Source organism: Erinaceus europaeus, chromosome 8, assembly GCF_950295315.1.
Source record: "Erinaceus europaeus chromosome 8, mEriEur2.1, whole genome shotgun sequence".
Taxonomy (NCBI): Eukaryota; Metazoa; Chordata; class Mammalia; order Eulipotyphla; family Erinaceidae; genus Erinaceus; species Erinaceus europaeus.
The window spans coordinates 57,051,581-57,123,669 of record NC_080169.1 but is presented as its reverse complement, the minus strand read 5'-3'; the positions used below and the strand labels follow the sequence as shown (position 1 = coordinate 57,123,669).

At 39.9% G+C, this 72,089-nt stretch overlaps 1 protein-coding gene and 1 pseudogene across 2 annotated transcripts; both read left to right on the top strand.

The window, feature by feature from the left end:
- The first annotated feature begins 16,748 nt into the window (after positions 1 to 16,748).
- LOC103119894 (trifunctional enzyme subunit beta, mitochondrial-like) lies at positions 16,749 to 23,389 on the top strand (annotated as a pseudogene).
- A 16,358-nt stretch (positions 23,390 to 39,747) lies between these two features.
- STEAP1 (STEAP family member 1) lies at positions 39,748 to 69,308 on the top strand. Of its 2 annotated transcripts, XM_007530218.3 has the most exons (5): positions 39,748 to 40,030; positions 51,263 to 51,371; positions 56,076 to 56,588; positions 57,453 to 57,617; positions 68,953 to 69,308. In XM_007530218.3, exons 2-5 carry the CDS (start codon positions 51,294 to 51,296, stop codon positions 69,208 to 69,210), a joined length of 1,014 nt encoding a protein of 337 aa, XP_007530280.1. In that variant the 5' UTR covers positions 39,748 to 40,030; positions 51,263 to 51,293; the 3' UTR covers positions 69,211 to 69,308. The 2 variants fall into 2 exon arrangements, with proteins under 2 accessions (XP_007530280.1, XP_060052250.1); XM_060196267.1 differs by lacking the exon at positions 39,748 to 40,030 and having other exon boundaries at positions 51,276 to 51,401.
- Positions 69,309 to 72,089: the final 2,781 nt, after the last annotated feature.

Genomic DNA, 72,089 nt, shown 5'->3' with positions numbered 1-72,089 from the left:
TTCCTGTTTCTTCAATCTTATGGAAAAGCTTAAGAAGTATGGGTACTAACTGTTTCCTGAAAGTTTTGTAGAATTCATTTGTGAAGCCATCTGGTCCAGGACTTTTGTTGTTGGGGAGGTTCTTAATAACGGTTTCAATTTCTTTGTCTGTGATTGGTGCATGTAGATTTTGTAGTTCTTCTTGGTTCAGTTTTGGAAGGGCATATCCTTCTACAAATTGTTCCATTTCTTCCAGATTCTCTAGCTTGGTGGCATATAGTTCGTTATAGAAGTTTCGCAGGATTCTCTGGATTTCTGTGGTGTCAGTTATGATATCTCCTCCATCGTTTAAAATTCTATGAATTTGAGTCTTCTCTCTTTTTTGTTTGGTGATTCTCGCTAGGGATTTGTCAATTTTGTTTAATCTTTCAAAGAACCAACATTTGGCTTCATTGATCTTTGTATGGTTCTTTTATTTTCGATGTTGTTTATTTCTGCTCGAACTTTAGTGATTTCTGTTCTTCTGGATGCTTTAGGGTTCCTTTGTTCCTCTTCCTCTAAGTCCTTGAGGTATGCAGTAAGGTCATTCATTTGAGCTTCTTCTTGGTGTTTAATATGTGATTGTATGGCTATAAGTTTCCCTCTCAGTACTGCTTTAGCTGTGTCCCAAATATTTTGATAGGTTGTGTCTTCATTTTCATTTGTTTCCAGGAACATTTGAATTTCCTGCTTGCGTGAATCTCTGACCCAGTGGTTCTTAAGGAGTATGCTGTTTAGTTTCCAATTTCTGTGACTTTTAATAATTTTCTGTTCATTGTTAAATGTTAGTTTTACTCCACTGTGGTCTGAGAAGATACTTGGGATGATTTCAATGTTCTTGAATTTATTGATGCTGTCTTTGTGGCCTAACATGTTGTCTATCCTTGAGTATGTGTTATGTGGATTTGAAAAGAAGGTGTATTCCAGTTTTTTGGGGTGAAGGACTCTGAAAATGTCCAAGAGGTCTAGTCTGTCAATCTCTTCATTCAATTCTCTTGTATCTTTGTTGGTTCTCTGCTTTGTTGATCTGTCTAAGTGTGAGAGTGGGGTATTGAAGTCTCCCACTATTATTGTATTACTATTGATGAATTTTTGAAATTCTTTCAATAAGTGCTTGACGTATTTAGATGGTCCCTCATTGGCTGCATAGATGTTAATGATTGTTAAGTCTTCTTGGCTGATTGATCCTCTAATCAATATGTAATGTCCTTGCCTATCTTTTATTACTTTATTTAATTTAAAATCTTTCGTGTCTGAGATGAGAATGGCTGTTCCTGCCCTTTTTTGTGGTCCGTTAGCCTGTATGATAGTTTTCCATCCTTTCACTTTAAGTCTGTGTTTATCTTGTTGTGACAGATGGGATTCTTGTAAGCAGCATATGGTTGGATTATGTTTTCTGATCCATCCCCCAACTCTGTGCCTTTTGATGGGTGAGTTTAAGCCATTGACGTTTATTGATATTATGGATTTAATGTATTGTAGTGCCATTGTTCAAAAAAAAAATTTTTTTTTGTTTGCTCTGATATATTGCCAGTATTATAGTGATGTTCTTGTTTATAAGAGGTCTTTTAGAACCTCTTTCAGTGCCAGTTTGGTGATGGTTGCCTCCTTTAACTGTTGTTTTTCTAAGAAGGTTTTGATCCCTCCATCTAGTTTGAATGAAAGTATAGCAGGATATATTATCCTTGGTTGATACCCTTTTTCATTCAGGGCTCGATAGATATCTTGCCATTCCCTTCTGGTTTTTAGAGTTTGAGTGGATAAGTTTGCAGATAATCTTATGGGTTTTCCCTTGTATGTGACTTTTTGTTTCTCTCTTGCAGCCTTTAGGATCCTTTCTTTATCCTTACTTCTTCTCATTGTGACTGTGATGTGTCTTGGTGTCTTTAGGTCTGGGATGATTCTGTTTGGTACTCTCTGGGCCTCTTGAATCTTGATGTCCTTTCTGTTATTCAGGTCTGAGAAGTTTTCTTCTATTATTTCTTCTAGAATGTTTGCTTCCCCTTCTTATCTTTCTTCCTTTGGCAGGCCAATTATACGAAAGTTACTTCATTTGAGATCATCTCATATGTATCTGTTGTTGTTTTCAGTGTCTCTCAATCTCTGTTTAAGCTCTTTCACCTCTTTCTTTTTTTTTTCTTTTTTTTAAATATTTTATTTTATTTATTTATTCCCTTTTGTTGCCCTTGTTGTTTTTTTATTGTTGTAGTTGTCGTTGTTGGACAGGACAGAGAGAAATGGAGAGAGGAGGGGAAGACAGAGAGGAGGAGAGAAAGATAGACACCTGCAGACCTGCTTCACCGCCTGTGAAGCGACTCCCCTGCAGGTGGGGAGCCGGGGTTTGAACCGGGATCCTTATGCCGGTCCTTGTGCTTTGCGCCACCTGCGCTACAGCCCGACTCCCTCTTTCACCTCTTTCTTCATTTTCTCTAACTCATCCTCTGTCTGACTAATTCTGTTTTCTGCTTCTGTTAGTCTGCTTTCCCTTGCCTCAGCTTCTTTCTTCATTACAGCTATTTCGGCTTTCAGTTCTCTAATTGCCTCAAGATAATCAGTATTTTCCTTGGGGGTCTCAACTGTTGTTTCCCTAATACTGCCATTCTTTTCCTCCAATGTTGTTTTCATTTCTGTGATTAATAAGTTTATTATTGCTTGCATACTTTTCTTATCTATGGTTACTTCTGGCTGATTTGTAGTTTCTTCTGGGCTCTTGTCTTCATTCATTGGAGTAGCAGTTTTATTTGTTTTTGATCTACCCATTTTTTTGATTTATGTGTTTCTTTTTTTATGCTCTATTGTTCCTCAGCTGTTGTGTCTTGAGTACAAGCAACACTGTACTAAATACCTTTATGACAATTGCACTCACCAACCTCAGGAATTACAGTAGCAACTGAAGCAAGTATTGAAGCAGTTTAATCACTACCAGTTAGCCAAACAATGTCTCCAGTCCGTGAAAAAATAGTAACCAAATCCCAGTGAAGAAGAAAGAGAAAAGAAAGAAGGGATAGCAAGAATACACAGTTATGCAAATCTACTATCCATTGTATATATCTAGGGGTAACAAGAGGGGAAAGGGAACTAGAGCAGAGATACACACATAGAGAGTCCACTCTGAGTCAGATTTCTTCCCCAAAATAATTCACGAATTCAGAAACGCAAAGAAGAAGGAAGGAAGAAGTGTATGACAAGATAAAAAAAAAAGAAGAAAAAAAAGAAAAAAAAAAAAAAAAAAGAAAAGTCAAGTGAGAGAAAAGCGAAAAGATAAGAAAAAGAGCTGTAATTAAAGAGCAGTGAAAGGAAAGGTTTTTTTATTACTTTATTTTTAATTTAATTTAATTTTTTTAATTAGCTAGGAGGAGGAGGGAGGGGAGAGTCTGTACAGAAGGTAGGAGTAAGGAGACAAGTTCCTCCCACAATAGATAATATGTCCACTACCCTAGTAATGAAAGATACCCTAAGAGTTAATTCTGGTCAACCTAAAGGGGGGGAAGATATATGCCTTTATATAATATTAATAATAAAATACAGCAGGGTAAAAAAAAAAATCCCTGTCCCAGATTACCTCAAACCTTGTGATCAGAGGCAGCTGATTGTTAAGAATGAGAAAAAGAAAAAAACCTCAGTACTAGACAAGGATAGCTGAAATAGACAGTTATGCAAATCTACTATCCACTGTATATTGTATGGGTGGCTAAAGGAAGAAGGGAAGTTGAGCAGAGACACTTGCAGTGAGAGGCCACACTGAGTCAGAATTCTTCCCCAAAATAATTCCCAAATGTGTATCCGTGAATTCAAAAAAGCACACTGTTTGGTGGTGTGGGGGATGGGGCCTGTGGCTTTGGAAGCTGTAGGATTAAGGAAGAAAGGATGACAAGAATGAGAAAAAGAAAAAGAAAAGAAAGAGAGAGAGAGAAATGAAAAAGATAAGAAAAAGAACAGTCATAAAAGAGTAGTGAAAGGAAAGAATTTTTATTTATTTATTTATTTTTAATTATTTAATTAGCTATGCGGGGTGAGGTCGGGGGGGGTTGGCTACTTAGAAAGAAAAAAGGCCAGAGGTTTCAGAAGGGTATAGACTTAGAATGAATGATACTCCCTGGTGGGATACGAATTTGGTAAAGACAGAAGCTTAGCAGGGGAGCCTGCTAGGAGCTGGTCTCCAGGGACTGGTTGGAGGGGGAAGGCGGAGGGGGTGTGCTTAATAATTAAAAGGAAAAAAATTTATTTTGCCGCTATCAGGGGAGTGGGTTGGTTATGGAGATTGGGTGGTGGGAATTGTGTGGAGTTGTACCCCTCCTACCTTATGGTTTTGTTAATTAATCCTTTCTCAAATAAAAAAAAATAAAAATAAAAATAAATCAAAAAAAATTTATTTTCCCTTTTTTTCTACTCTATTTCTTAACCCAAATTAAGTTATAGTCACCTTCTTGGTGTCACCGCTAGGACCACTTATTGACTGGCCTACTAAAGGCAGAAAATCCTACCATTTCCAGAAGATGTGGTCAGAGCTCAAGCCACTAGCAGCTTCTCAGTCCGCCATCTTCTGGGAACCTCCAATATATTGAACTTTTAACAAATTTTGCTCAGTTCTCCTGGGTTTTCCCCCTAGTATTTGAAAGAAGATTTTATTTATTTATTTATTTTTACCACAGCTCTGCTAAACTCTGACTGATAGAAGATTTTATAATAATTTACAGGGTCGAAAATTACTGCTTATAAAAGTTTTTATAAATCTTCTAGATGGTAAATATTCTATATCAAACCAGAGTAAATTTTTGTTCTTTATGTCTATACATAACATTTTATAAATAAAATTAGCTATTTACCTCCATCCACCCAACTCAGCATAGTATTACTTCTTATTTCTCTAATGATAAGTGAAATGGAGAATTTCTTCGTGTGAGTGGGCCAGGTATATCTCTTCTTCAGAAAACTGTTTAGTTCTTTGGCCCACATTTTTATTGGGTTATTTTTGCTTCTTTTGTAGATCTGTACCAATTCTGTGTAGATACCTGCTATCAGACACTTGTCTGAAGTGTGATGTCAAAATATCTTCTTCCTTTTCCTGAGTTGCCTGGTTATTCTTGTATGTGTAGAAGCATTTAAGTTTTATGTGATCCCATTTGTTTACTTATGTTTTATTTTTCTTTCTTTCTAATTTTTACTAGGTAATACAGAGAGAAATGAGAGAGGATGGGAAGATAGAGAGAGGGAGAGAAAGATAAGACACCTACAGACCTGTTTCACCGCTCATGAAGTGGACCCCGTGCCATCTTTCTGTGCCTTCATCTGCCACATCTGTCTTTCCATTCCTCAGGCAGGATCCAGTTACTCTGCTGCTTAACAGTATTTTAGCATCAAGAGGCATTTCTCCCAAATCCCTTCATCTGGGAAATTTCCTTAAGCATAGACTATGAACTGGGGAGCTGGTCAGAACCAGGAGACATTCTGACTACCACTAAGTGAGAGTCTAGAAAAAGTGAGTAGCTGTCAACACATGTGAATCCCCCAAATAATTCAAGTTCTTTAGTAGTTTACCTAGTAGCTCTCTTTCAAGATCTATTACTTTAATTTTCACATCTGTCTGTTTTTGAATATGTGCATCTTTTAGAATTATCTTCTAAAGCAGAACCAACTTTCACTTTACGGAATGCAATAAAAGTATTTAGAAAGTGAGACTGCATCCACACACTGTTCACAAGATAGTCCTTTTCCCTACTATATTACCCCCTGACTGAAGCTCAGTTGACCATATATATATATATATATATATATGAATTTATTCTGTGTCTATTTATTAAGTGTCTATTTTTATGCCAATACCATACTGTTTTAAATAGGAGAAAATATTTTGAAGCCATATATCTAATAAGAAACTAGCATCTAAAATATATAATAAAAATAAAATGATTGGATTTAAAAATGATCAAAGGCCTCAATGATATCTTTTTCCAAGGAAGACATACTGATGACTAACAGGCATAAGGAAAGGTACTCAAGATCACTAGTTATCAGGAAAAGCAAGGCTAAATCATAAAGAAATACGACTTTATACCTGTTAGAACAGTATACCTGTTATAAGAAGTAAGGGTATACTTATTATAACTATTCTAAAAAAAGGGAGATGGTTGATGAAGGTGAAGAAAAAGTGCACTTTTTAAGTAGGGCACCAAAGTAAAACCCTGTGGTGAGGGGTAGACATGCAGCTTCCTGGGCCAGTGAGGGGTGGGGGTGTGTGGGTGGAATGGGACACAGTCTTTTGGTGGTGGGAATGGTGTTTATGTACACTCCTAGTAAAGTGTAGTCATATAAATCACTAGTTAATTAATATGAGAGGGGAAAAATTAATTGTATGTCTTGAAGTTTTTAAAACACAGACAGAGTCTCCTTAATATATAGGCTGTGTATCTGATATGTGACTTTCTCAAAAGCCTAGACCAAGTAGATTAGAGGCAACCAGTGGCACAGCTATTTACAAGATACTGGGTACTATACAGCAAACCCTAACAAAAGGACTTTTCAAAGTTAACCCAATTACCAAGTAATGTGATGATAACATTAACTGTCCATTGTCTTTTTGAACCCTAAGACAACAGGAACCTCACATCTCCACTATAGAGCCTATATTTCCCCCAGTCCTGGAACCTTAGGATAGGGCCCACTTTCCCGCATGCCTCTCCCAATCCATATCAAATAATATTGCATCCACCGATCACAATCTAACAAACACAACGATTGCCACCTCAACATGCTTCAGCTCAGACTGTGTCCAGAGACTTCATGTGTGGAATGACAACCCTTCAGCTTCATTACTCGGGTGAGACCTTTCCTTTCATAGCATTCTCTAATTCCATCCCAGGTGGATCACTTTCTAACAAAGTCCCAAAACCTAGATATATACCAGGTTCTGTGAGAGAGAGCTTATGTTCACACGTATCCATAAACTACTGCAAAATATATACCTAAAAGTATAAGTACACTAGAGTTTGCAGTGAGTATCCCCCCCAACACTTCCTCTCCACTATTCCAACCTTTGGGTCCATGATTGCTCAAAAATTTGTTTGGCTTTGTATGTTAACTCTCTTTTCAGTCACCAGGTTCCAGATGCCATCAGGATGCTGGTCAGGCTTCCCTGGACTGAGGACCCCACCAATGTGTCCTGGAGCTCCTCTTCCCCAGAGACCCACCCTACTAGGGAAAGAGAGCGGCAGACTGGGAGTATGGACTAACCAGTCAACGCCCATGTTCAGCGGGGAAGCAATTACAGAAGCCAGACCTTCCACCTTCTGCAGCCCACGACCCTGGGTCCATGCTCCCAGAGGGATAGAGAATGGGAAGGCTATCAGGGGAGGGGGTGGGATATGGAGACTGGGTGGTGGGAATTGTGTGGAGTTGTACCCCTTCTACCCTGTGGTTTTGTTTATTTATCCTTGCTTAAATAAAAAAAATAAATTAAAAAAAAAGAAAGAAAAAAATTAAAATTAAAAAAGTGTACTTTTTTTTTCATATAAGTACCATGCGCTTGAGGCATTCTGTTAAAAGAAACAAGCCTGACCCCAAACCTCATCTGCTATATTCTTGCCTTTAGGTTCCTGATTATTATACAAATTGTTCTGCTTTATATCTTAATGCTTTTCAGCCACCAAGTTGCAGATGCTACCATGATGCCAATCTGACTTCCCTGTGTACATGACCACACCAATGTGTCCCAGAACCCCACCTCTCCAGAGCCCTACCCCACTAGGGAAAAATAGAGACAGGCTGGAAGTATGGATCAACCTGCCAATTCTCATGTCCAGCAAAAAAGCAATTATAGAAGCCAGACCTTCCACCTTCTGCTCGCCATATTGATCCAGGGTGTATACTCCCAGAGGTATAAAGTATAGGAAAGCTTCTAGTGGAGACGATGGATACAGAACTCTGGTGGTGGAAATTGTGTGGAATTGTACCCCTTTTATCCTAGGGTCTTCTTGATCACTATTAAATCAATCAATAAAAAATAATTTAAAAAAAGAAACAAAGTAGTCACAGAAGGAGACATACTGCAGTCCCTAAGTAGTCAAGTTCAACAAAATAGATAGAACAGTCTTGATTTCCACAGCCTTTGGGGGGGGGGGGAACTGGGAGATACTACTCAATGGGCATGTAACTTTAGTTAGTCCAGATAAGCAATGGGAGACTTGTTTACAACATTGTGCCTATAGTTAAAAGATACTGTATTCCATTTTCTCTCCTAAAACAGGCATAAGAATTGTTGTTGAGGTAGTCTGGTGTCGGGCTGCACCACGGAGAAGAGAGCGGATGTCCAGAGCAAAGGGGTACACAAATCTTTATTATAGGATGGGGGGGGTTTGGTTCGGACCACGTGGAGCCAGCCGGCAATGGCCAACCACGGGGGGAGAGCAGGGAGCGAGACCTCAGAGAGGGAGAGCTGAGAGCCCAGAGGGGGGGGGGGGGTGAGGGGGCTTTTTATTGGGCGACAACCAGGGGTGACATATAGGGCCAGGATTGGTTGAAGGGGGCAATGCTAGGGTTTCGCGGGGGCGTAGTAAAACCTGGGGGCGGAGACTGCATCAGAATAACTCCTCAGCAACATCTCCTCCTATCCCTTTATATCTAAATGGACACAGTAAAGAAAAATGGAATGGAGCAGGCTTAAATGTTTTAGAGGAATGCTATGCTCAGGTGGGAAGATGTAGGACTTTCTGTGGAGGAGGGAAGGCTTAAATGGCTGCGAACCTTGTGAGATTTATGCGTCCTCCTGTGCGGCGCCCATGTGGACCTGACCTGCACATCTCTCAGATAAGTAAAGACAATTTGGCTACCTATGTACTATGGCCTTCTCGTCTGCTTGTAAAGAGATCTCCAAAGGCCTCTGCTCTTTCTTCACGAGACTGTTTTGCTGTTTCTGGAACATTTATGTCTGGACCACTCTGGTTTCCACTCGCTCAGGCGAACTCAGAACAGCCAGCGGGAAGAGCCAGCGGGAGGGAGGCGAGGCGCGGAGCTGCTGTTTCCACCTGGTTAAACAGCCAGCCAGCTGGCAGACAACCCCGCGCACCGCGCCTGCAGCCCCGCAGCCCCGCAGCCCGCAAGAGGCCGACGCCAGCACACAAGAGCCCCAAGAGCCCCGCAGCCTGCAGGAGGCTGATGCCAACATGCTGGAGCCCGATGCCAACACGCAAGAGCCCGAGGCCAGCCCACAGGAGCCAGCTCTCCACCGCGTGGCGCAGGGCACTAGATGTGTGATCCCTCCACGCTGCTTGGCCACTGCGAGCAGGGCAGCAGACATGGCAGGGCCATGGGGCAGGGCCACGGCGGCCTATCATAGCCGCCACCCCTGGGCACCTAGGCCCAGGCCTTCTACAAAACTGGCCCACCTGCCCTCTTGCTATGAATTCTGGAACGATCCTGGGCCTCCCGGACCCCCGGGCTCCCTGCCGAAACTGGGCACACAAGATCTCCAGCTGCCGGTCCGGTCTGAAGGCAGACAAGCTGGAGTACGCAGAGATTCGTGCAGAGATCACAACCTACAATTCCTAGAAGTAAAGCTGCGTGGGAAGCCACCTCCGGATGGTGAACCCCCCTCCAACAACTAAGACAGTACATATCTAAATTCGTGTTTAAAATGACATGTCTTTGTAACAAAGGTTTCTCTCCTTGTGTATTAATGACCATGTTTATGTGTATGTTTAAAGTTTGGTAAACAGTAACTTTAAGGCTAAATTCTTACTAGTCAAAGTTAAATGAAAAAGCTTTTCAACATAATTCTCATAAAGATAAAATTAACTTACATGTAAAGTCTGAGGTAAAAATTAGTTAACAAACAATTTATTTTAACTAAGTTGGTCTAAACAAAAGGTTAAATAGACTTGTTGATATATAAAACTCTCCATTACCTTCTCTATTAGAAATGGTAGATTGCACAATGGCTATGCTAATTATTCTCATGCCTGAGGTTTCCTTTCCTGCCCACAACTAGGGTGTGTCTCCATCTTGAATGGGTGTAACAAAAGGTTAAAAGACATTGTTGATATGTAAAAGTCTCAAATTCCTTCTCTATTAGAAACGTTGGATCGTGCAGTAGATATGCTAATAACAATTTTGTTTCATAGTAAGTAAATTGCAGCCAGCTGCCTTTGGGACTCTAGGCCGTTCCCCGCCCCCATGCAAATGCCCATCGAGGCAAGTAGCCCCCCAGAGGCAAGAAATGTTTTTTTTTAAGCTGATAAAGTTTAGCCCACAGAGGCAGATATGGCCCCCTCAGGCTTTCCCTTAGCAACACACTGGTTCTTGTTATTTGCTTGCATGTTTCTCCATGTTTGTGCCAGTTTCTTTTTATAAAAATGCCTGTACGATATAGGTTTCTGTTCACCCCACACCCTTGATACTGTAGCCATTTAGTTAAAAGAAAAGGGGGAATTGTTGTATGCTTTACATTGGATTCTAGTTCTCCCCCGCTAAGAGAATTGGATCAGTCCTGTTAATTTCGCGGGCCCACTTGGCCCCGCCCCGAGGAACCCCCCCAGAGTTCCAGAGTGACAGAATTGGAGAGGGTTCCTGAGTTCGAGAGTAAGAGAGAGTGCTTGCGCTGCCGCAAAGAGACAGCAGAGTTCTGTTTGGTGATTAGTTTGGCTTAGTTTATGAATCGTTGTTCCTGAATAAAGAAATATAGCTTCCCTGCCCAGCCGTTGTCTCCGCGTCTCTGTTACCCGCCGTGAAGCCAACCCGCCTGGCAAGAGCCTCCGAATTTTAACAACAAAGAATATTCTGTAGACACCTATCACAGGGAGATGAGAAATTGTCCCAATGTGTCAACAACAGTACTGTAATCCACTAACCCCTGAAAGAAATGATAAAAGGGAAAAAATACTATTTTAAAAAATCTGTTAAAAAGGTTAGATCCCTTACCATAAAAGGCAAAAAAAGAAAAAGAATTAAAGAAGAGAAAATAATGTCAGGAGTCATTTTTACTGAGAATCTCATCAACGTGGTCTTAACTGGTGTGGCCCCCTTTTAAAGAGCCCCCTCATCCCATCAAGCCTGCAGACCAGCTGACAGCGCCCCCCCCCCCCCCCGCACTGCCCACTCCGGCAGGGCTCAGCTCAGCTGTGTCCTCACCTAACCTGAAGCCTAAGCTAGCTTCCCCAGCCAGCTCCTGGTAGAACCGGTACATTGCTTATGGACTTGCCTGCCCATCCTTCATGAATTTTTATTAACAAAACTGTAAGAAGATTGATTTTGTCCTCTTTTATTGCATTTTTATTTAATTCCCTTCCATGGTGGAGGCTCCATCATGTTACCACATAGTAAATCATTCCGGGGCATTAGGCCAGCAGGGGCTGGCTTCCCAAGAGCACATTTACTGCATAAGAACCTTTATTAGCGGAGCGCCATTGATTTTTTTTTCAGGTCATAGCCGCTTTACCATTCTTTAAATAAGAGAGTATCACAAAGTTATAGTGGAGCCGAGACTCTGAGGCCAGGGTCACAGGGTGCTGGCGTGTCTCCAAGTCTGAACACAGCTGTGTCTCCCAACAGCTTCTACTTAGCCCTACTGTGTGCTGGGTAAGGGCTTGTGAAGACCAAACTAGCTTCTCACTCAGCCCTACTGTGTATGGGTAGGGACATGGAAAGAGCACAGACAAGGGACAATTTAGAGGGATATGGCAGGAGATAAGGTGGGGGAGGGGAAGATTTACTCGAACAAAGTAATTTAGTAACATTGGAGGAAAAAGAAAGAGTGACTGTAATTTGGCCACAGAATTTTGTTTATGCAACCAAGACATTGTGAATTATAAATTCAACCTTCTCCTTTAGTAGTTCCTGTTCTTAAAGTCCAGATTAAAAACAACAACAACAATAAAACTTTTGTGATTTTATTCTCAGGACCTAGAGAGTTAATGAAGATTTAGGAGCAAGACATTATCAGGCTATTACCCCGTTGCTTCAGGGGGATTCAATTCACTTGGTAGAAGAATGTAAAATGGGGGACAGGTGGTGGTGCACCTGGTTGAGCACACATTACAGTGTTCAAGGACCGGGGTTCAAGCCCCTGGTCCCCACCTGCAGGAGGAAAAGACTTTGTGAGTGGTGAAGCAGGACTGCAGGTGTCTCTCTGTCTTTCCCCCTCTTATCACTCCATTCCCTCTCAACTTCTGGCTGTCTCTATCCAAGAAATAAAGACCTTGTTGGGGGGCTGGATGGTGGCAAATGGGATTAAGTGCACATAGTACAAAGCAAAAGGACCTTGCAAGGATTCCTGTTGGATTGGTGAAGCAGGTCTACAGGTATCTTTTTTTTTTTTCTCCTCCAGGGTTGCTGGGGCTCAGTGCCTGCACTATGAATCCACTGCTCCTGGAGGCTATTTTTTCCCTTTTGTTGCCCTTGTTGTTTATCATTGTTATTATATTGTTGTTACTGTCGTTGTTGTTGGAAAGGACAGAGAGAAATCGATTCCTAGCATAGGGTGGTGTGGAAAGGGATCAGTGCGATGCCATCCACCAGATTTATCTGTACGGTCAGTACAGAAAGAGAGAGCAGAGATGAGGTTCCAGTGATTGTATGTTGTATAGCTGAGGAGGATCTAGACCTCTGAGTGTGTGTTTCCATAAAGAGGAGCAGTAAAGGATATCGGTCTATGTGGGTGTAAGTCAAAGGTTCCTAAGTAGTTCAGGAGTTAAGTGTGTTTCCTAGGAGCTGTCAGTGTCATCAGTGTGTCTGATGGACAAAACTTATTTGTTGTATTCCATGGGTGAGATTTTAAAAAATACAGAAAGTGAAGAACACTAAAGGTCATCAAGAGTAGTTTCATAATGGTGCATGAGTCAATTCGTGTTCATGATCCCTCTTTGTGAAGAAGAGGAGGAAGGAGTCATAGATCTGATGATAGTGTTTTGAGTGTCCCTTCAATTTGTGGTCACATCGATGAACAGAGCAACTGGTTAAAATGAGCAAGATGTGGGGAGTAAGGGGAGATTTCCATGAGAAATAGATAAGTGGTGTGTGTTGTAGAATGTGAAATGTGTATGTGGTTGTTAGGAGAGAGGAAAAGTAGAAGGGTAATTGTTGTGTGATGTCATTTGTGGTGGAAAGGGATGTCAAGGACTTGTATTGGAAGAAGACTGTGGAGTGAGTGGGGTCTCAAGGTGCGGAGTGTGTGCATGTGGAGGTGCAGGGAGAACATAGGGAAAGGTTTTTGTGTTTCCTAGGCAGAAGGAGATTGGTGGATTTCTAACTATATTGGTCTATACTGTGGCCACATAAAGGGAAAGTGGGTACGTAGGGATGGTTTGGTCTTTGTTGAGGTAATGTGTAGAAAGGGAAGAAAGAGGGCAAGAGTGAGATGGATAAGCAAAAACATCTGAAAGGTGTGGTCAGAAGCAGGAGGTGGGTCATAGTAGGTTTTCTTGATTATGGATAGAAGCTAAGGTTATTAGAAACCTTCCCCTGGCATGGATGAAGGCTGTGGGTGAATGGTTAGGTTGCTGGATTTGAAGCCAGAGGCCCGTGATCAAATCCTCCTGACACTCTCATGAGGTGGGGTCCAGTTGGAAGGCAAACCTGACCGGCTCTCTCTCATTCGTTTAAGGGACAACACGAAGACGGACAAGAGACACTGGGGAGAATGAAGCCACTCTCATTTAATGGCAGAAAAACGTGGGCTTAAATAGGAATTCAGACAAAGAACATATTTCAAACGTCAGAAATTACAGGTTTTTTAAAGGTCAGCTTGCCCCTATGGTAGGGGGCTGGTATAACAGGAATTGATGAGATACAAGACAGTTATTCTCCATGACGCAAGCTATCAAATTCAAGCAAAAACTACCATAGTCATATGCCCCTAGGAACATACCTACAACAGATTTCTACACTTCTTTCCACCCTAAGATCCCTATTATCATCTGCTCTATTACTAGTTCCAGCTCATTAACCATTTTTCCTCACTTTATATCTTACAGCCTTTCAGCCACTAAGTTGCAGATGTCTCTATGATGACATCCTGACTTCCCTAGGCAGACTACCTCACCAATGTGTGCTGAAACCTCACCTCCCTAGAACCCTACCTCATTAGGGAAAGACAGAAATAGGCCAGGGGTATGGATTGACCTGCCAATATCCATATTCAATAGAGAAGCAATTAGAGAAGCCAGAACTCCCACCTTCTGCACCCCAAAAATAATTTTAAGCCATACTCCCAGTGAGGGGAAAATGATAGGGGAAAGATGACCAGAGGGCTCTGAACTCCAACTCCATCAGGACTCGGAGATAGAAGAGGAGATAGAGAGGGAAATTTGGATGTAGTAATAAGTGTATGTGTGACTTGGAAAGGAACAGAAGATAGGACCTTAAAAAATAAGCAAATATAGATAAATAGTTGTAGAAATAATAGTTAACCCATATCTATGACCTTAGAAGAACTGTTGTAGGAGGGAATGGGGATACAGAACTTTTGGTGGTAGGAGTGGCACAGAGTTATACCCTGTTATCTTGTAATTTTGTAAATCAAAATTAAATAACTAATAAAATTTTTTAAAAGACTTCATCCCTGTTGGCTGTGTGATAAGAGCCTGAAGTTTCAAAACAGAGATAGCTGTTTTTAGCCCTGGTTTTGCTTGCCAGATCTGTAACCTTAGGCAAATTAATCATGTACTTCAAATGCCAACTAGGTGAAGTAAAAGAGGAAAATAATAACTACCTTATTAGGTTGTAGTGGAAGTGAATCAAAACAGCATATTATGTATTTCACATGTGCCTGCTGCAAATAATTTATTCAGCAAATATTTTCATTATTTTTTCTTCTTGCAAAGGATAACTGGAAAATGATTCAGGAATCATTTTATCCCCTTTGTGACCACAAATAGAAAGACTTGTCCTTTTGTTGTCAATAATTTCCAAGTGAAAAAGTCACAGTAGGGATGAGACTAGCACAATTCCTCCAAAGAGTCTTTAAAAGAGATTGATTCATCTTTTGACATTTTGATTACTTGTGTATTTATTAAAAATTATACCATTTTTGTGGAATAAGTTTTTAACAAATGTCAGTCTTGAGTAGTTTCACATTTTTTAAGATCCAGTTCCACTTATCAGCTGTTCCCTTATTCACATCTCCAGCCTCAGTACAGCCTGAGTGTGCACTTAGTAGTCACTGGTCTCCATCAAACTTACCAAAAAGGAGTTGATGTCCCCAGTGCTCCTGCTAAAGATTTCTCTTATTGTTCTACTACTTTATATTTTGTGTTCTCTTTTCCTCTCACAAAAAAATGTTATTCATTTCTATTTTTAATTTTGATATTTTATACATAGATTTCTTCTGTAGTCATTCAGTAGGCTGGAAAATTTTAAATTTAATGAAGTTGCCCACCAACAATCTTTAGATGAGCTACAACCAATAAATAATTTTCTCTCCTAATTATTTTTTGCAGGGTGCATTACTGTGACACACTTTGTTTAATATAAATTTCAAGGTGTCTACATGTCATTTATGTGCAAGATAATGTCATCACAAAAGGTATAATTTATTTATTTCAAAACTACATTTTCCTGTTATTTTTCTGGTCTATATTATTCAGTTTTCTTATTTGTTTTGTTATTTAACAAACACCTCTACCAAATTAATTATTTTTAAATGCTGAATAAAACTTAAGAGGACTGGGGCCAGGCTGTGGCACAACACCCTGTTAAGCGAAATGACCCCTGCAAAAGGATCCGGTTCAAGCCCCCAGCTCCCCACCTGCAAGGAAGACACTTCACAAGCCATGAAGCAGCTCAGCAAGTGTCCTTCTCATTCCCTCTCTCAGTTCATCAGGTGTCTTTCTCATCCCCTCTCTATCTCCCCCCTCCTTTTCCAATTTCTCTCTGTCCTTTCCAATAAAAATGGGGAAAATATGGCCATAAGGAGCAGTGGATTTATAATGTCAGCACAGAGTTGACAAGATGGCCAAAAAGAATTACTCTACAGCAAGGCAATCAGGCATACAAAGGTAAACTTGCATATTTCACAGCAAGGCACAAAAAGAACAAAAACCCAGGCAGCAAAACACAGAGAAACCCTTCCCCAAGAAGAGAAAAAATCTGCTCCATATGACTACAAACTATAGTCAGGAGAGATCTATAAAGTACTTTCGGGCAGCCACCCTGCTCCATCCTCCATTGTTGACACTATGGCCTATTTACATAATCATTGTTTTGCCTGAAAGATTCCCCATCCATTCCTTTGATCTATCTTCTTTCTACCTGGAGACCTGCCTTGCCTGCAGGGTGACAATCCCACCAGTTAAAACCATCACAACAGTTGCTAAGGAAGTTCCCAGCATGCCTTTTTCCTTTCTCCACCCCCTTTTCCTAGCCATTTCCGACTTGCCGCTTCCGGTTTTATCCTATAAAAGTCACTTCTGTTTCTGGTTTCTCTCTCTTCCTCTCTTCTGCCCAACCTAGAGGAGGGCAGGCATGCAGGGGGAGGCGGGCTCTGGCCATTGCAGTTTTTGGCTCCACACGGCCTAACCTGATGCACTCATGCCCAACTCTGGGGCTGCGGCATGAATAAAGATTTGTATTGCTACCACCATGAGCTTGGTTCCTGGATCATCTCTCTCTCCTGCCAGCGATGCTAGCGTGGCAAAGTACAGGAATCTAATCCAGTAAGCAGGGAGCTGACCTGCTGTACAATATAAGTCCTGGTACACCAATCCTATTCCTAGTACTCTAGAACTGGAAATTAAAAGGCTATAATGGAGAGAGGAAGAATCGGAGCAGCAGCCCTCTTGATGCCACAGTATCTTTCTGGAACTCTGGTGGCTGCCATATTGGAATTTGATTTTCAGACTCTGGTGGTAGACTCAGGTAGGAGAGTTCCCTTACCATCTCAAGCTCCACAGATAACTCTTTCAGATAAATCTCTGAAAGAGAAGTTTCCTGAAAAACTAGAGTAAAGTAGATTGGCTGAGAATTCACTTAAGAAGAAGATAAGGTGACATTATCAAGATAGCAACATAGTCATGATATATTAGCTATCATTTTGAATCTTAGAACTTGTGGGTGAAAATTTAGCACTTCTTGAGCTGCATAAATAAATATGGAACACATCAGAATGGTAAGATCAGTGATTTCACTTTGACTGCATTTCCCTCCCACAGAACTATTACTACCTAGAATGAGCTTAGAGCCTCATATCAAACCTCAACCCCCACTCACATAGAGTAATGTTTAAAATAAATAAACAAATAAATAAATTTTAAAAGTTATGTCAGTCACGTTACAAATACTTTATATCACCTGGAAAGTCTCACTTTTTATTTACTGTAATATCAGTCCAAATTCATAGAAATATCATATTCAGTCACATGAATACATCTAACTCTGTATTTAAGAAGATGAATTGGATCTATGACAAACAGCACATAATATAAATTTATTTTATTCACATTTAACACACCCAAGCTGAATATATATCACTCACTTAAGGAACACATTTCACCATTATTAAAATGAATGAGCAACCATGTACCAATAAAAAGAAAAATAATCCTGCCCTCAAAAGGCCATCCGAGTTATCTGGCAGAGGTTGTACGGGCTCCCTAGATATTCACTTATCTCTTATTAGGAGGTAAATAGTAATAATAGTAGCAGTAGTTATTATTGTTGTTGTTGCTATTATTACTACTACTACTATTATTATATTGTCACCCCCAGCACCACTTTCTCATTCAGAGAAGAAAGCAGAGAGTGAGGGGAAGACATCATCATACTGGAGATTCCTCCAGGACCATAGCACTTCATATACTTCTAAGGTTCCAACTTCTTCTTCTTGCCCCAACAAAAGACACTTAAGCAAGGATAGAGGGATAGATTTATAGGTATGGTATCTGAGTTGTCGTGCGCATGAGCTTATGTTTGAACCAAAATGAACATCACATATAAGGTGCTGTGCAACAAAGGAAGCTTCAAGACTGAGGTCTCTCTCTTTGTCTCTCTGTCTCTGAGTGAAGACGTGATCCAAAGCAAACAAATCACACATGTACAAAGTCCAGTTTTCACAAAAAAAAAAAAAAAAAAAAAAGTAAAGCAAGATCTTTACCCTACAGATTAAAGTACCATGGAGAAAGATTCATCTGTAGCTTACTGATTTCTGAGAACTAGGTCGCATGCATCTTATTACCATGTAATTCAAGCATTTCAATACAACGATAGTGAAGATTATAGTGCTGCTAACAAATATATTCAAATAAATGTACAAAGTCAGTGAGCATAATTCAAATCCAAAATACATTAAGAGCAGATTTTATTGGCCTATATCATCAGGACAATTTCTTCTCCACTTATTTTCCTTTCACTGGAAGAGCTTAAGGGAAATGAATCTACAGATAATGATCCACTTTAAAATGAGCTGTGATGAGAATCCTGTATTTCTCGTTTATTTCCTTTGTTGTCTACTTGCATTTCATAAGAAAAATATTTCCCAATAAACTGGAGTTAAAACTTTCGTGAGTTATAGCTAACTAAAGAACTTGTTCAATTTGATGACCTTTAATTTTTTTAAAAAAAAAAAAAAAAAGCTCTGCCCTTTGGAATATAACTAAAATATGCCTACCAGCTATCTAAAAAAATGGAGGACCCCCCCCCCCAACACTTCATCTGCACTATTCCAGCTTTTAGGTCCATGATTGTTCAACAATTTGTTCGGCTTTGTATGTTAACTCTCTTTTCAGCCACCAGGTTCCAGGTGCTAACAGGATGCCAACCAGACTTCCCTGGACAGACAACCCCACCAATGTGCCTTGGAGCTCCACTTCCCCAAAGCCATTCCCCACTAGGGAAAGAGAGAGGCAGACTGGGAGTACGGATCGACCAGTCAACGCCCATGTTCAGTGGGGAAGCAATTACAGAAGCCAGACCTTCCACCTTCTGCATCCCATAATGACCTTGGGTCCATAATCCCAAAGGAATAAAGGATATGAAAGCTATCAGGGAAGGGGATGGGATACGGAAATCTGGTGGTGGGAACTGTGTGGAGTTGTGTCCCTCTTATCCTATGGTTTTGTTAATGTTTCCTTTTTTAAATTAATTTTTTTTAATTTTTTTTTAAAAAGCTCTCCTAACTTCCTGAAAAACTTTTTAGCATTTAATTCCCTACCAGCACACTCCACCTTCTTTCTCAACAAATTATCTAATTGGTGAGTATTCCCTAATTTTCACCTGCAACTCCTGAAATTGTGGCTTTCTTCTTTTTATCTAAATATTTTTAAGGCTTTATGGGGTGATTAATGGCTTACAGTAAATACAGGTGTTGATACATGTGTAAAATTTCTCAGTTTTCTGTAAAAGCACTCTCTCCTCCAGCCTACTTCCTCCTCCACCATCATGAATCAGGACCTGAAAGTTCCAAGCCCCACCTCTGAATCCTTTACATTACTGCAATACACCAAACCCAGTTCAAGTTCTACTTTGAGTTTCCCCTTTCTGTTCTGTCCATGATTGAGAACATCCCAGATTCATCCTTCTCTTTCTGGCTTATCTCACTTAACATGATTCCTTCAAGCTCCATTCAAGATGAGGTGAAGAAGGTGAATTCATCTTTTTTAATAGCTGAGTAGTATTCCACTGTGTATATATAGCACAACTTTCTTAGCCACTCATCTGTTGTTGGACACCTGGGTTGCTTCCAGGTTTTGGCTATTACAAATTGTTAGAGGTAAGAGTGTTTTACAGCCAGCTATCAAGGTAAAATAAAAAATTGTATCTATGTGTCAACAACTATAATGTAACCCATTAAGCCCCGATAAAATGATAAATAATAATAATACATGAACTCAAAAAAATATATCTTTGTACTGATAAGGACACCACAGATCTAACTTAACTAGACAGAACTGGCCAACAGAAGCTGTGGAACAAAAAAAAAAAAAGGAGCTGTGGAACAGAGTCCTCCGAGCTGTCCTCAACCTATAGTGTCCTTTTTTCTCATTTCTATACTAAAGAACAAATACTGGTGGGTTTTCTCTATTTTCTTTTTTATTATTCTTTTTTAAATGTATTTATTATTGGATAGAGACAGAGAGAAATTGAAAGGGGAGAGTGAGATACAGAGGGAAAGGTACAGAGAGACACCTATAGCCCTGCTTTACCACTTGTGAAGCTTACCCCCTACAGGTGGGGATCAGGGGCTTAAACCCAGATTCTTGTACACTGTGATATGTGCACTTAACCAGGTGCACCATTGGTAAACACTTTCTGCTATTTTCTTTTTTTTTATGAATTTTTTAAATATTTTATTTATTTAGTTTCCCCTTTTTTGCCCTTGTTGATTTTTATTGTTGTTGTTATTATTGTTGTTGTTATTGATGTTGTCATTGTTAGGACAGAGAGAAGTGGAGAGAGGAGAGGAAGACAGAGAGGGGGAGAGAAAGACACCTGCAAACCTGCTTCCCCACGTGTGAAGCGAACCCCCTTCAGATGGGGAGCCAGGGGCTGAACTGGGATCCTTACTGCGGTCCTTGTGATTTGTGTCACAAGCGCTTAGCCTGTTGCGCTGCCGCCCGAACTCCCTGCAATTTTCTATATATAGTATATTATTATCATGTTTCTCAGTGGGTATGTCCACTTCCCCCACCCCATAACCATGAAGGTTTTCTCTTAGATAATGTTTAAATATGTGTATTTTATTATGTCACCCTGACTATCTGCGTGGCATCAGACCAGACTCAATTCCTCTTTTCAAAGCTTACTCCACAAGTTGTGCTATTTAAACATGCTTCGTGACTTATAAGTCACCTCCCAACTAATAACCCTTATTTTCTTCTCAGTTGTTCCTATGATTTTTGACAACATAAACACACACAACTTTACTTAGCCCAGTTACCAGCTGACAGGGACCGTCCTCTTAACCAAGCTTTGGAAAGGATTCTCTAAGTTCTTTTTCAACTCAGTTTCAACCTGAACTTCAGTGTCTCCCCTGTCAGATTTATATCATTTAGTTTTAGCAAAATCCCTGCTAAATTATTTTAGATCAAATCCACAGATCAAATCTGTGTCTGATCCTGTGAATTCCATCAAATTTCTGATCCCCAACTTTGGTAACTAATCCACCCACCTGCCTTTAACAAGAATTTTGCTGAATGGATTTAATCAAAATCCTCACTTACTTCCAATTTTTCATCTTAGTAAAATTCTATCCACTGACTCCCCACTCTGCTCCTTAGCTATAAACTACCAATTGTTCATGATACATTTTTAACTGAGTCTAGTTCTATACTTGTCTCTTTCTCCAGTTGTAATATTTGCTAAATAAAACCTGTTTTTACTGCTTTATGACTGCACAGCTAACGTTTGTCTTTAAGAATGCACTGGAAATTCTTCCAAATTGCATGGGAAAGAGTTAATATTCCTTTTTCTGAATGCATACCTATGCTATTAATAATACATCAGAATGTACTTAGTCATTCCAAGTTGGAGAGAAATATCCAATACAATTGTGAAAAGAAATGTACCGATGGGGAAAAGATGGTGGACTAATACACATTTACTTCTGTTATTTCTTAATGTCTTACTAAGTAAATCCACAGGGAATTTATTATGTCCTCAATTCACAATGACAGGGAAAATGGAAGAGTACACAATAGTAACAGAATTTTAGGAGCTCAGAAGCAGATGGATGTGTTGTAAATCGTGCATCAGACCTGAAAAAATAAATAAAAAACTAAGTGTATAGGAAGGTAAAAAATAAATTAGTTATACTGTAAAGTCTTCCAGAAACATCTCTGGAAGAATAGTTCCATGGAAGACTAGAGTGGAAAATAGACTGGTCCAAAGTCTACTTAAGAAGTAGGCACTCAAGTCCAAATCGTGCCCGCAGCCAGAGTGCAGAAGTCGCGAGCTGAGATTTCAGAATGACTTCCATCCTGGCTTAGACTTATTTTTTTTAATATTTATTTATTTATTCCCTTTTGTTGCCCTTGTTGTTTTTTAATGCTGTAGTTACTGATGCCATTGTTGTTGGATAGGCCAGACAGAAATGGAGAGAGGAGGGGAAAACAGAAAGGAACGAGAGATAGACACCAGCAGATCTGCTTCACCGCTTGTGAAGCGACTCCCAGGTAGATGTGGAGCGGGGGCTCGAACCGGGTTCCTTACGCCAGTCCTTGCTTCTTGTGCCACCTGCGCTTAACCCACTGCGCTATCACCCCACTCTCACCGTATACATTTAAAATCCTTCCTAGTACATTGAAATGGGCTCTGAGATTTTCTGGAAGAACTCTGAGCTGCTCCTCGCAATTGTGTGTTGCCCCAGCCGTCCAGACCAGCTCAAAGACCTTAGTCACACCCAGTGTAAGAAATATTATGGTTGTGAAGGGTATTTGCACTCCATTTTTGCAGTCGGACACTTCTTATAAAGACCTGATGTGACACCATTGGACTAGAGCAGCACTTTCAGGTTTGTTGCATCAGACCAGTGTCCCAAAGGAAGGTGCTGATTATATTATCTTTGGCACGGTTATAGAGGAAGTAAAAATAAGCAATGTGGCTAGAGAGGCTGCCCTTGGAGCTGGCCTTTTTAACAAGACCCCCACTCACACCATTTCCATGGCATACAACTCTGCTAACCAAGTCATAACCACAGCTCTTGGCTTCATTGCCGCTGGCCAATAATGATGTGGTTAAGGCAGGTAGTGTGGAATTAATGTCTGATGTTCCTATTCGTCCTTCTCAGAAAATGAGGGCAATGATGCTTGATCTCAATAAGGCCAAGACTCTGGGGCAGCAGGTCTCTTTACTCTCTAAATTCAGATTGAATTTCCTATCACCTGCAATGGGCAGGTTCTCCATCAAGGAGACTATGGGCCACTCTGCAGACCGACTGGCTGCTGCCTTTTCTGTTTCTCGGCTGCAACAGGGTGAGTATGCACTGCACTCACACAGCCTGGCCAAGAAGGCACAGGATGAAGCTTTCCTTTCTGATATGGTTGTGCCCTTCAAAGTGCCAGGAAGAGATACAGTTACATTTTCGTCCTCATTTTTTGTGAAGGACAAACAGGAACATCAGACGTTAATTCCACACCTCCTGCCTTAATCACATCATTATTGGCCAGCGGCAATGAAACCAAGAGCTGTGGTTATGACTTGGTTAGCAGAGTTGCATGCCATGGAAATGGTGTGAGTGGGGGTCTTGTTAAAAAGGCCAGCTCCAAGATAATGGCATCCACCCTTCCTTCCTGGAGCATATGGCCAAACTAAACCTGCATTCATCAAGCCCTACAGCACAGTGATGGCTACTGATTCTTCTTTCCTGACCAGTGGTGTATCTGCGATGCTGATCATAGCAGAGGAGAAAGCTCTGGCCTTGGGTTACAAACCGAAGGCATATTTAAGGTTATGAAAGGACAGGGGCCAGTATGGCTTGGTGGCTGCATATGCAGCTGGAGGACAGCTTCACTCACAATGATGTATAATCACATAATTGAATTCTAGTCACTAGAATGTGAGTGGGAAGGATATGTTTCTCTTAAAACCACCCACATGGGAAACTATCAAATACCTAGAGGAAAACATTGGTGGAACACTTTCCCACCTAAACCTCAAAGGCATCTTTGATGAAACAAACCCAATTGCAAGGAAGACTAAAGCAGAAACAAACCAATGGGACTACATCAAATTGAAAAGCTTCTGCACAGCAAAAGAAAATATCACACAAACAAAGAGACCCCTCACAGAATGGGAGAAGATCTTCACATGCCATACATCAGACAAGAGACTAATCACCAAAATATACAAAGTGCTCAGCAAACTTAGCAACAAAAAAGCAAATGACCCCATCCAAAAATGGACAGAGGATATGAACAAAACATTCACTTCAGAGGAGATCCAAAAGGCTAACACACATATGAAAAAATGCTCCAGGTCACTGATTGTCAGAGAAATACAAATAAAGACAACATTGAGATACCACCTCACTCCTGTGAGAATGGCATACATCAAAAAGGACAGCAGCAACCAATGCTGGAGAGGCTGTGGGAACAGAGGAACCCTTCTGCACTGCTGGTGGGAATGTAAATTGGTCCAGCCTCTCTGGAGAGCAGTCTGGAGAACTCTCACAAGGCTAGACATGGACCTTCCATATGACCCAGTAATTCCTCTCCAATCAAAAAGATATGTGTACACCTATGTTCATAGCAGCACAATTTATAATAGCTAAAACCTGGAAGGAACCCAGGTCCCCAACAACAGATGAGTGGCTGAGAAAGCTGTGCTATATAAACACAATGGAATACTATGCAGCTATTAAAAACAATGAACCCACCTTATCTGACCCATCTTGGACAGAGCTAGAAGGAATTATGTTAAGTGAGCTAAGTCAGAAAGACAAAGATGAGTATGGGATGATCCCACTCATCAACAGAAGTTGAGAAAGAACAGAATGGGAAACTAAAACAGGATCTGATTAAATCAAGAGTAGGGCACCAAAGTAAAAACCCTGTGGTGAGGGGGAGGGTGGACATTTGGCTTCCCCGGGCAGCAGGGGTGGGGGTGGGATAGGACACAGTCCTTTGGTAGTGGGAATGGTGTTTATGTACACTCTTATTAAAGTGTAGTCATATAAACCACTATTCAATTAATATGAGAGGGGAAAAATTGATCATATGTCTAGAACTTTTTAAAACACAGACTGAGTCTTTTCAATACATAGGCTGAGTATTTTATATGTTGACTCTCTCAAAAGCCTAGAAAGCCTAGACCAGGGAGAACAGAAGCAACCAGTGGCACCACTATATACAAGATGCTGGGTATTATACAGCAAACCCTAACAAAGGGACTTTTCAAAGTTAACCCAATTACCAAATAATGTGATGATAACAATAACTATCCATTGTCTTTTTGAACCCTAAGACAGCAGGAACCTCACATTTCCACTATAGAGCCTATATTTCCCCCAGTCATGGAACCTTAGGGTGGGGCCCCCTTTCCTGCATGCTTCTCTCAATTCATATCAAATAATATTGCATCTGCCGATCGCAAACTAATCAACGCAACGAGTGCCACCCCAGCATGCTTCACTTCAGACTGTGACCGGACACTTCAGATGTGGAATGACAATCCTTCAGCTTCATCACTCGGGTGAGACCTTTCCCTTCATAGTATTCTCTAATTCCATTCCAGGTGTTCCACTCCCCAATAAAGTCCCCAAACCTAGATATAGACCAGGTCCCCTGAGATAGAGCATATGTTCACATGTGTACATAAACCAGGGAGAAATATATACCTGAAAGCTGAAATACACAAGAGTCTGCAGAGAGTACCCCCCCCCAACACTTCATCTGCACTATTCCAGCCTTTAGGTCCATGATTGTTCAACAATTTGTTTGGCTTTGTATGTTAACTCTCTTTTCAGCCACCAGGTTCCAGATGCCATCAGGATACCAACCTACTTCCCTGGACTGACGACCCCACCAATGTGTCCTGGAGCTCCACTTCCCCAGAGACCCACCCTACTAGGGAAAGAGAGAGGCAGACTGGGAGTATGGACCGACCAGTCAACGTCCATGTTCAGCAGGGAAGCAATTACAGAAGCCAGACCTTCCACCTTCCGCAACCCACAAGTCCATACTCCCAGAGGGATAGAGAATGGGAAAGCTATCAGGGGAGGGGGTGGGGTATGGAGATGGGGTGGTGGGAATTGTGTGGAGTTGTACCCCTCCTATCCTATGGTTTCGTTAATGTCTCCTTTCTTAAGTAAATAATTTTTTTTTAAAAAAACACCTACATGTTTTTCCCCTTTTAACTGACCATATGCAGTGGATCCAAAATAATCCACAAGGCAAAAAGACTGAAGTAACCTGGCTTCTTAAAGTGAGATACATCAAAGAAAAACAAATTCTGTAATTTTTTTAAATGTTTCTACTTATTATTGGATAGAGACAGAGAAAAATTAAGAGGGGAGAGGAGATAGGGAGGGAAAGAGACAGAGAAACGCCTGCAGTCCTGCTTCACCACTCGTGAAGCTTTACCCCTTCAGGTGGGGACTGGAGGTTTGAACCTAGGTCCCTGCACACTATAATGTGTATATTTAACCAGGTGCACCACCACCTGGTCCCCAAATTCTGTATGATGTCACATACATTATAGAATTTTATGAAGATGAACTCAGATTATTGAATGCAACTTGAAGAGTAAATGAATTACAAGAGTAGAAGAGGTACAGTGAATTCAAGGAGAAGGATGGTGGTTACTTGGTGGAAAAGCAAGAATGAGAGAGGCATCTTTTTTAAAAGATACTTATTTGAATAGTAAGGCAAACAATCTCACTAGCAACATATAAAATTGAGCCCAAACTGATGAGTTTCTCTTTTTTTATTATTTTATTTATTTTACTTGACAGAGCAGAGAAAAACTGAGAGAAGAGGGGGGGAGAAAAAGAGGGAGAGAAAGACAGAGAGACACCTGCAGCCCTGCTTCACCACTTATGAAGCTTTCCCCCTGCAGGTGGGGACTGGGGGCTTGATCCTGGTTCTTGTGCAAGGTAATACATGCACTTAACCAGGTGTGCCACCACCCAGCCCCTAAAAGATGAGTTTCTCTATGTCTGGTATTACAGATGAAGTTCTTCCTAGTCATTTTTAAAATGTTTTATTTATATTATTTCAGAGGGAAAGACAAAGACAGGAAGACCAGAGCACTCTTCAGTTCTGGCTTATGGTGGTGCTGGGAATGAACCTGAGGTCTCAGAGCCTCACATATGAAAATCTTTGGCATAACCATTATGCTGTCTCCCCAGCCCAATTCTTCACAGTAATTTCAAAGGAAAGAATCTTTCATTCTGGCAGCCTCCAAAATTGAGTCAGTGGTCCACTTGCTTTTCTTTACTAGCCATGTATATAAAAGATGGATCCTAATATACCTACCTAAGTAAGATTTTCTTTAAAGAATGCTCAGACTGCATAATTCTTTGAGAACACATTAGCCATGAAATCAAACTATACCTATTCTTATTTGGAACCTTGCTGAGAAATAGGTCTCTATAAGGTTATAGCACAAGTAAAGATAATAGTATCTTGAAGAGGTCACACATAAATTAAACCATAATTCTCTCAAAATGGGGAAAATTACATTACATGTAGCCTGTCTAGAAAGAGATATAGTGAATAAACTGAATTTGAGGATACTATGCCAAGGAAAACTAAATCTTTTATTATAAGCTGCTCTTTTGATTTACAGTTCAAACACCTTGCACTCTCTCAATTCTATATACTTCAGCAACTCAATGCTCTGAAATCAGCTCATGTAATGCAGCCAAAAATTACTTCAGTCTCATGCTTGCAAATACCATGATTAACAAAATGCAGTACTGATAACAGTCATAATTTTTTTTTTTAATTAACCAAAGTCAGGTGTCCTAGACTCTAGACTTGAAGCTGTCACTAGCTAACCTTGAGAGTGCCAGCCAAGGGCCTGGGGAGATAGCATAATGGTTATGAAAACAGATGCTCATGCGTAATGCCTCCCCTACCACCATACGCCAGAGCAGAACAGTGCTTTGGTAAAATACACAAATAAATAATAGCAGCCAGAAAATTCATGATGTTTCTTGGTTGATTATTATTATAATTGAGGAACTAATAGCTTTCCAGACTGTGGATGCAACTAAAGGCCTCCCCTCCTCTGTCCTGAAGTCCAGTAAATCTGATTGTCCTTCTTTCTTAGTCCCTTATCTCCCCTCCACCTAGTCCTGGATTTGATTTAATTACCAATTATTCTCTAGTAAGTATAGTTCAGTGAACAATTTCTACATGCCAAATAGTTTACATTTATTATCACATTTAATTGTGATAACATATTGTATGAAATAGGTAACATTTTTTCTTTGCAGATCTTAAGTATGACACTTAGAATGAGTTTTCCTTCAATATGCCTAAGACTGTCATATTCCAGTGCATACAATAGAAAATTTATTAAGCATCTTTTTTTAATTTTTTTATCTTTATTTTTTTTTGGATATAAACAACCAGAAATCAAGAAGGGGAGATAGAGAAGGAGAGAGACAGGGAGACATCTGCATCCCTGCTTCACCACTCGTGAAGCTTTCCCCCTGAAGGTGGGGACCAGGGGCTTGAACCTGGGTCCTTGCACACTGTAACATGTGCACTTAACCAAATGTACCACCACCTGGCCACCTAATTAAACATCTTAAATTAAGTCCTTGGCAATGATGAGAATAGAAATTTCAAAAGTGACATTCTCATATCTCCATTCACTGTTGTTATTCATATTCTTAAGTAAACTCCTTTAAAAATGCCTGAGGTTTAAGTAGGACCATTAAAACTGCTTGGGAAGAGATCAGTTTCCCTAGTTGCCCAAATGAAATCTCTCCTCAATTTTCTATATGAGCTCTATAATCAAAGTATGTGCCTCTATTGAGCATGTCATAAATAGGGATGATTTTTCTGGGACAACTTCCAAATTTGAATAAATTATTCTGTCACCCTAACTCTGCTTAGTATAAAACATAACTTTCTCTTCTCTGATGCATAGCCTATGATATCAACAAGTTTCCCAACTTACATAAGTTACCCGTTAGCCAAGAAACCACTTATTTTCTACTCAACTACTTCTATGATTTTTGATAACAGAATGGTAAGAAACACTGCATTGTGATTGTAAAAATTAAAATGATTTTGCGTCCTTGAGAAGGCTGTCAATCCTGTCTCAATATCCCACTTATAAAATAACAATAAGCACCTTTTTCAAAGGTTTTATAAGAAGTAGATAATGTATATAACATGTTTAAAATGGGAAGTACCCAGTAAACATTAGATATAGGTGGGAGTTGGGCGGTAGCGCAGAGGGTTAAGCGCACATGGTGCAAAGCACAAGGACTGGCATAAGGGTATCGGTTTGAGCCCCCGCCTCCCCACCTGCAGGGGAGTCATTTCACAGGCGGTGAAGCAGGTCTGCAGGTGTCTATCTTTATCTCCCTCTCTCTGTCCTCCCCTCCTCTCTCCATTTCTCTCTGTCCTATCCAACAACGACGACAACAATAACAACAATAACTACAACAACAATAAAAAAGACAACAAGTGCAACAAAAGGGAAAATAAATAAAATTTAAAAAAAACTTTAGATATAGGTGAGAATAATAAAGGATATTATATGTGCATAAGCAAATAGATTGACATGCACAAAAAAGTGAGTTTGAGCATACGGAACTGGATGCTTACTTTAAAAACCACAAAAAAAATCTTTAGACCTTTCAGTGGGCTGAAATATCATAATACCAGCACAACCACAAAGAATAGCATCTTGAGCTCCTGCCAGGGAGTTTGAGGAAGCCAGTGAAAGCCTGAGAGTCTCTTTCCCTAAATGCGTGAATGTTCACCTGCAAAGAGCTCTGGAGCCACCTTGTGGCCACAAAGTGCAGCAGCCCACCGCCAAAGACAGTTCCACCACTGAGAGGTCTAAGCTTCCCTTCCTTCAATACTGAGAAAGTCTCCTTTGTTAAAAGAACCCTACTCTGTTTCAGACTGAAATAGTGTGCCCAACTCTATAGTCCACAACCTAGTTTTGTTTCTTTTCATAAACTAAGAAGAAAAAAACCACTTTCCCTAAGGACCATATATCTGCCAATCAACAGCACAGAGGGTCACATTACAACACAACAGAATACGATTTTAAAAAGTAAAAATAAAAACTACGTTAGATATATGTAGGAAGAAATAAAGGTGGGGGTCAAACAGTGGTGCATCTGATTGAACATACTTGTTACTATGCACAAGGACCTCAGTTCAAGCCCCCTCCTCCACCTGTAGGGGAAGAAGTTTCACCAGCAAGGGAGCTTTTTATCCCTCTATCTCTTTTTATCCCTCTATCTCTCTCCCCTATCAATTTCTCCCTGTCTTATCAATTAAAAAGGAAGAAAAGGGAGTCGGGCGGTAGCGCAGCGGGTTAAGCGCAGGTGGTGCTAAGCACAAGGACCAGCGGAAGGATCCCGGTTCGAGCCCCCGGCTCCCCACCTGCAGGGGAGTCACTTCACAGGCGGTGAAGCAGGTCTGCAGGCGTCTGTCTTTCTCTCCCCCTCTCTGTCTTCCCCTCCTCTCTCCATTTCTCTCTGTCCTATCCAACAACAATGACATCAATAATAACTACAACAATTTAAAAAAAAGGGCAACAAAAAGAATAAATAAATTAAAATAATTTTTAAAAAGGAAGAAAAATGAAATAAACCTCTTTTTTTGGTGGGGGGCATTAACTAGAATATAAAAGTAGAACTAAAGCATTAACTAGAATATAAAAGTAGAACTAAAGAACCTACAGCACAATGGTTATGCAAACAGACTCTCCTGCCTGAGGCTCTGCGGTCCTAAGTTCAGTCCTTAGTATCACCATCAGCCAGAGCTGATCACAGTATGGAAGGAACCAGAGGTGACTATGATTCTTCTTCTTCTAGCGTTTGTCCTTCTTCCGTAGCCAGTCAACAGCATCAGGAGCTGCTTGTTGCTGGCTTTGAAAGTGACTGGGATCCATGTGGATTCAGTCGGCTAGGAAGGATCGTCAGTTTCCCCAATGAATGGGTACTCACGGGATGCACCACCGGAAGGCCGATCCAAAGCATCCCGGTGACTATGCTAATTAAACTAAATAAAGACATGAAAGACTATATATCACATATGGCATACAGACAACTTAAGCAAATGAACTTAGAAAATAAATAGTAACCAAACTGTCTCTTAGACTTAATCACAATTAAAGTGTGTGTTGTGTGGAGGTATTCCCAGGACAAAAAATCCAGTGCTCAAGGAAAGCTGGCAGCAAATTGGGAAATTGGTGGCTGAGCCACACCTCCTCTGGGTCTGAGTTTAAGCAACAAATAACTGTTAAAAAGAAAAACGTCACCTAAAAACTTGCCAGTTTACAACTATGACTTCTTGAGTTTCCAATGCTGCGGCCCCACAGAGTCTGGAACAGCAGCAGGGAGACACTATGTTGACATCAGTAATACTGGACCTGGTGACTCAAGATACAGAAACAGGGAAATTGAACACCTTAGCTACAGCACCACCTGCTGACACAAAAACAAAAGAACACTAAATGTGGAGACTGACAAATACACAGACAGCAATGAGAAAAGTCAAATGACCAGACTTACACAGATCTAGAAAAAATGACAGAGACAGAGTTCAGAAATTCTATCATTTTGAAATAAATCTGGGAAACTAAAGTTAAGATTCAAGAACCCTTTGATACTTTTACAAAAGAATTACAAAGTACAGAACTTCAGGGCCAAAAGGACACTTTGAATGCAGTTCAAGTTGAGGTAAAAGGGAGAAAGTCACATACAAAGGCTGCAGAAAAAGGGAGAAAAACACTCACAAAAATATTGCAGGCTTCCATGAAAAGGGAGAAAATCACATACAAAGGGAGAACCATCAGGCTTTCATCATATTTCACCACAAACGCTAGAGGCAAGGAAGGAGTAGAATGGAATATTCAAAGTATTAAAAGATAAGAATTGCCAGCCACAAATTCTGTATCCTACTAAATTATCCCTCAAATATGAGAAATAGAGATCTTTGTAAACATTCAGAAACTGAGGGATTTGCCGCTAACAATCCTGCTTTACAAGAATTACTGAGAGAAGTTCCAGGTGGAAAGAAAAAGCAGGGGCCAGGCAATGGCACACCTGGTTAAGTGCATACACTACAATACACAAGGCACCAGGTTCAAGCCCCTAGACCCCACCTGCAGGGAGAAAGCTTCACAAGTGGTGAAACAGGGCTGCAGGTGTCTCTCTGTCTCTTTCCCTCTCTATCTCCCTCTTCTCCATCTCTATTCCCCCCCCCTCAATTTCTGTCTGTCTCTATCCAATAATAAATAAATAATATTAAATTTTTTAAAACCCTTAAAAAAAAAAGAAAAGAAAAAGCAAGGAAATTCAAACTTTAAACGCGATAATCAGTATCGGAATAGAACCAGGAATACAACAACAGTAGAGCATAGTATGGTCCAATGTTGCTGAACCAAGGTCAACTTAAAAATAAAAATCTTACAGATATTGTAAGTTTAATATAATATTCATAATTACCACAAAACAAAATGTAGCACAAAGACAAATAAAAAACATATATACAGTATGCAAGACCATTATTGAAAATCATCCACATAAAACAACAAACAGTGCATAAGGAAACAGGAAAAGAGACAAAATGAACATAAAACAACCTTGATCTGGGGCCCATAATTAGCTTAGGAGCCTGTGTGACCTCTACATCCCTCTAGATCTGAGCTCACATTCTGTGGTCATGAGTAGGAACATTCCATGCTGCCCCAGTACTGACCCATCTTCCTCAGGTGTAGCATAGAGTATGTTGTCCAGCCTCTCTTCGGAGGATGGAACATGCTCTACCACTGTTGATCCAGGTTGAAGGCAAGGTTCTATGGGGGCCCACAAAGGGGTCTATTTTGTTGTTTCTGATAGAGATGACCAGAAACAATGGAGAGAGGGATTTATTTGAGGTCTAGGCCCATCAAGTCTGTTTGGGAGATTCAGGACTCCTCTGTTAGGGCCCCAGCTGATGGGGTGGCCTGATAGTGACTAAAGAGTCATCGTTAAAGTATGCCAGTCTCTTGCCTTTATTCAGCAGTCCTTGCTTTGATAAGGTTAGCTTTGGAGTGAGTGAGAGAACTGTAATAGGAAGTGAGTGAGGAGGGTTATCTAAGTCTAAGTGGGCATTATTTCATTATGAACTTGATACTGACTCACTAAAGACTACTGTGTATTTTTGCTTTCAGGTATATATTTTGCCCTAATTTACAGATACATGTGAACATATGCTCTATCATACGGGACCTGGTATATACATAAAACTGATGGCATTTACAGTAATATTTATACCCCTTTCCCATATTAGGGAGCTACTCTCTTCCTTGATCCAGCTTTCTGGTCCTTTTCCCAGCCATGACAATAATTAGGATTCACCTGCATATCAGATTTCAGGCTCAGGCAAAAAAAAAAAAAAAAAAAAAAAGCCACTAGTATAGCTACAGGCCCTTTGGGATGCATTGGATCGACCTTCCCGTGGTGCATCCCGTGAGTACCCACCCATTCATTGGGGAAACTGACGATCCTTCCTAGCCGACTGAATCCACATGGATCCCAGTCACTTTCAAAGCCAGCAACAAGCAGCTCCTGATGCTGTTGACTGGCTACGGAAGAAGGGCAAACGCTAGAAGAAGAAGGCCCTTTGAAATACAACTAAAATATGCCTACTAGCTACCAAAAAAAATGGAGTACCCCCCTCCCATTCCTTCACCTGCACTATTCCAGCCTTTAGGTCCATAATTGTCCAACAGTTTGTTTGGCTTTGTATATTAACTCTCTTTTCAGCCACTAGGTTCCAGATGCTAGCATGATAAGAACAGACTTCCCTGGACAGACAGGGCATTGTCAACAAAACTGCTTGGTACTGGAACATGAATAGACACACTGACCAGTGGAATAGAATTGAGAGGCTAGAAGTAAGCCCCCACACCTTTGGACATCTAATCTTTGGCAAAGGTGCCCAGACTATTCAATGGGGAAAGCAGAGTCTCTTCAACAAACGGTGTTGGGAAAAATGGGTTGAAACATGCAGAAGAATGAAACTGAACCACTGTATTTCACCAAATACAAAAGTAAATTCTACGTGGATCAAGGACTTGGATGTTAGACCACAAACTATCAGGTACTTAGAGGAAAATATTGGCAGAACTCTTTTCCACATAAATTTTAAAGACATCTTCAATGAAACGAATCCAATGACAAGGAAGACTAAGGCAATCATAAACCTATGGGACTACATCAGATTAGAAAGCTTATGCACAGCAAAAGAAACCACTACCCAAACCAAGAGACCCCTCACAGAATAGGAGAATATCTTTATATGCCATACATCAAACAAAAGGCTAATAACCAAAATATATAAAGAGCTCACCAAACTCAGCAATAAGAAAAAAATGACCCTATTCAAAAAGTGGGGAGAGGATATAAACAAAATATTCACCACAGAAGAGATCCAAAAGGCCGAGAAACACATGAAAAGAATGCTCTAAGTCTTTGATTGTCAGAGAAATGCAAATAAAGACAAAGAGATATCACTTTACTCCTGTGAGAATGTCATACATCAGAAAAGGTAACAGCAGCAAATGCTGGAGAGGTTGTGGGGTCAAAGGAACCCTCCTGAACTGCTAGTGGGAATGTCAATTGGTCCAACCTCTGTGTAGAACAGTCTAGAGAACTCTTGGAGGGCTAGAAATGGACCTACCCTATGACCCTGCGATTCCTCTCCTGGGGATATATCAAGCTGAGCAAGTTGTATATATCAAGCTGAGCAAGTTGTGGTATATATACACAATGGAATACTACTCAGCTATTAAAAATGGTGACTTCACCGGTTTCAGCCCATCTTGGATGGACCTTGAAAAACTTAAAGTTAAATAAGTTGTAAACAGAAGGATGAATATGGGATGATATTACTCTCAGGCAGAAGTTGAAAAACAAGATCAGAAGAGAAAACACAAGTAGAACCTGAACTGGAATCGGCGTATTGCACCAAAGTAAAAGACTCCGAGTGGGTGAGGGGGGAGAATACAGGTCCAAAAAGGATGACAGAGGGCCTAGTGGGGGTTGTATTGTTATATGGAAAACTGGAAAATGTTATGCATGTACAAACTGTTGTATTTACTGTTGAATGTAAAACATTAATTCCCCAATAAAGAAATAAAAAGATTTAAAAAGAAGAAATAACACCTGCTCTCCTCAACCTAGTCCAGAAAATTCTAGAAGGGCAAACACTACCAAACACATTCTAAGAGGTGAACATCACTTTGATCCCGAAAGCAGAAAAGGATTCTACCAGGAAAGCAAACTATAGACCTATATTCCTGATGAACATTAATACAAGGATCCTCAGCATGGGGCTGGGTGGTGGCACACCTGATTAAGCGCACATATTACAATGTGCAAAAACCAAGGTTTGAGCCTCCAATCCCCACCTGCAGGGGGACAGCTTTACAAGTGGTGAAGCAATGCAACAGGTGCCTCTTTGTCTCTCTCTGCCTCTCTAACTCCCCCTACTTTCTCAATTTCTGGCTGTCTCTATTCAATAAATAAAGATAATTTTAAAAAATCTTAATTACCAAGAAAAATCTGAAAATGAGTATTGCTTCTTTAAACATAAAGTTTTTCCTTACCTACAATAGCCAAAATATGGATGCAGCCTAAATGTCAACAAAAAGAAAGATAAAAATCACAAGGTAGTATCAATTAATGCCAAAAAGGCATTTGACAAGATCCAACACTCATTTATGATAAAGACCCTCCAGAAATTGGAAATAGAAGGACCATCCCTCAACATAATAAATACCTTTTTTAATATTTTATTTATTCATTCATGAGAAAGATAGGAGAGAGAGAGAAAGAACCAGGCATCACTCTGGCACATGTACTGCCAGGGATTGAACTCAGGATATCATGCTTGAGAGTCTAGTGCTTTATCCACTGCACCACCTCCCGGACCACAATAAAGACCTTTATTATGTTCCTCTTAATCAGGAACCAGACAAGGATATCCACTATCTCCACTGTTATTTAACATAGTTCTTGAGGTCCTCACCAATGCAATCAGACAAGAATGAGATATGAAAGGAATACAAATTGGAAAAGAAGAAATCAAATTATCACTCTTTGCTACCGACATGATATTATACCTGGAGAATTCAAAAGACTCCACCAAAAAAAAAAAAACCACTGGAAATAACTAATAAATTCAGTAGAGTAGCAGGATATAAAAACTATGGGAAATTGATAAAAAGAAATAGAAAAGAATAAACAGAAGTGGAATAACATTCCTTGTTCCTGGATTGGAAGCCTATGCATTATTAAAATAGCCATTCTACCAAACACAATCTGCACTTTTCAATGCAATCCCTATCAAAATTCCAATGACACATGCTCATTTAAGCAAAATGAACAATTTGTTCAAAAATTTTGTGGAACCATAAAAGGCCACGAATTGCCAAAGCACTTCTGAGAAAAAAGGAAAAATATGAAGGCATCACACTCCCTGACTTCAGTTTATGTTACAAAGCAATAGTAATCAAAACAGAATAGTACTGGAATAAAAATGGACACTTGGATCAATGGAGCAGAATTCAAAGCCCAGAAATGAGCCCATACATTCACAGCACCTAATATATGACTAAAGAGGCCAAACCCAATGGAGTAAAGACGGTTTCTTCAACAGATGGTACCGGGAAAATTGGACAGCCACATGGGAAAAAGGTCAAATGAAAATGGATTAAAGATCTAGATATGAGACCAGAAACTCTAAAATTTATAGAATAAATTATCAATGAAACTTTGCAGAACTTCACATCAAAAATGAATTTGGAGACTCAAAACCCTGGGTAGAAGAAATGAAAACAAGTGTAAATAAATGGGATTACATAAATGAAGCAGGTCTGCAGGTGTCTATTTTTCTCTTTTCCTCTCTGTCTTCCCCTCCTTCTCCACTTCTCTCTGTCCTAACAACAACAACATCAATAACTACTACAATAATAATAACTACTACCAGAAAAACAAGGGCAACAAAAGGGGAAATAAATAAATATAAAAATTTTTTAATTTTTAAAAATTAAAAAAAGAATAAGAGATACACATGGCCCATAGATGCATGAAGAAATGCACCACATCAGAGAAATGCATATTAAAACTACACTGAGATACCATCTTACACCTGGGAGAATGGTCCACACCAACAAAACAGGAAATGACAGGTGGTGGAGAGGTTGTGGAGAAATGAGAGCTCTGCTACATTGCTGGTGGGAGTGCAAACTGATACAACCCTTTTGGAAGACTGTCTGGAGGGTCCTTAAATAAATAAAAGTGGACGTACCTTATGATCCAGCAATACCACTCTTAGACATTTATCCAGTGGATACTCAAATAGTAATTAGAAGAGACGTTTGTACCCCTACGTTCATAGCTGCATTATTCACAATGGTCAGAGTGGAAGCAGCCTAAATGCCCATCAACAGATGACTGGCTAAAGAAGTTATGGAATATATATTCCACAGAATATTACTCTGCAATCAAGAAGGTGATATTGTGTGGGTGTTGGACGGTAGCCAGCGAGTTAAGCACACATGGCATGAAGTGTAATGACCCCCAAAAGGGTCCTAGTTCCAGCCCCCATCTCCCCACCTGCAGGGGAGTCACTTCACAAGTGGTGAAGCAGGTCTGCAGGTGTCTTTCTCTGCCCTTCTCTGTCTTCCCCTTCTCTCCATTTCTCTCTGTCCTATCCAACAATAATAACTACAACAATAAAACAACAAGGGCAACAAAAGGGAATTAATTAAATTTTTTTTTTAATTTTTAAAAGAATGTGATGCTGTGCCCTTTTGGGACAAAATCTGGAGGTGATTATGCTTCGTGAAATAATAAAGAGATGAAAGATAATTACGAGATGGTTTCACTCATATTAAAATCTAGAGATCTGATTTATATGAACTTACAAAAAAAATGAAAGAAAGAAAAACATAAAGTCAAACAAAACATAAGCAAGCAAACTGTTGTAAGACTTGTGAGAATTGGGAGTCGGGCAGTAGTGCAGTGGGCAAAGCACAAGGACCGGCGTAAAGATCCCAGTTCGCTCCCCACATGCAGGGGAGTCGCTTCACAGGAAGTGAAGCAGGTCTGCAGGTGTCTTTCTTTCTCTCCCCTTCTCTGTCTTCCCCTCCTCTCTCCATCTCTCTCTGTCCTATCCAACAACAATAATAACTACAACAATAAAACAAGAAGGGCAACAAAAGGGAAAAATAAATATTTTAAATAAATAAATGAATAAAGACTTGTGAGAATTATAGTGGTTGGGAGGTTGAAGGGTGGGGTTATGGAACTTTTGTGGTTGGTGTGGAACTATACATTGTAATCTTAGATTCTTGTAATAAAAATATCTTAAAATAAATTTAAAATAAATACATCAGCTTTTAGTACCATGCTACTAATTCATTTATTTCCATTCATATAATCTAATTAGTAAAAAATAAAAAATCTCACGGGGCTGGGTGGTGGCACACCTGGTTGAGTGCACATGTTATAGTGTGCAAGGACCCAGGTTCAAGCCCCCAACCCCCACCTGCAGGGGGAAAGCTTCACAAGTGGTGAAGCTGGGCTGCAGGTGCTGTCTCCTTCTCTATCTCTCCATCCCTCTCAATTTCTGGCTGTCTCTATCAAATAAATAAATTTAGGGAAAAAAAGATTCATAAAAAAAAAAATCTCACAATTTCAGTCATTCCACTTTAAAATACATGACGTTCACCACACAATAAAATCAACAACAACAAATGCAACTTTTGGAAGATGTACATAAACAAAACTATGAGTCTAACTATAAAGCTGAACTATGTGGGCCTTGAGTAAAAGCAGTTTTACATCAAGCTTTCTATGATAAGCTAATTTATATCAATAAAAGTATAACCTCCTTGCCCTCTTCATATGAAAAATCATTTATGAGAAATGGAATGTCTTCACTTTTACTAAATTTCAATGAGAGAGCATATTGCTGTTTGATCATTTCAGAACCATGATCATTTTTAAAACAATGTGTGACACAATTAACCATTTGTTTTAGTTTTTTGTAGGCTCTGTTACTACGCACATAAAAGGAGACTGTTCTCTAGAAATTTTTAGATAGGAGATCATTTCCTAGTTTTACTAGAAATAAGAGTAAAATTCTATTCCTACCAGTCATGAAATCTTTAAAGGACTTTGCATCATCACTGGAAAGCCAATGACAACACCAACAAAAAATACACTTTAAAACCAGAAATCTGGTGATAAAGGGAGATAACAAAATGGTTATGCAAAAGACTTTCGTGCCTGAGGATCAGCAGTCCCCTATTAAATCCAGTGTATTACTATAAACCAAAATTGAGGTGTACTTTGGAATGAAAGAAAAGGAAAATGAAAGGAGAAAGTAAGAAAGAGACCATGAAATCCTGGACTCTAGCTATGAGGAAATAACAATAATTCATGGAAAATGTGGTTGAGTGCTCATATTCTCCTGCACTTTCTACTCATACTAGTTCTGGGAATATTCTGACACCAAATCCCCAGATGTAATTCTGTCTGGCCTCACTCTACCCTGAGACTAGTTCCAACTAAGTGTCCAGTTTCTTCTTCCACCCACAAAATAAAATAAAGTAAAATAAAATAATAAAAATTAAACAGCTAAACTGTTACAGTAGTTTCACTTGAAGTTTGGAAGACCTGATAGAGTTGGGGTATGTAAAATTTCTTTAAGTAAGCAAGACAATGGGGGGGGTAGTAAATGTGGGTTTAAGGACTAGGTGAGCAGGGCGACAAGATTTGACACTAAAGGTAGAAAATTAAACAGTTTGGAGGCCAACTCACTCAAAAATTAAAAACCACAATCCTCAATTGTAAATAGCGGACATTTCAGGGAGTTGCTAAATTCTAATTCTGTCCAACTCACAGCGAGATCCGTGAGTGCTTCAACATCACTTGTTAACCTTGCCACCCCAGAAATATTAAACTGGAAAGCAAAACCCAAGTTGGAATTGTAATAATTAGGCCCTACAGGTGATACACGTGGAAGTCAGCGAACCGCAGCTCTAAAGACCTGCACAAAATGCTGTTGGCTTGGCAAAGTCAAGGATCTCAGGGCGCCGACCTTACCTTGGGCTCTGAATCAGGGTTAGTGTAAATGTAGCCCAGAGCGGTCCAGGTTGCAACCTGGACAAAGTGTAGACTGGGTCTCTCCAGGCAGCGAAATTTTCCATCCACCGCAGAAGACGCAGGGGACGCTGCGCACCCGCAGGTGGCGCCAGCCCCGCGGTTGACGAAGAGGCGGAGTCTGCTGCCCGCGGGCTGGCTGGGCGCGCTGGAGGGAGGCTGGAGCCCCGCGTGGAGCTGGCGCCGCCCGGCATTCGCTGAGTCTGCAACTTAAAGTCAGGTCACACCGAGGAGCCGGTGAGTACGCAGGGCTTTTCTGCTTGGTCGCTGACTCCTCTCTCCTCCGCAGGTACCTGCGAGGCAGGAATGAGGAAGGGAAGCAGAGAGACTCGCGGTTGCCGGGGGTCAGGGGGTCTCATGGTCTGGAGCAAGCGTGAGGCTCCTGCGCTCGCTGCCTCCCAGCCCAGCCCAGCCCAGCCCAGCCCAGCCCAGCCCTCCTCCGCCCAGCACACACTTGTTTGTGGCTGGAACAGGGGCTGGGAGCCAGGGACTCACAAGGAAGCCTTTTTGGTGGGAGCTCAAGGGGATATGTCCTCCCATTTGGTTTACAGGCGAGCTTTCCAACTTGACAAAGTTGCCACGAATTTGCGTTTTTCCATTGCAGTTGATGTGTCATTAATTGATTGATGCATACTACTTAAAAGTCGTGCAGTTTGTCCTAAGGTTTTATAGTAGCAGAATGGTTCAGTATCTGGATTGGGGTTCAGCTTTTCTCAAAGGCTGTGAGTATGTCATGGTTCACACTCACTGGAAAGGGATTCTAAGGGAGGGAAAGTACTTCCAAATTCTTTAATGTGAACTTTTTTTGTGAAAATAATAATAATAAAAATAATACGGTCAACATCTTGACATTTAATAAAGGTCCTTCGTTTAGCAAAGAATGTTATGCATAGTGAGAAATAAGCAGTTTTTTTAAATGATGAAATGCATCTCTTCTCCACATAGTATGGTAAGGCAGGTGTGCAGTTTGGAATATATAGAACATTTGGGAATACAGTGCACCTCAAACTGTATCCTAGTTAATATTATAAACTCTTCTATATAAACATGAGCCTCTTGGGCTGTGTCAATATTTAGCAAGAACTTCAGTTCCATCTTCTTGGTAAAGCAAAACCGACCAGTCATTTCAGAAATATGCTTTGCTTTTTAATGGAGACGAAATTATGGAAATTTTGGACCAAATTCTGAACAATATGCTGTTTCCTGTTTGTCTTCATTAAAGCATTTTACTGTAGAATTTAAATTTTTTGTTGACTAAAGCCTGATGGACACCAAGATATTTTGCTTGACTGATATTTTATTTTCTTGACTTCTAGACACAGAGTAAATTATGAGCCACAGAATCAACAAAACCACTCACTACCCTGGGGTTTTCCTTGCCTTTGCTTCCCCCTTTCTTTTTTTAAATAATTTTTATTAGTCATTTAATGAGTAACAAGATTGTAAAATAACAGGGGTACAATTCCACTTTGTTACCACCACCAGAGTTCTGTATCCCATCCCCTCCACTGGAAGCTTCTCAGTTCTTTATGTCTCTCTGGGAGTATGGAGCAAAATTCTTTACAGGGTGACAGGGTGCATAAGGTGGAAGTTCTGGCTTCTCCATTGAACATGGATGTTGGCAGGTCAATCCATACCCCCAGCCTGTTTCTATCTTTCCCTAGTGGGGCAGGACTCTGGAGAGGTGGGGTTCCAAGGACTTGATCTGCCTGGGGAGGTTAAAATGGTGTCATCTGCAAGTTGGTGGCTGAAATTGCATTTGCTTTTCATCCTGATGGCTCTACCATCCAGCTGAATGAGTGGCCACTTGTGCTTTTCACCCATATTCCTTATGTAGCAGCCCTCAACCAAGAAACATTTCTATCTTTCTGAAAACCTCATGACCTTGTATAGAAGACAGCCCTCTCTTTCCCCATGTCATCATCTGTCTATAAGTTGTGTTTTCCTTTAAGATTCATTGAACTACCATACAGTTGGCTGTTAAAATCTCTGCCTTTGCTTCTTAGACTTTGAGATCTGGAAAATGGAAACTCTTTTAACTTTGTAATCCCACTACTAGATAATTGCTGTTCATAATATAGTTGATGAGTTAATGTAAAATTAGAATTGATTTTTGTGTTAGCATCTTTGTCATCTTACTTCTTGCAGTATTAAAACATCCTATCAGGCCAGGCTGTAGTGCACTAGATTAAATGCTTATAGTGCAAAGCACAAAGACCTGCTCAAGGATCCCAGTTCAAGCCCCCAGCTGCCCATTTGCAGGGGGATCGCTTCACAAGCAGTGAATCAGGTCTACTGGTATCTATCTTTCTCTCCCTTTCTGTCTTCCCCTCCTATCGCAGTTTCTCTCTGTCCTGTCCAACAACAACAGCAGTAGCAGCAATAATGGAAAAAAATCCTATCAACAAAGAGTTATTTCTTGTGTTTGATTATAGCAGATAAAATGTCTACCCCTAGGCACACACATATCCTATATTACTCTATTTAATATGTTGGTTTAACTAATTTGAAAGAAAATACATACATCCTTATGTTCACAGAAGCACTGCTCACAATATAGCCAAAATATGTAATCAGCCAAATTGCACATCAACAGATAACTGCAAAAAAAAAAAAGTTATAAGGTATGTACTCAAATCAGTATCACTCAGATACTTAAAAAAAAAAAAAAAAGATGGCATGATATCATTTGAGATAAAATGTATGAAACTGAATGGAAGTAATTACACTAAGTGAAATAAGAAGTGAAAAATAACTAAGGGCCAAATAGTGGCACACCTGGCTAAGTACACACATTACAGTGCACAAGGACCCAGGTTCAAGTCCCTGGTCCCCACCTGCAGGGGAAAAGTTTCACCAGTGGTGAAGCAGAGCTGCAGGTGTCTCTCTGTCTCTCTCCCTTTATATCTCCCCCTCCCTTCTCAGTTTGTCTCTATCCAATAATAAATAAATATTTTAAAAATAAATAAATAATGAATGACTTCATATGTGAACTATAATTAACAAACAAATTTTCAGAAATGAAAACAATAATTATTAACCAGCTTAACTCTTAGACTCGAAAACTGTGGGTTTATTGCTGGGTCTAGGGATGAGGGTGGGTAGGTGAACAGTTCTCATTAGTGTAATGGCACAAGGATTTGTATTGTTGAATGTGTTGGGTTGCATACACAAATATGTGTGCACATATGTATAAAAGTATATTTCTAAACTCATAACATTATAAGCCAGTGGATAAGTCAATGAAAAAGTACTTTTAAAAAAATAGTTAAATCAAGTGATGTAATGCTTCTTAAGGAAATGGACTGTAAGCTCCTTCAAATCTGGTACAAAGTTTGATTCCTTTTTTCCTTCTTTGCTGTCCTAGAGATAACTTCATAAAGACTTGTTGAATGTTTACACGGAACTCTTTCACATGTCAGTGATGAGCACCCAATTCAAATTATGCAGCATCAACACAAAGGGGAATGTACTGAATTGGGTAACAGATTATGTTAAAATCTGGCCATAGAAACTCTAAATACTTAAAATCTGCCACCAAAACATTTATTTATCTTCCCCCATTTCTTGGTTGTGCTTGTATATATTAACTTTCATCCGCTCTATCAAAGGCATCTGTTAGAACATGTAGAAAGAAATGTTCTGTCATCCCAACTTAACAAAAATATTAGTGATGTACATCTCTTTCTCTTTTACTTCCATCTATCTTAAATAAATATTAGAGAAAAAAATTCTGATTGTTTCTATCAGGGCTGTGTTGTGTGCGTTATCAGTAAGCCAGTATTTATGGTCAAGGGTGGAACCAGGAGATAACTTATCACAGAATGTCTGACTTACCATGCACAAAACCCTGGTTTAGATACCCACCACCACATAAGCACCAGAGATAACACAGGGTTGGGGTGGGAGTGGGGGACCTCCACGGATGATGGGGTGGTGCTGGGATATGTTTACTCTCTGTATAAATTTCTTCTTCTTTCTCCTCTCTTCTCTCTCTCAAAAAAAAAAAAAAAAGAAAGAAAGAAGAGAAGAGAAGAGAAGAGAAGAGAAGAGAAGAGAAAAGAAAGTTACTCTAGGAGGCCACTTAGTGAATATGTGAATCCTAGAGTTCTTTCCCCAGTGCCTTATTGAAAAAAGATATGTGGGAGGCAGGCAGTGGTGCTCCCAATTGAACACACCTATCACTATGTGTAAGGACCTAAGTTTGAGCCCCTACTCCCCACTTGCAGGGGGTACACTTCACAAATGGTGAAGCAGGTGTGTAGATATCTGTCTCTCTCCCTCTCTATCTTCTCATCCTCTCTCAGTTTATTTCTGTCCTGTCAAAGAAAAAGAAAAAAATGGTAAAAATGGCCACTGTGAGCAATGGATTAGTTGTGCAGGCATAGAGCCCCAGCAATAATCCTGTTGGCAAAAAAAAAAAAAAAAAATGTGATGGGGGGTGGGCAGTAGCACAGTGGGTTTAGCGCACATGGCGCCAAGTGCAAGGACCAGCTCAAGGATCGGGGTTCAAGCCCCCAGCTCCCCACCTGCAGGGGAGTCGCTTCACAAGTGGTGAAGCAGGTCCACAGATGTCTCTCTTTCTCTCCCTTTCTGTCTTCCCTCCTCTCTTCATTTCTCTCTGTCCTTTCCAACAACATCAATAATAATTACTACAACAATAAAACAACAAGGGCAACAAAAGGGAATAAATAAATAAATAAACACACAAAAGAGATACTAAGAGTATAATTCCACAGCATTCTCCCAGCTAGAGTTCTGTGTCCCCCACCCCTCTCTAGCAAAAACTAGTTCTCCCAACGTCACAGATATGGATTGACTTTATATCTATCACAGTCTATATCTATATTTTTTTGTCCATTTTTTTCTATGAGCCTGCCTTCACTTCCTTTCTAAATCACACCTACACCTATTACTACTTTGGAGTGTCCTTCCTTTTTTTCTCCTCTCTTTCAGATAAGAGAAACAGTGCCTGACTTCCTCTGGTGTTTTCCAGATTCATCTCCCTTTCGTTGACGATATGAAAACAAAGATTCCTAGTGATAGGAATCTCCAGTCCTGGTGGAATTAAGGTTCAGAGCACTTTGGTCATCTTCTCCTGTCATTTATGCCTCTGAGAGTTTGGACCAATTTCTAGCTGTCTGTATCCAATAAATAAAGATAATTTAAATATGAAGAAAAAAAATATTCCTTGGTCAGATAGAAAGTTTAACAGAACCAAGTTGGCCAGGAGGTGAGTATCTCAATGACAGTACACCTCTCCAACACCAATATACTAGCTTAGCTACAAAGGCCAGGCCATTCCTTTGATGGGACAATGGCAGTATAAAAATACCACCTTAAGGGGCAGGGCGGTAGTGCAGCGGGTGAAGGCACGAAGCATAGGGACCAGCATAAGGATCCCAGTTCGAGCCCCTGGCTCCCCACCTGCAGGGTAGTTGTTTCACAAGTGGTAAAGCAGGTCTGCAGGTGTCTGTCTTTCTCTATCCCGTCTGTCTTCTCCTCGTCTCTTGATTTCTCTCTATCCTATCCAACAGCAATAATAATAACAACAATAGGGCAACAAACATGGAAAAAATAAATAAAATAAAATAAAAATACCACCTTAGAGGTTCAAAAGATAGCTCACTTCATAAGATGAGTGCCTTGCCAAGTATAGGGCCCAAGTTCAAGTTCTGGCACTACAAAAGGAATCTCTAATACTGTGGTCTTGGTCTGTCTCTATCTATCCATGTATCTATCTATCTAAAATAAAAGGAATGAAAATGTTGGAATGGAAGCAGTGAAATTACACCTGTATAAGGCCCTAGTAAGACAGGAAACAGAAAAAGGAAAGAGATTATACCACCTTAGATCCTCTTAAGAACAGTGTCAGAGGTCTGGCAGTAGCGCAGTGGGTTACGCACTAGATGCGAAGTGCAAGGACCGGCATAAGGATCCCGGTTCGAGCCCCCGGCTCCCCACCTGCAGGGGAGTCGTTACACAAGCGGTGAAGCAGGTCTGCAGGTGTCTTTCTCTACCTCTCTCTTGCTTGAGAGTCTAGTCCCTTAGCCACTGTGCCACCTCCCAGACTCTCTACCTCTCTCTGTCTTCCCCTCCTTTCTCCATTTTTCTCTGACCTGTCGAACAACAATGACATTAATAACAATAATAACCACAACAATGATAAGTGAACAAGGGCAAGGGGGAAAAAAAAACCTCCAGAAGCAGTGGATTCACCCCAGCAATAACCCTGGAAGCTAAAAAAAAAAAAAAAAGTGTCTATTCTATTCATTATCAGAAACTAAGGATACATTTCTCTGTGAAAATCAAGTAATTATTGTTTCAGATTCTTTCAATCCCCAAAGCTTCTTAAACATATTCTGAAGTATGACCTTACAGATGTGTGTATACATATAAATGAATAGATATGTTCATTCAACTAACTCCAACATCCACTGATATGTTACTAAAAGAATGTGTTCCAGGGGGTGTGGCGGTAGCTCAGTGGATTAAGCACACATGGTGCCAAGCCCTAGAACCAGTGTAAGGGTATCAGTTCAAGCCCTCAGCTCCCCACTTGCAGGGGGGTCACTTCACAAGCAGTGAAGCAAGGTGTGCAGGTCTCTATCTTTCTCTCTCCCTCTCTACCTCCCCCCCCTCCATTTCTCACTGCCCTTTCCAACAACAACATCAGCAATAACAACATTAATCATAATCACAACAACAATAAATAAACAAACAAACAAGGGCAACAAAAAGGGGAAAAAATAGCCTCCACAGTGGATTCATAGTGCAGGCATCAAGCCCCACAAATAACCCTGGACACAAATATATATTAAAGAATGTGTTCCTGCTTCTATTTACTTTTGAGAGAGACTGAATTTTCTCTAAATGAGCACTCAGAGTTGAATTCTCCTAAAAAGACATCTCAATTTTTGAATTCCATATAAGAGGTCATTTATTGTACCAATATGTGAACAAAAAATGAACAGTTACTGTTGACATTAATGTCAACTGCTCTGAGACTCTTATAATAAGATTATAGTGAGTTTGTATATATAAACCAGTCATTATCTGTATTTTTAAATGTAACCTTTTTGTCAATATTTATTCCCTTTTGTTGCCCTTGTTGTTTTATTGTTGTAGTTATTATTGTTGTTGTCGTCATTGTTGGATAGGACAGAGAGAAATGGAGAGAGAAGGAGAGAAAGATAGACACCTGCAGACCTGCTTCACCGCTTGTGAAGCGACTCCCCTGCAGGTGGGGAGCCGGGGGCTCAAACCGGGATCCTTACACTGGTCCTTGCACTTTGCACCACCTACACTTAGCCCGCTGCTCTACAGCCCAACTCCCTTATTATCTGTATTTTTATTGAACTTTATTTGCCACTCCTGTTCTTTTTTTTTTTTTTTGCAACGTTACATAAAATATGGTTTAATATCATAGTACTCATCAGACATTTTCCAACATGATTTTTAAAACACTTCTTTAGTGTTTTTACTTCTTTTTTTTCACTTATTTTCTTATTGGTTTAATAATAATAAACAAGAACGTAGAATAAGAGTGGTAAAATTCCACACAATTCCCACCACCAGAGTTCTGTATCACATCCTCTCCATTGAAAACTTTCCTATCCTTTTTTTGTTTTTTTCCGCCTCCAGGGTTATCACTGGGGCTCGGTGCCTACACCATGAATCCACTGCTCCTGCTCCTGGAGGCCATTTTTTCCCATTGTGTTGCCCTTGTTGTTGTCATTGCCAGTAATGTTGTTGTTTTTTGATAGGACAGAGAGAAATTGAGAGAGGAGAGGAGACAGAGAAAGGGAGAGACATATACCTGCAGAACTGCTTCACCGCCTGTGAAGCGACCCCCCTGCAGGTGGGGAGCCAGGGGCTCAAACTAGAATCCTTAAGCCGGTCCTTGTGCTTCACACCATGTGCACTTAACCTGCTGTGCTAACACCTGATCCCCAGCTTTCCTATTTGTTGTTTTCGACGGGCTATGTTGTTTTCACCGGGCTGGCTTCACGGGCAGGTAACAGACGACCAGGGACTCATATAGGCAGTATCTCTTTATTCATGCAAGACGCAGCACAGTCTATACCAAGCTAAGCTAAACTAAAGGTACTGTAAAGCTCACAATGCTGTCTTTATATATACTTGCCAAGTAGGGTGGAAACAGGATGTGACATAGAGAGGGTGGAGAGAAAAGTGACTGGTGAAAATCGGAGTGTGACAAGGAGAGGATCAGGGTGTGACAAGGAGGGGGAGAATCCTATCACTGAACCACCAATGCCCTGGAGGGAGGGTGGTGCTTGTTAACAGTGGTTATGTAAATAGAATGCAGTGGTTATGTAAATACAATAGTGTTAAGCAGGGGGGATTTAAACCAAATGAAACAGAAGGGGTCTCATGCATACCAACAATTCCCCCTTTCTTTTTAACTAATGGCCATTGTGGGGTGAACAGAAACCTATATCTTACAGGCGTTTTCAAAAGAACTGGCATAAGACATGGAAAACAAAATAGGCGAGCAGCAATAACCAGTGTGATGCCAAGGGGAACGTTTCTTGCCTCAAAGGGCAAGGCCTAGTAGGCGAAAGGGCATTTCTTGCCTCTGGGAACGCTTCATGCCTCTGGGGGCATCTCTTGCCTCAAAGGGTGTTTCCTGCCTCTGTGGGCATCTCTTGCCTCTTGGGGCGCTTCATGCCTCTGTGGGCATAACCTAATAAGGAGGGGGAGTTTTCTGCCTCTGGGGCAGAGCCTGCAGGCGAGGGGACATGCATGGTCTATAAAGTCTCAAGGCAATTGGCTGAAGTTAGTCTTTGAGAAACACAGCAGCATGTACCAGTAAGTCCGATGGAGGTGTCAGTCCAAAGTAGCTGATCACAGAAGAAAATGCCAGAGGATGAAACGCTACACGTCTGTCTCAATGGGGAATGTCGGCCACCAGAATTCTGCTTTTCTGTAGAGAGTGAGCTTTGGAGTCTGTGAATCTGTTTCTTCAGGTCGTGCCAGGTCACATCATTGGTTTCCGGGGGTGTGTTGTAGTCATTCCATTTTGTGGGCGATGTCGGGGTACAAGGGTCCAAATGGATTTCTGGGAATTCCATTTGAGTAGATGCTTTTTCATGTGAAGACTTGACAGCTGAAATTCACTTACTTGTCAAACAAAACTTGTAGCAGATTAGAAGTTTACTATAATTGATAACTCCATTATAATTGGAAGTCCTTTCTAGTATGATTTTAAGGTTGTTTAAACAGTTTAAACTCAATAAAATGTGGAAAGGTAAACAGAAGAACCATGGTAGAAGCCTCAGGCATGAGAATAATTAACATAATCATTGCACTATCTGCCCCACCCATAACTCATGCCGTTTCAGGATTAAACATTTCAGATTTATACCAAGACGTAAAAAAAGAAATCAAGGGAGGAAAAAACAATTTTTTGGATTGTTTCTGGATGTCTCTAGAAATCATGGCTGCGTCCAGCATTTTTTTTTAAGTCAAGGTCATACAAAAATTCAGTCATTCAAATCATTCTCTTATGAAACGCAACTTGAACCATATTATCAAGATCTCACCATGTAGTATTAAGAGTCCCCGGAGGGCGTCCTAGTCCAAAAAGCTCCTCGAAATTCCATTTAGGGTGCTTCTGACTGTTCCTGCTGGATTGCTCCAGGCACCCATTTTTAAAAGCTTCTTCCCATCGAAGAAAGAATCCAATCAGGAGAGTAGAACTAACCACGTGTCTCCATTCTTGGGGACTGCCAGGGTACTGGAGAACACTCCTCAAATTAGAGTAGTCCTTCTCAGCGGGAAACGTGAGAAGAAGTCCAGAAAGTCCCAGTGGAAATCCCAATGCATATCCCAAGGTCTACTACAGTCATAAAGAACCAAACTGTGGCCCAGAGCAAAATGTAGTCCTTTTCCTCAGGAAACATGGGAGAGGGAATCCAGAAAGTCCAAGGAGAAATCTCCGTGCATCTCCCAAGCTCTATGATCCCGGTCATAAGAAACCAAAGTTCCTGGTCAGGGAACCGAAGTGTGGCCCAGAGTAAAATGTTCCAGAGACAGAGAAACTGTCTCATAATGAAACAGTAGAGGCTTTGGCAAACCTCTTCATAAGTAGAAAGGCAACGCATGGTGGATGGGTAGCCAAGTTTACTTACCTGGGCAATGGGCGGGTTAGGTCCCACGTCGGTGCCAGTCTCTGTTTCAGGGCTTATGTCAGTCCCTTGTTCGGGCGCCATATGTTGTTTCGACGGGCTATGTTGTTTTCACCTGGCTGGCTTCACGGGTGGGTAACAGACGACCAGGGACTCATGGTTGAGCTGTAGGCAGTATCTCTTTATTCATGCAGAATGCAGCACAATCAATACCAAGCTAAGCTAAACTAAAGGTACTGTAAAACTCACAATGCTGTCTTTATATATACTTGCCAAGTAGGGTGGAAACAGGATGTGACATAGAGAGGGTGGAGAGAAAAGTGACTGGTGAAAATCAGAGTGTGACAAGGAGAGGATCAGGGTGTGACAAGGAGGGGGCGGAGCAGGTGAGAATCCTATCACTGAACCACCAATGCCCTGGAGGGAGGGTGGTGCTTGTTAACAGTGGTTATGTAAATAGAATGCAGTGGTTATGTAAATACAATAGTGTTAAGCAGGGGGGATTTAAACCAAATGAAACAGAAGGGGTCTCATGCATACCAACACCTATTATTTATCCCTCTGGGAGTATGGACTAAGGATCATTATGAGGTGCAGAAGGTGGAAGGCTTCTGTAATTGCTTTTCTACTGGACATGTGTGTTGGCAGATCGATCCATACTCCCAGCCTGTTTCTATCTTTCCCTAGTGGAGCATGGTTCTGGAGAGGTGAGGTTCCAGGGTACATTGGTGAAGTCACCTACCAAGGGAAGTCAAGTTGGTGTCATGGTAGTGTCTGCAGCTTGGTGTCCAAAAAAGCATGGAGATACAAAACAGAACAAATTGTTTAATAATAGGAACCTAAAGGTAAGAATATAGCAGATGAGATTTGGGGTCTCCATTTTGGAAAAAGCTAGTAGGTCTATTTTAGGTATATTCCAGGGGGCCCATGACTTCACTAGTTTTTGCCTGAGTCTGACAGCTAACATAAAGGTGGGCTAAAGGTATTGTCTGGAGAGATGGTGTCAGAGTTAGGAATAGAACTAGAAAGCTGGATGTGGGCAGAGAGTAGCTCCCAAATATGGGGAAATTATATAAATAGTGTTAACTATAAACCCCATCAATCTGATCTGGGGTCACAGGAGCCTGTTAGCCCTCTGCATCCCTGTCTGTCTGAGCTCATTTTCCATGGTCATAGCTAGAAACATTCTAGGCTGCTCTCATTGCAGGACCCAGCTTCCTCAGCCACTGTCATTTTTATATTAGTAAAAATTTCATATTGTTTCATCAGACATAATTAGCAAGAAATTTAAGAAGTTGCTTATTTTTTTCTTTCATAGGTAATTGAAGCCACACTATTCCATAGGACTAATGGAAAACAGACACACTACAAATCAAGAGCTTTGGAACATGAAACCTGGGAGAAATGTAGAAGAAGATGATTATGTGGTATAATCATAATGAATTAAATCCTATAACGTAATTCAGATCCTGTACTATATAGTTGTAAAAGTGATTTTTCTAATGATGCCCGTAGGGTATGCAAGAGAAATAGTATGTTGACTGTTAAGAACTCTTGAATGACTTTAAATGAGCCACTAAAAATTCCAAGTCTTGATTTATGTAGATTGTGAGAAAGTTGAGCCAAATTATCACCAAGATTCTTCCTTTTTTTTTTAACATCTTGTGGTTCTGAGATGTTTAAGTCACCAATGCCCATGATTACAAAGAGACTGTTAAACAAATTTATGTGTCATCATTCAGCCAAATACATCCAATTTGCATTGGTGGTATAGTGCTGAGCATAGCTGCCTTCCAAATACATCCAATTTTGTAGTAAAAATAACCTGTGCCACTTTTGCCCCATCTTAATATTACATACTTCTTACTATAGTATTTGAAAAAGTGATGTAAATTTTTGGATTTTAATTCTTCACCTTTTCTAATGGTCACAGCTAAGGTTTTGACAAAAATTATTGTATCTTGGGGGTCAGGCGGTAGCGCAGTGGGTTAAGCACACATGACCCAAAGCACAAGGACTGGTGGAAGGATCTGGTTTCGAGCCCCCGGCTCCCCACCTGCAGGGGAGTCACTTCACAGGCGGTGAGGCAGGTCTGCAGGTGTCTATCTTTCTCTCCCCCTCTCTGTCTTCGCCTCCTCTCTCCATTTCTCTCTGTCCTATCCAACAACGACGACGACATCAATAACAATGATAATAATGACCACAACAATGGTAAAACAACCAGGGTAACAAAAGGGAAAAAATGGCCTCCAGGAGCAGTAGATTCGTGGTGCAGGCACTGAGCCCCAGCAATAACCCTGGAGGCAAAAAATACATATATATTGTATCGTAATTATTTCAATAGGGAAAATAATTGAAATGAAGATATTAAGATATTATACTATAAAATATGATGTAAGAGGGACAGGCAGTTGAGTGCAAACATTACCATGCTTAAATACCCGGATTTGTGCTTTTCATGAAGTAAAGTAGGCCTGCAGGTAGCTATCTTTCTCTTTCCCTTCCATATCCCCTCCCTTCTTAATATCTTTCTGTTCTATCAAAACAAAAAATTGGAGGGGCCAGGTGGTGGCACACCTGGTTGAGTGCACATGTTGCACTGTGCAAGGACCTGGATTCAAGCCCCCAGTCCCCACTTGCAGGGGGAAAGTTTCACAAATGGTGAACCAATGCTATACGTATCTCTCTGTCTCTCTCCCTCTCTGTTTCCCCCTTCCCTCTCAATTTCTGACTGGCTCTATCCAATTAATAATAAATATCATTTTTAAAAAAAATTTTAAAGAGGAAAAAATGACTGCCAGGATCAGTGGATTTGTAGTGCAGTCATCAAGTCCCAGCAACAAGCCTGGTGGCAAATAGAATAAAATTAAAATATGGTGTGCATAAGATAAAATCTTTTTTTAATATTTGGGTTTTGTTATTGTTTTTAGATAAAGACAAGAAGACAGAGAAAGACTAATAGAAGCTATAGCACAAAAATTTTCAATGAAGGCCAGGCTTAGACCTGGATCGTGCACATTATCCAAGCAAGCTATTTTGTCAGCCCAAGATTTATTTAGAGAAAGAGGAGAGAGTGGTGGGGGAAAAAACAGCATCATTCTGGCACATGTTATGCCAGCTGTCCAACTTGAGACCTCATGATTAAAGGATCAATAATTTATCCACCTTCTGGGCCATAAAATAAAATCATTTTCTATTTAGCTTACTAGTTTATTATTCTCCACATTTAAGACAAAATTTATCTCATGTGATTGTACTTTGATTATTTTAACATGCAGGGATGACAAGCTATATAGCATGTTCGTCAACCTCCTATTTCTTTTTTTTTTTTAATTTTCGAACCATTTTGTGTTTGTGATTAATAGTTATTTATAAGACTATAAGATTATATGGAGGGGCCAGGTGGTGCATATGGTTGAGTGCACATGTTACAATGCACAAGGACCCAGGTTCAAGACTCCAGTCCCCACCTGCAGGGGGAAAGCTTTGCAAGTGGTGAAGCAGTACTGCAGGTGTCTCTCTGTCTCTCTCCATCCCCTCTCCCTTCTAAATTTCTGACTGTCTCTATTTTAAAAATAAAGATAATTTAAAAAATAATTAATGTTATATGGAATAGTTTCAACTGTATTAACCACCAAAATCCTGTGCCCCCACCCTCCCAATGATAACCACCATAGTTCCACAAAGTTTTAGAAACAACTTGTTCACTTCTGGTGGTTTCGTTTTTTATTTGTTTGTTTTTGCCAGTTCGTATGTTTCAGTTTTCTAGATTCTGAATATGAGTAAAACCACCCAGCAGTCGCCATTCATTTCTTTACTATGTTATATTATATTCTTTATTATTAGTGGCATGTTAAACATAATCACCTTTGGTTCCACCTATTTTGTCCCAAAGGATCATCTTTTTTTTTTTAATGGTGCACATTAGTATTCACTGTGTTCACTAGCATATATATTTCATAACTTATTTATCCAGCCATATGTTGATGTAAACTTCCTTCTAAATGGAGTAATAGAAAAAGCATTGAATATAACTGGCAATTACTGAAAGTAAAATAGTTGTTTGTTTGTTTTGCCACCATGATTATCTATGGGACTCAGTGCCTGCTCCACTCCACAACTCCCAGTGGCCATTTTTTTTCCTCCTTTTTTTTTAACAGAAGATGAGAGACAGTGAGAGAGAGAGACAGAGAGAAGGGAAGACACTTGCAGGTGGGATTTGAGGGGTTGAAGCCAGGACTTCACCCATAGTAATGTGTATGTTCTGCTGAGTGAGCCACCACCCAGTCCTAAGAGATCATTTTTAAACATTGGGAAAAAGAAAAAAGAAACTGGACCAGTGGTGGTGCACTTGGTTGAATGCACATGTTACCATATAATATGCAAGGATCTGGGTTCAAGTCCCTTGTCCCCACCTAAAGGGGGAAAGCTTTATGAACTGTGAAGCAGTGCTGTAGGTATCTTTCTTTCTCTGTACCTCTCTACCTCCCCCTCCGCTCTCAATTTTTATCTGTCCTATCAAATATAAGAAAAATAAAATAGATTTTAAAAAAGAAAAGAAAATGATGTGAATGAAAAAATATTCTGGAAGAGCAAGATGTATTGGTTATGCACCTTCTATGCAGACTTCAGAGGTCCCAGGTTCAATCACTGAACATTCCAGTACTGAACTCTGTTCTGGTCTTTCACACAGGATTATAAATAACTAAATATGTTTCAGAAATACTTTGCATAGAATGAAGGCATCAACAAGATAATTACTAGCATCCATTCAAATACTAAAATATTGTGGTTCTACGTATAGATACTATGAGCAACCAAGAGTAGTAATATGAAATATTGCTATGAAGTTCTTATTTTGAGGTTTGTTTGGTTTTATTTTTTTCTTCTATGGGGGCAATACAGCCACCTTTTGTATTATCAAGTACCTAGGAATAAATCTGAATAAAGAACCATAACCTCAGTAGCTCAGTCCTACAATAGTTAACTGTTTATTGAGTTGTTGGAAGTCATGAAAAACCCATATATTTTCCTTTTTCTTTTAATATATTGTTTATTTATTAATGAGAAGGACAGGAGGAGAAAGAGAGAACACCAGACATCACTCTGGTACATGTGCTGCTGGGGATCAAACTCGAGGACCTCATACTTGAGAGTCCAATGCTTTATCCACTGCAGTACCACCCAGACCACATTTTTTTTTATGCAAAAATTAGTCATGACTTTTCTAACAACCCAATATATAGCCTGTGCACCTACTAATAGACTGTTTATCTATCTATACATAAGAAATATAAGAAAAAATAAAAGTGAAATACTGTATAATGAAAATTGCATATTTTTTCTAGTATTAATAATGATACCACTGCTAATTCTTTGTGCTGGAATTTAAAAAGCAAGTACTTTTAATTTCTTTACAAAGTTACCCTGTAATCCCAATAATATAAACCCAATAAATATACATATCAAATACAACTGCTACAAGTTTTACTATTTTTACCAAAGATTAATGGACTTTTTATTGTTTTTCAATTTTACTTTTTTAGTTGCATTATTCCATCCTTTCTTATATTCAAGATTGGAACACAGTGATTTGAGCCCTAGTGTGTATTTGAAAAATTATTTCGTCTTAAAAAATATTTAACAGAAACTAATTTAGAATCCCAGTGTAGCTTGGAAGTCCTTTGATGAATGCTAAGGATATTTTAATTTTATTTATTTTCCCTTTTGTTGCCCTTGTTGTTTTTTTTTATTATTGTTGTCGTTATTAGATAGGACAGAGAGAAATGAAGAGGGGAGGGGAATACAGAGGGGGAGAGAAAGATAGACACCTGCAGACCTGCTTCACTGCCTGTGAAGTGACTCCCCTGCAGGTGGGGAGCCAGGGCTCAAACCGATTCTTATGCTGGACCCTGCGCTTCGCACCACATGTGCTTAACCCGCTGAGCCCCCGCCCAACTCCCAACTAAGGACATTTTAATATCTTCTGCTAGCCAGTATTAAAAAGAAAAAAAAAAAAAGCAAGGTTCTAAGTTTTCTTATTTACACACAATCACAATGAACAAGACATAACTAAGAAAAATCCCATTGCTTTACTCAATTTTGAAATAGTTATTTTCCTTCCTTTATAGAATAAAGAATCGGGAGAGACCAGCATGCTGAAAAGACCTGAGCTTTGTTACTCTCACCAACCAACCCATTTTGACGAATTTGAGTGTCCCCCAGAGCTGCAGCGTAAACAAGACCTGTTTCCAAAATGGCGCTTACCAGTTAAAGTTGCTGTTATTGTGTCATCTCTCACTTTTCTTTACACTCTTCTGAGGGAAATAATTCACCCTTTGGTTACTTCTCGCCAACAGTATTTTTATAGAATTCCAATCCTGGTCATCAACAAAGTCTTGCCAATGGTTTCTATCACCCTCTTGGCACTAGTTTATTTGCCAGGTGTGATAGCAGCAATTACACAGCTTCGTAATGGAACCAAGTACAAGAAATTTCCATATTGGTTGGATAGGTGGATGTTAGCAAGAAAACAATTTGGACTTCTCAGTTTCTTTTTTGCCGTACTGCATGCAATTTATAGTCTATCCTATCCAATGAGACGATCCTACAGATACAAGTTGCTAAACTGGGCATATCAACAGGTAAGATGATAATATTGACTGTAATACTGATCTAAAAAGTCTGAAACCTCTAACAAATTAGTTCTTTCTTATTCTAACACCATAATCCAATCCTCTGCTAAAACTATGTGTTGAGAAAGTTATCTACTTGCTTTTATTTTTATTGTAACTTTACTGAAACTTAGTTGTGTACTAAGCCACTGAGGAATGGTTTTTTTTTTTAACTGAAAATAATAAGTGAACTCTTTAACGGAAAATATTAACAATATAAACAAGTATTTTTTCATAAATAGAGATACATTTTAACATTCTACCACCCTTAAAAGATTAATTTTAGGGAGTCGGGCGGTAGTGCAGTAGGTTAAGCGCACATGGCGCGAAGCACAAGGACCTGTGTAAGGATCCTGGTTCAAGCCCCCCCGGCTCCCTACCTGCAGGGGAGTCACGTCACAGGCGGTGAAGCAGGTCTGCAGGTGACTCCCCCTCTCTGTTTTCCCCTCCACTCTCCATTTCTCTCTGTCCTGTCCAACAACGACAGCATCAATAACAACAACAATAACTACAACAACAATAAAAAGGGCAACAAAAGGGAAAATAAATATAAAAAATTTTAAAAAAACATTAATTTTAATGCTAGTTGTTCATATTACATATTATAATTTGTCATTAAATGATTATTGTATAGATTAGTAAACTAGATTACATAAACATTGCATTCAAGAAAAGAGAATAGTGGCTCATATCATTTATTTAGAGAAATGCAAGTGCAAAAGTCAGTATTTGTAGCTATTCTGGTTATCAGTGCCACCATATTGACAGTGGAAATATAGAAATTAGCTCATAAGAATTAAACAAGTATTATTTGCATTCTTTCTCATATGGTAGGTCCAACAAAAGAGAGAGAGTTCCTGGATTGAGCACGATGTTTGGAGAATGGAAATTTATGTGTCTCTAGGAATTATGGCACTTGCAATACTGGCTCTATTGGCTGTGACATCTATTCCATCCGTGAGTGACTCTTTGACATGGAGAGAATTTCACTACATTCAGGTAAGTAATGTATAAAATAGAGGAGTTGGGTGGTAGTGCAGCGGGTTAAGCGTAGGTGGCGCAAAGCACAAGAACCGGCATAAGAATCCTAGTTCAAGCCCCCAGCTCCCCACCTGCAGGGGAGTCACTTCACAGGTGGTGAAGCAAGTCTGCAGGTGTCTATCTTTCTCTCCCATTCTCTGTCTTCCCCTCCTCTCTCCATTTCTCTCTATCCTATACAACAATGACGACAACAATAAAACAAGAGCAACAAAAGGGAATAAATAAAAAAATAAATATTAAAAAATAATAATGCATAAAATAAATTCAGTCCCTCAAAAAGGTAGATATTCTTTCATATTTACAATATCATCAAGTATTTTGACTTCACCCCATAAAATGTAATGGTTTTCCAACAGTAGGGATTTCTTTCTTTTTAATTTTTTTTATTGGGGGATTACTGATTTATAGTAAATACAGTTGTTGGTACATGTGTAAAATTTCTCAGTTTTCTGCAAAACACTCTCTCCCCCATCTTATTTCTTCCTCTACCATTATACACCAGGACCAGAAAGCACCTGGCCCCTCAGAGACCTTTACTTTGCTGAAATACACCAAAACAAATCCAAGTTCTACTTTTTGTTTCCCTTTTTGTTCTTATTTTTCAACTTCTGTCTATGAGTGAGATCATCCTATATTTACCCTTCTCTCTCTTTACTACTGATTTAATATAGATTTACAAAATTTCTAGATAACGGATACAGCTCCACACTGGTTGGTGAATTGCACCAAAGCAAAAGATGCTGGGGTCAGTGGGGGGGGGGGGGGGGGGAGGTTCAGGCCCTGAAACATGATGGCAGAGTACCTAGTGGGAGTTGTACTGTTATGTGAAAAACTGGGAAATGTTATGCATGTACAAACTATTGTATTTATCATCTACTGTAAAACATTAATCCCCCAATAAAGGAAAAAAAGATTCTGGGGCTGGGGGAAGGGCTCATGTCCTGGAACATGATGGCAGAAGAGAACATAGAGGAGGGTTAGTTTGTTATGTGGAAAACTGAGAAATGGTATGCATGTACAAACTACTGTATTTTACTGTCAGTTGTAAACCATTAATCCCCCAAGGAAGGACAAAATTAAAATAAACTCCACACCATTCCCACCACCAAAGTTCTGGATCCCCAATCTAGTTCCATGCCCCCAGCCTGTTTCTGTCTTTCGCTAGTGGAGCAGGGCTCTGAAACAAGTGAGGTTCCAAAACACATTGGTGAGATCTTCCACCCAGGGGACTCAGGATTATCTGTCCTTCTCTTTCTGGTTTATCTCACTTAACATGTTTCCTTCAAGTTCCACCCAAGATGGGGTGAAGAGGGTGAATTCACCATTTTTAATAGTTGAGTAGTATTACATTGTGTATATAGACCATAGCTTTCTTGCCCACTCATCTGTTGTTGGACACCTGGGTTGCTTCCAGGTTTTGGCTATTACAAATTGTGCTGCTGTGAACATAGGTATACACAGTTCTTTTTGGATGCATATATTTAATTCCTTAAGACATATCCCTAGGAGAGGAACTACAGGGTCATAGGAAGGTCCATTTCTAGCCTTGTGAGAGTTCTCCAGACTGCTCTCCACAGGGGCTAGACCAGTTTACATTCCCACCAGCAGTGCAGGTTGCTCCCACAACCTCTCTAGCATTTGTTGTTAGTATCCTTTCTGATGTATGACATTCTCACAGGAGTAAAGGGGTGTCTCATTGTTGTCTTTAATTGCATTTCTCTGACCATCAGTGACTTGGAGCATTTTTTCATATGTTTGTTGGCCTTTTGGATCTCTTCTGTGGAGAATGTTTTGTTCATATCCTCTCCCCACTTTTTGAATGGAGTCATTTTTTCTTATTGCTGAGTTTGGTGAGCTCTTTATATATTTTGGTAATTAGCCTCTTGTCTGATGTAAGGCATGTAAGATCTTCTCCCACTCAGTAAGGAATCTCTTTGTTTGGATGGTGGTTTCATTTTGAGATGCAGCAACTTTTCACACTATGTGCACTTAATCTGGTGTGCTACCACCTGGCTCCCGAACTTTTCAATTTGATGTAATCCCATTAGTATATTTTTGCTTTTCCTTCCTTGCAACTGGACTTCTTCAATTTAATATACCTATAAAAGGTAGATAGAAAAAAAGTTCTACCAATAGTTTCTGATCTAACATCCAAGTCCTTAACCCATTTGGAGTTTCTTTTTGTGTCTGTTGAAATTTAGTGGTACTTCCAGAGAGATAAAGAATAAGAAAGCTATCAGGGGAGGTGATGGGATACAGAGTTCTGGTGGTGGGAATTGTGTGGAGTTGTACACCTCTTATCCTATGGTTTTGTCGGTGTTTCCTTTTTATAAATAAAATTTAAAATCATTGTCTTGATTTGCATTTCTCTGACAATCAAAGTCTTGGAGCATTTTTTCATGTTTCTCAGTCTTTTGGATTTCTTCTCTGGTAAATATTCTGTCTATGTCCTCTCCCCATTTTTGGATAGAGTTATTTATTTCCTTGTTGTTGAGTTTGGCAGGCTCTTTATGTATTTTGGTTATTAGCCTCTTGTCTGATGTATGGCATGTAAAGATCTTCTCCCATTCTGTGAGGGGTCTTTTGGTTTGGGTAGTGGTTTCTTTTGCTATGCAGAAGCTTTCTAATCTGATTTAGTCCCATAGGATTCTGCTTGCCTTAGTCTTCTTTGTCATTGGATTAGTTTCATTGAAGATGTCTTTAAAATTTATGTGGAAAAGAATTCTGCCAATATTTTCCTCTAAGTACCTGGTAGTTTGTGGTCTAACATCCAAGTCCTTGATCCACGTGGAATTTACTTTTGTATTTGGTGAAATATAGTGGTTCAGTTTCATTCTTCAGCAGGTTTCAACCCATTTTTTTCCAACACCATTTGTTGAAGAGACTCTGCTTTCCCCATTTAATAGTCCAGGCACCTTTGCCAAAGATGAGATGTCCATAGGTGTGGGGGCTTACTTCTGGGCTCTCAGTTCTATTCACTGGTCAGTGTCACTAATACTATGTTCTAATACCAAGCAGTTTTGATGACAATGGCCCTATAATACAATTTGAGATCTGGGAGTGTGATGCCTCCAATTCTGTTCTTTCTTCTCAAGATTGCTTTGGAAATTCTAGGTCTTTTTTGGTTCCAGATAAATATTTGTAACACTTGTTCTATTCTCCTAAAAATGTGGTTGGGATCTTGATGGAGATACCATTAAATTTGTCTATGGCTCTGGGTAGTATATTCATTTTGATGGTGTTCTTTGTTTTTTTTTTTTTACTTTTAATTTATTTTTTATTTAAGAAAGGATAAATTAACAAAACCATAGGGTAGAAGGGGTACAACTCCACACAGTTCCTACCACCCAATCTCTATATCCTATCCCCTCCCCTGATAGCTTTCCCATTCTCTATCCCTCTGGCAGCATGGACCCAGGGTCATTGTGGGTTGCAGAAGGTGGAAGGTCTGCCTTCTATAATTGCTTCTCCGCTGAACATGGACATTGACTGGTCGATCCATACTCCCAGTCTGCTTCTAGTAAGGTGGGTCTCTGGGGAATTGGAGCTCCAGGACACATTGGTGGGGTCTTCAGTCCAGGGAAGCCTGGCCGGCATCCTGATGGCATCTGGAACCTGGCGACATTTCCAGTAGATGTAGTCAGAGATCAAGCCACTAGCAGCTTCTTATTCTGCCATCTTCCACAATCCGATGGTGTTAATTCTTCCAACCCATGAGCATGGAATATTTTTTCACTTCTTTGTGTCTTTTTCAATTTTCTTGTGTAGTGACTCATACTTTTCAGTATACAGGTCTTTCACTTCTTTGATTAGGTTTACTCCTAGATATTTTATTGTTTTTGTTGCTATAGTAAAAGTAATTGTTTCTGGATTTCAACTTCTTCTATCTTAGTGTTTGCATAGAGGAATGCCACTGACTTTTGAATGTTAATTTTGTAGCCTGACACCTTACTGTATTGCCTGATGATTTCCAAAAGCTTCTTGCTGGATTCCTTAGGTTTTTCTATGTATACTATCATGTCATCTGCAAATAGGGAGAGTTTGACTTCTTCTCTTCCAATCTGTATGCCTTTAATTCGTTGTTCCTGCCTGATTGCTATGGAAAGAACTTCCATGACTATGTTGAACAGTAATGGTGATAGTGGGCATCCTTGTCTAGTACCTGATCTGAGGGGAAATACTTCGTTTTTCACCATTGAGTGATGTTGGCTGTAGTTTTGCTATATATATATACTTCACTATCTTGAGTAATTTTCCATCTATTCCCATTTTTTGTAGTGTTTTGATCATAAAGGGATGTTGTATTCTGTCAAAGGCTTTCTCTGCATCTATTGATATGACCATGTGGTTTTTGGTCTTGCTTTTATTGATGTGGTAGATCACATTGATTGATTTAGGTATATTAAACCAACCTTGCATGCGTGGATTAAACCCCACTTGGTCATGATGAAAAATCTTTTCAATATACTGCTGTATCTGGTTGGCTAGAATTTTGTTCAATAGAATTTTAGCATCTATGTTCATCAGAGATATTGGTCTGTAGTTTTCTTTTTTGGTTGTGTCCCTGTCTGCTTTTGGTATCAGAGTGCTGTTGGCTTCATAGAAGCTGGAAGGGAGTATTCCAGTGTCTTCAATCTTCTGGAAGACTTGTAAAAGTAGCAGTATTAACTCTTCGTTGAAGGTTTTGTTGAATTCATTTGTAAAACCATCTGGTCCGGGACTTTTATTCTTGGGAAGGTTTTTGATAACTGTTTCAATTTAATTAGCTGTGATGGGCCTGTTCATGTCATCTAGTTCCTCTTTACTTAGTTTTGGAAGTTCGTAGGTACCTAGGAAATCGACCATTTCTTCCAGATTCTCTAGTTTGATGGCATATAGTTGTTCATGGAAGTCTCGCATGATATGCTGAATTTCTGCAGTGTCTGTTGTGATATCTCCTCTTTCACTTATGAGCTGATTTATTTGGGTCTTCTCCCCTTTTTATTTTGTGAGTCTGGCTAATGGTTTGTTGATTTTTTTCATTCTTTCGAAGAACCAACATTTACTTTCATTGATCTTTTGTATGGTTTTCTTATTTTCAGTGTTATTGATTTCTGCTCTAACTTTAGTGATTTCTGTCCTTCTGGTTGCTTTAGGGTTCCTTTATTCTTCTTCTTCTAGGTCTTTAAGATGTGCAATCAGGCTATTTATTTGTGCTTTTTCTTGTTTCCTAATGTGTGCTTGTATGGCTATGAACTTCCCTCTCAGGACTGCCTTAGCTGTGTCCCAAATATTTTGATAGCTTGGGTCTTCATTTTCATTGAACTCTTGAAACATTTTTGATTTCTTCATTGGTTTCCTCTTTGACCCAGTAGTTGTTAAATAGGGCACTGTTGAGCTTCCACACTTTGGGACTATTACTAATCTTTTGTTGATTGTTAAGTGTTAGTTTAATTCCACTGTGGTCTGAGAAGATGCTTGGGATGATGTCAATGCTCTTGAATTTGCTGATGCTGTCTTTGTGGCCTAACATATGGTCTATTTTTGAGAATGACCCATGTGGACTTGAGTAAAATGTATATTCAATTTTCTTGGGATGAATGACTCTGAAAATGTCCATACTTATAATTTATCTATACCCTCATTTAGCTCCCTCATGTATTTATTAAATTTCTGCCTGAATGATCTGTCAAGCTGAGAGAGTGGGTGCTGAAGTACCCTACTATTACTGTGTTGCTGTTAATATATAGCTGTAGCTCTTTCAGTAGATGTTTGATGTAATTAGATGGCTTCTCACTGGGTGCATAGATGTTAATAATTGTTAAGTCCTCTTGGTTGACTGATCCTTTGAACATTAAATAATGTTTATCCCTATCTTTTTAAATTTTATTTATTTTAAAATATATCATGTCAGATATGAAAACAGATGTTCCTGCCCTTTTTTCTGGGCCATTGACTTGTATAATAGTTTTCCATCCTTTCAATTTGAGTCTGTGTTTGTCTTCCTGAGTTAGGTAGGTTACCTGTAGACAGCATATTGTTGGGTTGTGTTTTCTGATCCATCTTCCTACTCTGTGCTTTTTAATAGGAGAATTCAGGCCACTGACATTTATTGATATCAAAAACTAAAGATATTTTAACGCCATTCTTGTAGATTTTTAGAGTATTCTGATAGATGGCATATTTATGGTGGTCTGTTTATAGGAAACCTTTCAGAACTTCTTTCAGGGCAGGCTTGGTGATAGTTGATTCTTTCAACTGTTGCTTGTCTGAGAAGGTTTTTAGGCCTCCATCTAGTCTGAATGACAGTCTAGCAGGATACAGTAGTCTTGGTTGAAAGCCTTTCTCATTGAGCACTCAAGGGATATCTTTCAATTCTCTTCTGGCCTGTAGTGTTTGTGTGGAGAAGTCTGCTGCTAATATTATGGGTTTTCCTCTGTAGTTGACTCTTTGTTTTTCTCTTGCAGCCTTCAAGCTACTTTCTTTATCCTTATTCCTTTCCATTCTAAATATGATGTGCCTTGGTATCTTTAAGTCTGGGTTAATTCTGTTTGGGACCCTCTGGGCTTCTTGAACCTTTATGTCTTTGATGTTGTCTAGACTAGAGAAGTTCTCAGCTATTATGTCCTGAAGAATGCTTTCTTCCCCTCCCTCTCTTTCTTCCTCTGGTAAGCCAATAATGCATATATTATTTCTGCTGAAGTCATCCCATAGGTCTCTGTTGTTGTTTTCAGTATCTCTTAATCTCTTTTTGAGATCTCTTCTTTTTAGTTGTCTCTAGTTCATCCTCAATCTTTCTATCTGTCTTCAGCCTCATTGATTCTATTCTCTCTGCCCTCTACTGGTTTTTGGAGTTCATCTGTTTTGTTACCCTGTTCTGATACTGTTTTAACTTGTTCATCTAATTGTGTTCTTAGCTCAGCTATTTCAGCTTTCAGCTCTCTAATAACCTTGAGATAAATAGTGTTTTCTTCCTGAGTCTCATTTGTTGTTTCTGTATGTCTGATGACAATTCTTTCAAACTCTTTACTCACTCCTGTGATTATTTCCTTAACTAGTGTTTGGATGTTACCCTCATTATTTTGTGCTTCACCCTTTGGGGGGCTTTCAGCTGGGCTCTTGTCCTGGTTCATTTCTCCAATATTTTCTTGTTGGTTTAACCATTTTATATATTATGTTATGAGTTCCCTCTCTCAGTACTTTCCAAATTCCTAATCACTCTTGCCTGGATTGATTTGTGCCTAAGTAAGGTAATTAAAGGGTTCACAGTTGTGGAAATTGACAGTTGTTTCAATATTATTTTAATCCCTGAGTTGGAGCACTGTGCTTTAAAAGCCTCTTTTGTTCTTTTTCTTCCCTGTAGGCTATGGGAACCTGGGGACTTTTAAACTATAAGTAGGCTTATTAGCTTAATCACTGACTCCTGTCTAAGAGGTAAAGCAGATATAATCCAGTGCAGAGATAATCCAGTGGTTATGCAAAGAGACTCTCACAGCCCCACTGCTAGGCCAAGGAGGTATAGATCTTCTGAGTTTCCTGGTTACTTCTCTGGCCCCTGGTGTCAGCACAGGCCTCCCACCTGCTGCTTCAGATTCTGAGGGCAGTAGCAATGGAGACTCACAGTTTTATTTGGTGAGTCTTAGGGGAGTCCTCTCCTCCCTTCAGCCATCTTTTTGTTAGTAAAACAGAGGTGGTGTCACAACTGGTAAACTGCTGAACTGTTACCAGCCACTCAATCTCTCCCTAGGGTCCTCTCTGTCCATGAACCACATGTGTTTGCACTCACTGGCAATTTGGTGGGTTCCTGACTTCGTTCTAGTCCCGTCTTGTTGCAGTCCTAGGTGGTCTCCTTTGGTATTCCTAGTTGACCTGGGAGAGGAGAGAAATACAGCTGCTGCTTCTTCATAGCCCCACCTCCAGAAGTGCCCCTTTCACTTCTTTTTTTTTAAGTATTTATTTTTATTATTTATTCCCTTTTGTTGCCCTTGTTGTTTTACTGTTGTTGTTATTGATGTCATTGTTGTTGGATAGGACAGAGAGAAATGGAGAGAGGAGGGAAAGACAGAGAGGGGGAGAGAAAGACACCTGCAGACCTGCTTCACCACTTGTGAAGCGATTCCCCCGCTGGTGGGGAGCCAAGGGCTCAAACCGGGATCCTTAAGCTGGTCCTTGCGCTTTGTGTCATGTGCCCTTACCCAGCTGTGCTACCGCCCAACTCCCTCCCTTTCACTTCTTTTGTTAGGTTTATTTCTAGGTATTCTACTGATTTTGCTGCTATAGTGAATGAAACTGATTTCTGGATTTCTTCTTGTTCTGTATTAGTGTTTGCATAAAAGAACGCCAGTGACTTCTGTATATTAATGTTGTGGGCTGACACCTTACTGTACTGCTTGATAATTTCCATGAGTTTTCCTCTGGATTATTTAGGTTTTTCTATATAAGTATCATATCATCTGCAGATATTGACAGTTTGACTTCTTCTCTTCCAATCTGTATCTCTTTAATTCTTTTCTCTTGCCTAATTGCTATGACCAGAACTTAACTATGTTGAATAGTAACACTTGTTTAATAGTACAGCCCTGCCGAGTACCTGATCTAAATGGGAATATTTTCAGTTACCATCGAGTATGATGTTAGCTGTAGATTTGCTGTATATGGAGTCCACTAGATTAAGGGATTTAATATCTATCCCCATTTTGTTTGTTTGTTTGTAAAGTGATGTTGGATTTTTGTCACAGGCTTTTTCTGCATTATTGAGATAGTCATGTGGTTTTTGTTTTTTCTTTCCTTAATGTGATAACATTTATTGATTTATGTATATTAAATGATCTTTGCATTCCAGGGATAAATCTTACTTGGTTATGATGTACAGTCTTTAATATACTGCTGTATTTGGTTGGCTAGAATTTTGTTCAATGTCTTAGCATCTATGTTCATCAGACATACTGATCTGTAGTTTTCTTATTGATCTGTATTGTGTCTCTGTCTGCTTTGCATATCAGAGTAATATTGGCCTCATAATATGTGAAAGTGAGTATTCCTGTGTTTTCAGTATTTTTGAAGAGTTTAACAAAGTATAGGTTATAACTCTTCCAGGTTTTGTAGAATTCATTTGTAAAACCTAGACCTGGACCTTTTTTGCTGTTTGCTTTGTTTCGTTTTATATTTACTTATTTATTCCTTTTTGTTGGCCTTGTTGTTTTATTGTGATAGTTATTATTGATATCATTGTTGCTTGATAGGACAGAGAGAAATGGAGAGACGCGGAGAAGACAGACGGGGGAGAGAAAGATAGACACCTGCAGGCCTGCTTCACTACCTGTGAAGCGACTCCCCTACAGGTGGGGAGCCGGGGGCTCAAACCGGTATCTTTACACCAGTCCTTCCACTTTGCGGTACCTGCGCTTAACCCGCTGCGCTACCGCCCGACTCCCTAGACCTGGGCTTTTATTGTTAGGAAGTTTCTTGATAACTAATTTCTTTTGCTGTGATTGGCCTTTTTCATGTTTTCTAGTTCTTTATGGTTTAATTTTGGAAGGTCATAAGTTTCTTTTTTTATAGATTTTTATTTATTTATTAATGAGAAAGATAGGAGGAGAGAGGGAAAGAAAGATATCACTCTGATACATATGTTCCTGGCAATTCAACTCAGAACCTCATGCTTGAGAATCTAATGCTTTGTTCACTGTGCCTCCAGGACCACAGGAAGGTCATATATTTCTAGGAACTTTACTGTTTCTTGAGAGCTTGTTTGGAGGTTCTAGCTGGGGAGCACAGCTACTTATATACCCTCAACTGAAGACTGGTCCGTCTCTATTCAGGGAAGGCCGTCCTCTCTCTTCCTCTCTATCTCCCCCTCCTCTCTAAATTTCTCTCTGCTTCTATCCAATAATAAATAAATAAATAATATTTTTTAAAAACTAGTTCTATGATTTATCTTGGATATTCAATTTGAAAATATAAATTTAGCCCTTTAATCATATTCATTGAGGCTTAAAACTTACTGATGAAGAATTGTGTTACATTTGTTCTAGCAAGCTAATCACCATTTGTAGTAAACAGTAGATAATGTCAGAAGTTATTGGAAGAACTGCTGTCAGAATGCCATTAAGTTACATAGATGAACAACTATTTTGTTTTTAATTTATTCCCTTTTTGTTGCCCTTGTAGTTATTATTGTTGTAGTTATTGTTGTTGTTGTTGTTATTGATGTCGTTATTGGATAGGACAGAGAGAAATGGAGAGAGATGGGGAAGACAGAGAGAGGGAGAGAAAGATAGACACCTGCATACCTGCTTCACTGCCTGTGAAACGATTCCCCTGCAGATCGAACCGGGGTCCTTATGCCGATCCTTGCGCTTCACACCAAGTGCGCTTAACCTGCTGCGCTACTACCTGACTCCCAGATGAACAACTATTTTTAAGCAGCTTTATCTGGGTAGTTAGTGCCAAGTATTCCAATACAAGCTGAGTGTTGTCTTCAAAGCTCTGCATCAAGCACTGAAAAATTTGTTGATGCCTTTTCCCTTTATCAGAATATTTCTTTTTTGTTTTCTTAACCAAAGACCAAACCGATGTATTTTACTATTCATGTACCAAAATCAATCACTTTTGTTGCCTTCACAGTTGATTGAGCTCTCTAAAGTCAACTGATTTCTGCAGTAGTGTCTAGTCAGCCAACCAATATTTACTGAACTTTTAAAATGCATAAACTGTTGTTTGGGTGTTGCAGACAGGGATCTTATGATACATAAGACATGGCTCTGCTTTTTAGATTATCTCTTGATAGGCAGAATTAAAACAAATGCAGAGTCATAAGAGAGAAAGTTTGGAGAAAGGGAAGGTTCTGTCAATTAGCTGAAACTGAAAGGGAAAAAGATTGTGAATTTTCTTAGCCTAGATAATCACGATACGCCTTCATTATGAAAAAGCAAGGGTGAAATAGGAAAGATTTGGACAATGTGATTGAACTCTGTCAAGAAACAGGAGAGGGCTAGGGAGACAGCTTAATGTTATGCAAAAGACTTTTGAAGCCTGAGGCTCTGAAGTCCCAGCACCACCATTAAGCCAAAGCTGAGTCATGCTCTGGTTTCTCTCTCTTTCTCTCTGTGTCTCTATGATTAAAGAAAGAAAGAAAAGGAAAGATGAAAGGAAGGAAGGGAGGGAGGGAGGGAGGGAGGGAGGAAGGAAGGAAGGAAGGAAGGAAGGAAGGAAGGAAGGAAGGAAGAAACCGTAGGACAAGTCCAGATGACATAGAAGAGAATAGACTTGTTAAACCAGTCTTCATCAAGATAATTTTTGCTTTCTTTTGCAGAGCAAGCTAGGAATTGTTACCCTTCTACTGGGCACAATACATGCATTGGTTTTTGCCTGGAATAAATGGATAGATATGAAGCAGTTTATATGGTATACACCTCCAACTTTTATAATAGCTGTTTTTCTTCCAATTATTGTCCTGATATGTAAAACTGTACTATTCCTACCATGCCTGAGGAAGAAGATACTAAAGATTAGGCATGGTTGGGAAGATGTCACCAAGATTAATAAAACCGAGATGTCTTCCCAGTTGTAAAGTGACACTTCACACTTTTTTGTTCAGTGTTGATATATTTTATCATAAGCATTTCAAATTTGTATTTGTTTAATAAAATGCTCACTTGGAAATCTTAATGTATCTTTTTTGTTTATGAATGATGAATTTAAATATGTGTATTTTCTTGGAGATTTGATTAAAAGCAAAAAATAATTACTGTTTACTGTAAATCATTAATCCTTCCAATTAAAAAAATTTTTTAAACGTGGTCCAAAAGGTTGTGCAATGGATAAAGCATTGGACTCTCGAGTGTGAAGTCCTGAGTTTAGTCCCCAGCAGCACATGTACCAGAGTGATGTCTGGCTCATCCTCTCTCTCTCTATCTCTCTCTCTCTCTCTCCTCTCCTATGTTCATGAGTAAATAAATAAAATCTTTAGGAGGCGGAGCCAAGATGGCGACTTGGAAACAATAGTTGGCATGAGCTCCAAAGAGAAACAGCTTACAACCTGGAATTCTCTGGATAGGGTAGGATACTGGGCCGTCAGTAGGAGGGTGAGCAAGGGGTGGTCAGAGCCCTATAAAACCCACTCTTGGGCTGGCAAACAGAGGTCAAAAGGTCAAAGAAAGGAGAATCTTTGGCTTGATTATTTCTGAGCTCAACCCTGTCCGCTACCCCAGAACCAGCCTCCAGGGGCTGGACCAGGCTTCCTGCTGAGATATAAATAAAATCTTTAAATTTTTTTCAAGTAAATAAAATAGTTTTAGCATTTTATGATCAATAGTCCCAAACATAATAAAATGACCAGGCTGCACATTATCAATAATAAAAGACTTTGAAATACCATTTTTCAATACTCAAAAAGATACCATAATCCATGAAAAATAGGTTATTGGGCCAAGTGGTGGTACACCGAGTAGATCACACATTACCATGTGAGAGGACCTAGGTTCAAGTACTTGATCTCCACAGGCAGGTGAGGAAGCTTCATAAATGATGAAGCAGGTGTCTCTCTACCCACCCACCCCTTAAATTTATCTCTATCAAAAACAGAAAGAAAAAAACATTGGAGCAGAGAATTTGCCATATGGGCACTGAGCCCCAGCAATAACCCTAATGGCAAAAAAAAGAAAGAAAGAAAGAAAGAGGAGAGGGGGGAAAGTAAATAAACAACTCTGAAAAAAAGTAAAGAAAGGAGGTAATAGCACAATTGCAAGAAGAGCAAAAAAATAATACCCTCGAAAAATAATTTACTGTTAAGAGTGAAGGAAAATGAGAACAGAATCGCAAAGCTGATAAAACAAACCCTAATAACTATGGTACCACTTAACTAAGCATGATACATGTCAAATCGTAACTAACCAATAAACTACCTGCATTCTCAACTGCTTTTCAAGATGACAAAAATTGAGAGGGAGAAGTCAAGTTACATCCTTCTTAGTACCAAGAAATCATAGAAGTTACAGCTTGGGAACAGAGTTCCAATCTGAACTGGCACTTTAATGAACTTTTCAGGTACAATGTTTGAGTTCTGACTCCCTTATTAGAGTTCTGTCTCTGTTAACCATGGAAATAAACAGCAAACTAATTCTGTTACTTAGACTATACACTTCAGAGATTCCCAGTATAAAAAGAAGATATATAAAGACCTTAGAAGTAAAACACAAAAATACCCATATTCAATTTGTGCTCTGAGTGTTTCAGAAAGTTGGCCTCATAACTTTCTTAGAAATTTGTACAAAGTATGAGTAGTTTTGTGAGGAAAGTTTTTATTTTTTCCTTTGAGAAAGAAAGAATTATGTACATCTAGATTCCTAGATATACATAATTATTGCATAAGTAGCAATTATTGCCAGGTTATTCCTCTCAATGAGCATGATTAGCAACAATTATGGAAAGGAAAGAATGTCTTTTCAAATAATATCTAGATATAAATTGTGGGTCTGATGTGTGCTTGAGCATGCATGGCTGACCCCCCCCCCAAGTTCGTCTGTCAGTCTCCCCTTGGCATGCCAGCCTTGTGGTCGAGCAAGATGTGGCAAGAGTACACGGGGGAATTCCAACCTTCCTATCAGCCTCGCCCCATCACCCACCCCTCCCCCCTTTCTGGTGGGCTTCGCCTTCCTTATATTCCTATTTCCCTGTTCCTGCATCATCATCCATACCCTCTCATTGCCTTGCTCTCTTTTCCCTTATATGGAGATATTGACCTCATTGGCCAGCTGGCTACTTCCCCTACGCAGCTACCCCTTTATAAACTTGTAACTGCACCAATAAAGATGTTCCATTCCCCACAACGGTGCCCTAAAACAGGTTTGGGTATGGTCCGCTGCCACTATACACTAGAAGACCCCTTTTAGCGAACTGGCTCCTGTCTCGTTACCCCCGAGGAAGTCCAACAGTAAATGAATGTCCTTATACCAAGCTTTAATCCAAATATATTTGATAACCTAAAAATAGAAAGTAGAGGTATGCATATGAGATTCTCAAGATATTAGGGGTAGGTGGTTGTAAATATGCCTATGGATTTTTAACTCTGAAAAAAAATACGTTTTTTAAAAAATTATTTATTGGACAGAAGCAGAAAAAAACAGAGAAGGAAGGGGTAGCTGGAGAAGGAGAGAGACACCAGCAGTGCTGCTTCACTACACGTGAAGCTTTGACCCTGCAGGTGGGGGCTAGAGGCTTGAACCCAATTCCTTGTGCATTGTAACATGTGCACTCAACCAGGTGTGCCACCACCCTCCCCCAACAAGTACACATTTATTTATGGGGGAGGAAGTGGGGAAGAGAAACCAGAGCACTGCTCAGCTTTGGCATCAGTGACATGGGAAAGTGAGACTGAGGGCTCGGTCATGCAGATCTCTACCACTTAACTATTTCCATCATCACTAGTTTCACATTGGTTTGCAAACCTTT

Excerpts from the sequence above, each read along its gene's own strand:
- STEAP1 (XM_007530218.3), top strand. The coding sequence starts at position 51,294 with ATGGAAAACAGACACACTACAAATCAAGAGCTTTGGAACATGAAACCT. Across the intron at positions 56,589-57,452 it reads TAAACTGGGCATATCAACAG|GTCCAACAAAAGAGAGAGAG; the intron begins GTAAGATGATAA and ends CTCATATGGTAG. Across the intron at positions 57,618-68,952 it reads GAGAATTTCACTACATTCAG|AGCAAGCTAGGAATTGTTAC; the intron begins GTAAGTAATGTA and ends TTTCTTTTGCAG.